General features: G+C 34.7%; 1 protein-coding gene, 1 long non-coding RNA gene and 1 other non-coding gene across 8 annotated transcripts; 1 reads left to right on the top strand and 2 right to left on the bottom strand.

Annotated features, from left to right (window-relative positions):
• Positions 1–4,770: 4,770 nt before the first annotated feature.
• On the bottom strand, positions 4,771–11,906 carry LOC108475917 (cyclin-dependent kinase G-2). 6 transcript variants are annotated; one of them, XR_008279986.1, is made up of 8 exons: positions 8,351–10,754; positions 7,723–7,858; positions 7,498–7,586; positions 7,191–7,302; positions 6,997–7,103; positions 6,579–6,886; positions 6,263–6,335; positions 4,771–5,205 (listed from the first exon to the last, which is right to left on the bottom strand). XR_008279986.1 is itself a non-coding variant. In XM_017777911.2 (7 exons), exons 2-6 carry the CDS (start codon positions 10,069–10,071, stop codon positions 7,220–7,222), a joined length of 2,013 nt encoding a protein of 670 aa, XP_017633400.1. In that variant the 5' UTR covers positions 10,072–11,398; positions 11,707–11,906; the 3' UTR covers positions 6,997–7,103; positions 7,191–7,219. The 6 variants fall into 6 exon arrangements, 4 of the variants coding, with proteins under 4 accessions (XP_052881540.1, XP_017633400.1, XP_052881541.1 ...); XR_008279987.1 differs by lacking the exon at positions 4,771–5,205 and adding an exon at positions 5,206–6,083; XM_017777911.2 differs by lacking the exons at positions 4,771–5,205; positions 6,263–6,335; positions 6,579–6,886 and adding exons at positions 7,360–7,411; positions 11,707–11,906 and having other exon boundaries at positions 7,191–7,234; positions 8,351–11,398.
• Positions 11,907–29,765: 17,859 nt separating this feature from the next.
• On the bottom strand, positions 29,766–30,654 carry LOC128290682 (uncharacterized). The gene is made up of 2 exons (XR_008280470.1): positions 30,598–30,654; positions 29,766–29,973 (listed from the first exon to the last, which is right to left on the bottom strand). It is a non-coding gene; the product is annotated as an uncharacterized LOC128290682 (long non-coding RNA).
• A 10,161-nt stretch (positions 30,655–40,815) lies between these two features.
• On the top strand, positions 40,816–40,922 carry LOC128291361 (small nucleolar RNA R71). The gene has a single exon (XR_008281137.1). It is a non-coding gene; the product is annotated as a small nucleolar RNA R71 (small nucleolar RNA).
• Positions 40,923–72,089: the final 31,167 nt, after the last annotated feature.

The raw sequence follows: 72,089 nt of genomic DNA, 5'->3' as shown, positions 1-72,089 counted from the left end.
GTGTATGTGTACAACTATGGGTGGCAAATGGCTTGGAAAATAGCATTGTATTTGTCCACGCGGGTAGAGATACGGGCGTGTGTCTAAGTCGTGTATGACACACGGCCTGCCCCCATGGGCGTGTAGTCCGGTTGTGTGTCCCTTGCATCTTGTACTTTAACTTCTAATTGGTCACACGGGCTAAGACACGGTCGTGTGTCTCAGCCGTGTGAGGGATATGGCCTTGGGACATGGGCGTGTGCTTTGGCCGTGTGCCCCTAATTTGGTGATTACGTCATAAACAAAGAGTTACACGGCTGAGGACACGGGCGTGTGTGACCACATGGCCTATCCGCATAGGCGTGTGACTCTGTTTCATCTAAGTTTTCCCAGAAGTTTTAAAAGTTTCCGGTTTAGTCCCAAATCACCTTTGATGCGTGTATAGGGCCTCTCAAGCCCGTTTAAGGGACGTTATACATATATATGAATGTTTTTTATTTAGACAAAATTTTATGGTTGTTTTATGTGATTATGTATGTTTAAGTTTGATAATGCCTCATATCCTGTCCCGACCTCGGACACGGGTAAGGGGTGCTACATAAAAAGTTAGTCAAATAAGCATTCGAATCTTCATTTTACAAACCATCAAATCGAACATATTGTTGCACCGTTTGAATTGTGCTCGGTTTGATCTCAAAGTTGTCTGCATTAACAGTCGGCCTAACAATACTCGATTCAGCTCCAATCAGAGTGGGTTTAGCATAATCATACATAGTACGAGGGGCAAGACCTGCAGGAGGTAGCTAATTATTTTTATTATGACTCATCTCCACAATAATATTCTTTTCCTCATGATCATCTACTGTACTCTGTTGATTTAGCCTTGCTTCTCTAACCTCTCTACGATTTCTGCGAGCAGTTCTTTCAATCTCACTATAAAAAATTATTGGTTCCAATGAGTTTCCTCTAGTCATAAACCTAAAGAACCTATCAAAATCAAACAAACAAAAATATTAAAAATATAAAAATTAAATTAAAAATAAATAAAATAAAAAATAGCTAAATTAATAAAAATAATTTTTTCCTGATATTTCAGTCCCTAAATACAACACCAAAAACTTGATGTCCACGAAACCAACTAAAAATATGACAAACAGAAATACCTTTATAGATAAATAGTATAACTACGGTGAGCAAATATATCGTTCCCACGAGGACTAAAAGTACTAGTAATTACTGTCTTTCTATTATTTAACCGACAAATTAAAGTGATTGAATTAAACCCAAATTAACTAAATTAATTAACTAAGAACTCTGTAAAGAACAAATCAGAAAAATAATTGAATAATAACCAAGAAGCGAAACAATACCCAAGAAAGAATACACCTAGACTGCATCTGTCATTATCAATCTAAATTAAACAATTTATTCACTTAATATCTTCATCCGTAGAAATCACTAAATTATGTTAATATCTCTCTTCAAAACTCAGAGCAACTAACTCTAGGTTAATTAATTAAAATTTCTTTCTAATTAAAACATCTATTATCACATTAACTCGATTTATGGATTCCCCTATTAGATTTAACTCTAATCCGATAGATTTATGTCTTCCTATTTTTAGGATTGCATGTAACTCCACTCAATTATGCTAGATCTACTCTAAATAAGGTCTATTCCTCCTCTGAATTAAGCACATCAAACATGAATTAATAATCTAAAAATATTAAATCTAAAATTAAACACACATAATTGAGAACAAGATTCAAGTATTTATTGCGTCAAACAGAAATCAAAAGACAGAATGCATCATAGAGTTCATCTCCCTTAGGTATTTAGAAAATTAGTTTATAATCGTGAATAAAAACATCTCAAAATCAATATAACCACAAGAAATAGAAAAACTCATAATAAACTTCAAAGAAATCAAAAGGAAATCTTTAATCTTAGTAGAAATCTACTTCAGAGTCGACTTCAATGGCCTTTTTTGAGTTATTTTCTTCAATCTTCTCTGATGGCCTCCTTTCCTATAATTATATTTGGTATTTATATTTCTTAAAATGCCCAAAAAAATTTAAAGATTGCATTTTTTTCACGTGTCCAAAGTGCAAATCACGAAATCTACGCGGTCTGGCACATGGCTATGTGACAGCCCGTGTGGCTCACACGACAGTGTACCTAGCCCGTGTAGGAAGGCCTAGCCCATGTGGCTCCTGAAATCTGCTCCAATTATCTAATTTTTGCTTCGTTTTTACTCATTTTGCTCCCAAATGCTCTTCTAAGTATAGAAACATGATTTTAAAGGATTCAAAGTATAAAGTTCACCATTTTGCATTGATTAATCACTCAAAAACACATTAAGAATTGAATTAAAATATCTTACTTTTGACACTTATCATTGAACAAAATTTAAAATTTATACTTAAAAGTTAAAAATTAAGTCTCACTTTTTTTAAAAAATATTAATCCAATTGTTAGAATCGTAAATGTATTAGCGAAAATAAATATGTTAAATTGAAATTTTTTATAGAAACTACCAATAACAATAACAAATGAACCAAGATTTTAAAATTGAAAAAGTAAGAAGATTGAATTTTTAACTTTTTAGCGCAGGACTAGATCTTAAATTTTATACAGATACATAATCTAACAGAACATTTTAACCTTTATTATTCTTCCTTAAATTTAAAAATAACCTAAAAAGTTTGTTTTTTCCAGGATCCCAAATACATCCACTGCAAAAAAAATTTATTTTATTTTCTATCTTATTTTAAAAATGATTTTGATATTTTATTTTTGAAAATAAAAATCAAATGTAATGCATAGAACTAAAAGTTTGATAATGAAAATATGTAAACTCGTTTTTCTAGAAATAAAATAGAATAATTTTACATTGATTCGAATTAGGATATTCGATTAAATATTTAAGAATTGTTGAAAACAATAATATTTTTATGTTTATATATTTAAACAAAGGTCAATTATTTCTCATTTATCTAAAATAAAATTTATTTATTAAAATAATAATTTTATAAATAAAATAATATATAAAACAATTTAAAGTGAAAAATCATACTATGAACAAGACTCACACAGATTCAACCTAACTTTTCCTTTCTTCAATATGCGGTTAGATAAAAAGCTATAGCCTGAAATCCCCAAGTTAAAAATGTCGAGAATAGAAGTCTTTAGAATGAAGGAAGCATGATGGAATATACAGTTGAAGACAAAAAGTTGGGACACCAATTACGTTAAAGGCTATGAGCCTACATTGGCTCTAGTGATTGTGGTTCAGATAGTTCCTATACAATTATATGTATTTTAATTATTAAATTTCATGTAAAAAGAGAAAAATTAGTTCACTTTTTTTAAAATTTTGTACGTATCTTATAAAATATTATGATTTAAATATTTTTATATTTTAAAGTTTTAATTTATTCTAAAAATTTAAAAACAAAAATTAAAACACTCTAATAGTTAACTATTTCTATAATTTAGCCTCTTTTTTTTTTTTTTCAAATATGCTGCATCAAATTAAAATGCTGGATTCGCCGTGATGCAGAAACAGGGAACGAGGAGCGATTCACCATCAATGTTCACCACTAGTACTATTGATCACGATTGAAGCACTTTAAATCCTTGTTAAAGGGTGCTAATCTCTTTACACTCCACACATGGGGCACATTTGACAGATTTCCATTACTACAATCATTCTTCAATGTCACACAGCTTTGTACCTCTCCTACCAAGTTGTTTCAGCTTTGTTTCTTTGGCTGACTCCGCTCTGCAACATCTTAATACAACGCAATATATGCCACAGCATATTTGTCTCAACAGGAAACCAACTACATGACAAACGATTGTGCCTAAAATAATATTTTACCGAATTGCAAGCTGGCCTAGTAACATTCATACCTTGTCCCGAGATTTAAGTGAAAATACCCGATATTATACTACATATTCAAATATCTACTGAACCATGGAGCCTCAAGCCTAGAAAGACTCAAAAATGCCCAAAACTATGCTATTCTGACTCCGACATTATATTCAATCTTTTCCAAATTTTTTCACGTATATGGAGAGCTTAAAAGGTTCATATCCTCAGGTCAGATCCATGCTCGAAGATAGAAAAGAAGCTCCGAGCAACATAGCTTGAAAGAATTCCATAACCCAAAACTAAACTATTCACTTGGGGTAGAATTTTTTGCGTCCAAGAACATTCTTTAAAAAAGTAACTGCAACATTGCCAGTGAAGAATAATTTTATATGAAACTATAAAATAGAATTAAAGTCCATTCTTTCCAGTAAACATGATCCTGATATTTCCTTTTTCCAAATAGACATAAGTAATGCGTTCATAAATTGTTGTAGAAGTAAGGGCACTCTGCTTTGCAACCCAGCTAATGGATATAAAACTACCAACAAAAGGCAGATGTTGGTCCTCAGGATAAACTAGTTAAATCCTATTAATTGCCCCATATTAGTCGACCACAAGCACTAATCACTACTCATTCATGAATCACTACAAGATATTTCAGTGGAATGTTGAAACCATAAGTGTGTGCTTGTACATATACACGCATTTATACACACAAAATCTCCTCTTTAGGCATGTCATTCAAGCTCCATCCTAGAAACTATCACATAGGTCATCCATGCATTAAAAAGAGAACACTTCTATTTACAGAAAAGGCATGGAAGAGTATGCCACCAAATGAAAATAGATCAGATTGGTTCCAACCATATAAGACAGAGAGAACAGGAGGTGAGAGAACATAATTCAGACATAACTTTATCCTTACTATTCCATAAGTTTCGACGAACCGTTAAGGGAAAACACAGAATTCTTGATTCACTTATATAATGCATTTCATTATAATTACACAGAATCAAATGGCAGCTTAAAGGAAAAATATAGAATTCCTTGTTGAGTCACTTATTTCACTGCATTTCATTCCAATTACATTGAATGAAATTCATATTAATGACATGATAATAAAACAACAAAAAATGCTAGTGTACCACAAAAGATAGAAACATTAAAGTTATGCAGCGCACAAGTTAATAGAAGAAATAAAAATATTATTAAGAGAAAAAGGCAATCTAAGGTATTGTAACAGGCCAAAGTTTGTACGGTACCTCTACTGAGCCTGAAGAAACAACTAACTGGAAGTTACATAAAATCCACAATACGAAGGTAACCTCCTCAACCTGCTTGCTTTGAGACTGCAGTGACATTCGCAGATATGTCATAAAATATTCCAGAGCTAATTACAGCTTGAATGTCTCAGACCATAATTGAAACATAATAAAATGGAAATAGCAAACTATGCATTAACTTTCACATCTCTAGGGGATGTGTCAATAGCTGAACAACTTACATTCAACAGGTATAATAAAATCAACGAAGTTAAAAATAATGGAGTTGATAGATATAAGAAAGTCAACTAAAGGCTAACTCATGGACCTAGCATCACTGCTTAACCTTGCTGAACTCAAATTACTTACAAAAGTGTAAATTGAATGAAATCAGCATCCCTACCATAACTCATTTCCTTCTATAATTCCGTTCATTTTATTTTCTGTGGCTGTGGTTAGAGGGAATAAGCATCATTTTTTTCCCCAAAAAAACAAAGGCCAACTTAAGCATCAAAACAGATCAAATTGTTCATCCATGGAACAGTACAAGCTCTACCGTTTGGTATAATCAGATAACGGGAAAAAAAACTATATGTTCTTTTACTTTATTAGCAGTAGATACCTTCCTCTGATAAGTTGTCCAGTCATAGACAGTTACTAGAGTCAATCGAATTGTAAAACTGGGTTGATAAATCAACACATGAATAATGAAATTAAAAACTTATGAAAAATAGTACAGAAGCCAACTCCTTTGACAACAATAAATAGAGTTTAATACACTTTTTTCCAAATGAAAAGCAAACACAAGCACAAAATAACAAATCTTGAACAAGTCCATAGGGAAGAGAGGAATCATTTGCACATCTCAACTACTAAAATTTTCTTCCCAACTCAAGAAAATAGTGTTCTACGAAACCATAAACATGAACATTATCCAAGCGGCAACTTTTTATCATGGGAACCCCCTACAGCATCCCCAATAAAGTTACAAATAAGAACTCCATACGAAAATGAGAAAAATAAAAACCAATAATATAAATAAGACGGCACCACTTTCTTGTGTACTGCAGAGGAAATCCCTCAAGGATGGACAATATAACTAACCCCATAAAGCCATTCCAGAGATACTGGATTAATAAATTACCTTTGGTGTACAATGGTTACTATCAATATCTTCGTCAATGAAAAGCAAAGAACGTCCCCTCCACATCAACCGTCTCTTGCAAACACAATGTAAATATTAAAACATGGAAAAGAGTAGGAAGAAATCCAATATTATTTTAATATTCAAAACTAGCTATAAAGGGAGAGTTTACATCATTGTTCTAATAAAAATATGTTACACAAGTTTCAGCTGAAACTGATTTCTAAAAGAAGAAAGGCTGATATGCCACACCTTGCAATACCAGCGGTGTCAGAAGCAATTCTATATGAAGATCAAAGCTGGAAAACAAATTAACCTGTGAAACATCTGGTTCACATGAAGAGGCAAACACTATCTCCAACCAAATCAACAATTCCTGCTAAGAAACAGCAAGAATGATGGTCTGACAAGCAAAGCTTGCAACTTCGTTGAATGCAAGTCCCTCACCTCAATTAAGGCCATTTAACAATAATGTGAAAAACTAAAACATGAACATTAAATGGCACTAATGAATGAACTTTCTCTCAGCCAAACAAACCACCAGTCCCAAATTCCCCTTGCTGCAACTCCTTTCTGCATTGCTCTTCCAAAGGATCTGGACTCTTCAACATTCTTCTTATACGCCTGAGCATGATAATAAAAGCCCTTATTTATTACTTTAACAATAAGTTGAAACAAATTTACTTAAATAGTATAGCACGTGTGATATTTTTCTTGTTTCTGTCGCTCAATACCTGTCTTGAGCATGCTGAGCAGGAAAAGTGGGCATGAAAGCTTTGGTCTTAGGAAGAGGAACTTCGCAAAACCACTCATGGTTTAGAGCAGCTTCAGCTGTAATACGCTGAAAGCAATATCACAAGTCTCAATTAATCACCCACATGAATAATGATAAGGTAACCAAAATATTTATGCAAGCCAAACTATTTACCTTCTCAGGGTCATAAGTTAGAAGTTTATTCAGTAAGTCAAATCCTGCATCAGAGAGAACAGGTGTTCCTGTGAATGATGTTGCTGGAAATTTCTTGCGCAATAGATTATACCTGAAAGGAAAATATCAGTAATTAATACAAACAAAAATAAATGCAGTGTCACTGAACTGTCACCAATGGAGGCCAGAAAGCCAGTCCAGAATCACCCAAAGCTGGAAGCCTGGGAAAACAGTAGGAAAAATAAGAAGACCTGAATATTACACTCAACTGAATCTAAAATCAAATTGTAAAAGATCTAATACTTACTGATGCTTGACAAAATTGACTTTGACTCCAGGCAACATAGAAAAACCAGGCCATATTGTCTCATTTGGCGTGCCAAGAGTTCTGAAAATCTGCAATCAGTAAAAAGCAACATAACTAATCCAAGAACATTAAACACCATTGGAAGATTAAGTTTGAACCATTTCAGCCAGAGTAGGGTCTAATGGTAATGATTAATGAAATCCAAGGCCAGCTAATTCAATTTACCTTGTCAAGTTGATCAAATTCAGTTTTCCCATTGAAAAGTGGTTCTTTTGATAGTAGTTCAGCCATAATACAACCCAAAGACCACATGTCAATTGCAGTGGAATATTGTCTTGCTCCCAAAAGAAGCTCAGGGGCCCTGCAAAATCAGCACTACTTGGATCACAAAAAAGCTAAAAGCTCAGATAACTAATCAGGCACACTTGAGACAAAATGGCAACGCAAAAGTAAAGACTTAAGCCTTAAAAGTTACATCAATACATGCAAGCATCAACGGCAAATGGGGTTCATTCTTTTAGCAAAAAAAAAAAGTGAAGTTCAAATCATAATTTATCAGTCAACATAAACATAACAAACATTGAGGTATGTGTATTCAACTTTGAATCAGATAAGCATAACAAAATTTAACCAAGCAGGGATGTTTTTACCAATAATCCACAGTTGCCAACCCAAATACGCAATTCAGAGTTACTTTCCAAACACCCAATTGCAAACAACAAATGAAAATAAAAATATGAAAGATGAAAGATGAAAGATCTGTGATACATTATTTTATTAGAAAAATGAGGATTTAACTATGACAACTGACATTATGGAAAGCAATCAATGGCATACATAATGCACCACTCACCTGTACCAAAGAGTAACAACCAAATGAGTATATGGTTTTAATGGGCTTCCATATTGACGAGCCAACCCAAAATCACAAATCTTCAGTTCACCTTGGTTATTTAAAAGAAGATTAGATGTCTTCAAGTCCCGATGGAGAACCCAGTTATCATGAAGATACGTGACACCCTCCAGCAGCTGAAGCATCAGGCATTTAACTTCACTTTGGCTAAACGGTTGTTTCATTGTCTCCATCAGCCCTTTCAGATCATGTTCCATGTATTCCATCACCATAAAAATGCTATCAAGATTACTCCCTACAACTACTTCTTTAACATCTACAATTGATGGATGATGAAATGAAAGAAGAATATTTATTTCCCTCAGAGAGGTCAAAGGAAAACCTTCTCTTTCTTTCTCCATCTTTACCTTCTTCAACGCCACAATTTCCCCAGTTTTCTTGTCCTTAGCTCTATATACAACACCATAAGTACCTTCATCTATCTTGTTTAGCCTCTCAAATTCGTCAACATTTCTGCATCCCTGAAGCATGTTTACACTTCTTAAAGGAGGAGCTGAAGGTTCAGGTGTCCCACGTGAATTAGTCTCATTCTCAGATTCTGTGTCAGACTGGCTAAGACTGCCGTCATTTCTATCACGTTTAATGTCAATCACCATCAAGTCATCATTCTCTGAATCATTACCAGGGTAATCATCCCCACTTCCGGACTTGGAACGGGCACCTTGTTCATCAGATTCAGATGATCTGGCTCTAATTCCCTCAGAGCCCTCCCTCTTCAGTTCCCCAAGCTCTGGAGTAGCTGACATTTTCCGTAATCTGTGGTGAGATAATTCTAAAAGGGGCAACTTTTTTCTCCTTTTAGGGATTTCCTCATCTTCTAAAATTTCACCCTCGTCACCTGGAGAGTTATCACCGGCTGCCCATCTAGAGGAAGATATATGTCGAGCCGGTACATAATCCTCATCTTCTAGATGCCTAGCATCCTGAAAATTAACATGCTCCTTTGGTGGTGAAAAATCCAAATCCTCTGGAGACTGCAGTGCAGAGTATCCAACAGGTCCATCAAATACAACTGGTGAAGGAGAATGTGGTTTCTGGCTTTTATTTTCTATAACAAAAGATGTCTGTACAGCCTTACCAGATATACTGTTAGGTGACTTGTGGTAAGCTTTTGGCCGTGGTGGTGGATGATGAACGACTGTAACTACAGGTGAATTCTTACTTTTGGACATACTTACATCCTTGTCACTTCTATCCCACACAATAGGTGAAAACTTCCTCTTCCTCCCCACAGGAGATAAAGCCCCATTCTCCATTACCTTCTCAACCTCACTATCTTTAACCACCGACTCAGACTCAATTGCATCCTCTGATCCACTCTCACTAGACAACTCACCAGGCTCCTTGTCTACCACCCTAAGAGAGAATTCACGTCGCCTGAGGCCATGACTACCACCACCACCACTATTACCACCAGAATCACTTCTACTCGAAGAGGAACGATACCCACCATTTATCACGTCCCTCTCTTTAATACCTTTCTGTCTAGCCCTAGCTCTATCCCTAGCTTCCCATAATCGGGCCCTTGCAACATCACGGCCACCATTCCTAGATAACTCATACTCCCTAGAATTAGGAAATTCCTGCCTTGTCATCTCAAAATCAGAGTCTCTGTCTCTAAACTCGGAATCACTATATCCCCCATGTCTCCCAGCAGCCATGTAGAAATTTCAAAAACACCTAATTCCCAATTCAATAAATTCCCGCTATTTTGTTTACTTATAAACCCTAGACCCTTGAGGTAACCACGTTCAGGCCCAAATCGAGAGAGAGAGAGAGTATTTAACCCCAGATTCTAGGGTAATAACCAATATGAAATTAACCAATAAAATAAAAGCAGTAAAGCAAAGTTAAATAACCAAACAAAAACGTATCAGATTCTCGATTTCGCGGTATGTAGCTCGAAAATTTTAGGGGGAAATAATTGTAGAAATTAAAGCAAAAGATGGAGAGAATAAACCCTAGAAATATTGGTGAAAAATCGAGCGATGCACGGATTTCTTTTCGATCTCTCGACGCAATTAAGAGAATTAAGAGTGGCTAGGGCTTACCGATAGAGACGAAAAATAAAATTAGTAACAGGAATTGAGAGATAAAGTCGACGATTGCGAGATATACAAAAAAAAAAAAAAAAGAGAGCCTGAGAAAATAGAAACCGTGAGATACCGAGAAGAGAGCGAAGGCTTGAAGCCTTTACGGACCCAAACGGCGTGTTTTATTCTTTTTAAAATAATTAATTGGGTGCCAATCCTCCATATGCATTGAACCCTGCCTTAAAACATCACCTTCGAGAAGGAATAACTTATTTGAAGATAGAAAACCAAAAAATGGTTCATTTTTACCGTTTGAACCCCCAACGATAAAAAAAATTATAAAACCCCCTTTCATTTTTTTCACACTTCAATCTTTTTGCACTTCAATCATTTCAATATTCTCTCAAATTTCTCTCAAATTCTTCTCAAAACACTTTTTAATTTTTTCAAAAAAGCTCTATTTAAATTTTTTTTAAATATTTTTTTAAATCAAAAAATATTCGATCGTGTTAACAATGGCCAGAGAATTAATTCATCTTGATAATAAACACATCTTCGTCGAACAAATAAAAATAGTAAGTGTTAAATTTAATTTTTCAATATTATTTAAGATTTTTTTATTTATGCAATTTTAATTAATTTTATTTTATAATTGTAATAGGCCCATTTCGCCCGGGCCCGTTAACAGAAAATAAACCAAAAATAAATAAAAAAAGTCCAAACTTATTAACAGTCCATTTACAGCCCAAATTTCAGAACCCATTAACCCAAATTGTAGTAGCCCAGTAATAAGCCCAATAACCCAAACTCTTTCAAAAACAGAAACCCTAGGGTTTCTTTTCTGTTTGCGCCGCAACTGATTTCCAGTGCAAACCAGCGCCGCACATGCACCTCCGTTGTTCCACATCACCCCACGAACGGCCTGGCCTTGTCAACAGCACTACGGCTTCCACACCTGCAACAGATTAACAAACAAAAAAGAGAAAGCAGCAATTGACAACAGATTACAGCAAATTATAGAAAGGAGTTTGTATTTTCTTTTTATTTTATTTATTTATTTTTAGGCTATAAAACCGAATGAAAAGGATGTAAATGGGATCCCTTTTGAAAAAACAGAAATATACATGCATATTGAATAGAGAAGCAACCAAAAATTTCAAAGGTGATTAGAGAGTTTCTTCCTCTAATTTTTAGATTTGACTTCTTTTCTAAATGTTTTAGTTTTTTCTCTCATTCGGATGAAAAAGTAAGAATAATACTTACTTCTGGCTTCTTGTCGTATTCTTTCTACGCGTGATCGACTACCGAGATCTATGGTGGTGCGACGGCGCTCCATTATCTCCCTTAGGCTGCGCCAAAACCCTAGCATGGATATTCGATTTTGTGGTTTGCAAAAATGGAAGATAGCCATTCATTTTTCTGTGATTTTAGTAACAAAACAAAACGGCGCCGTTTGGTAAAACAATGATCTGCATGTTGACCAGTTTGGAGGCCCGGACCCGCGCCTTTTCACATTGAAAGGTCAATTTGCTCGATGAGTCCCTCCTATCTTGCATTGATCTATTTTTTCGGCCTTGATTCTGTTTATCTGTTTTTACATTTTCCCTAAGATTCGCGCATGGTTACAATTTAATCCTAGTTTAAATGTTGTGCTTTGAGACCTGGAATATTTCCAGTTTCGATCCCTGCACATTCGTGCGCATTGCGCTTTAGTTTTTTTTATTTCAATAGTTTAATTTATTATTTATCCCTTTCATTTTAACTCTATTTTAATTGATTTTCTTTATTTTGTATAATTCATTATTATTTTAAAAATCCAATTAGCATTCATTTTTAATTCTTATTTACTTATTTTTTAGCTACTTTGATAATTTTATTTTGTTTTTAAAATCATTATTGTAAAGTTTTTATATCATGTCACTTTAACATTTTATATAATATTTTTCTTGATGTTTTTGTATATTATTATTATATATATATATATATATATATGATTCATGATAGAATGCCATGTATATTATTAATTTTATCTTATTTTATACATGTGATTTCTTTTAAACCTATCCTATATTTTGTTATATATGTTTTTTGATTATTTGAAGGAAAATCCACATATTTTATGTATCATTTAAACAATTATTATTCACATACTTGGTGCATATATTTGATCATGTTATTTTAAATATATAATTTTTTTAAAAGAAATCTATTTGCCTATATAATTATGTTGTTAAAATATATTACGATATAGCTTATGATAAAGTTAATTTAATCTTATAATTTATATTTTAATTCCATGATATTTTATATAATTTCTACTTGTATTTCCTTTCAAATTTATTATGTACATAACTTATTTTTAAAAATACATATATTATTATTTCTTTATTATTTAAGATTCTTTCATGTATATGTAGTTTCATTGTATATTGATGTGTTCTTCTTTCATGTATATTGTTTATTCTCTGTTATTATATTATATTTTCATTATATATTGTTTTATTGATTTTTATTATTGTATGTACATTAACACCTTTAAATATATAGGTTTCGTTTTTAAAATATTCTTGCATGTTATTAGCTCCAAATGTCTTCTTTCACAATATTTATTTTCATATTCATTTACATATTCTTAGTTTTATTTTATAATGTGCATCATTTCAAACCCAATCATGTGTTGATTCATTTTGTAAGTTTTATATATTTAATAGTTTTCAAATTGTTTCCAAATTGTTTTGTGTGCTATGTGTCGCTTTAGTTTTCATATTATTTCATGTATTATTGTTTTATATTGATTATTAGCCTTTTGCACTATTATTTAAATTATGTTAATTTGTTCTTTTTGTTTACTTGTATAATATTTCGTATACTAATCCATGTTTGTAACTTTGATTTTTTCTATATTATTGCATCGTGATTCAAATTTCAATATTTTGGTTTATTTTAGTTGTCTCGTTGTTATTTCAAGAAAAAAAAAAGTGTTTTGAGCTAATTTCCTATTTTCCTTATCATTCAAATATTCCAAAATAAGGCAATATTCAATATTTGGGAATTCGGGAAATCGTGCCCATCGTGCTGAGTATGATTTTTCGCCGAACTAAATATTTGGATATCCTTTTATAATTTTGGCATATGAGCTTTTTGAAGGTCAAAAGTCAATCGTATTTTTAAAGGTATAAAGGATCGTGTTCAATCGTGCTGGATATGATATGGCATACCTTTGAAACGAGAGAATTTTGATAACTAATTCAAACTACTCAAATGTTTTAAAAGGCATTAAACTTCAAAAAATCTTTTCAAAAATTTTAGATATGAGGACAGTGTTTAATCAATTTGGTACCAATTTTTGGGCGTAGTGAGGGTGCTAATCCTTCCTCATACGTAACCGGCTCCCGAACCCATTTTTAAATTTTTGTGGACCAGAACTGTTTTAAAATGTTTTATTAGGTGATCCAATCACACCTAAACAAAAGATTGGTGGCAACTCTACACTCGGTTTTAAAAGTCGATCCCCGTTTTTTTCTAACTCGAAAAAATGGTTTTGAAAATAACTTTTTTATAAGTCTGTAGATCAGGTGTTGAAATGCTATATCCGTAATATGTCTCGTCCTCCATCACTGTTGATAGGGAATTACCTATGAGAAGCGAGTTTTTGGTACGTGGCCATGATAGGCCGGGGGCGCAAGTTGAACCCGAAACTCTTTAGTGCGTTGATAGAGAGGTGGAAACCTGAGATGCACACATTTCATCTTCCATGCGGAGAGTGTACTATCACTCTGGAAGATATGCATTTGCAATTGGATTGCCGGTAGATGGGTACGCAGTCACCGGGTCCGCTCAATCTACTAATTGGGTACCCATATACTACGAGCTTTTGGGTGTTATTTCGGATAATATTAATGAAGGTCGGATCGAGATGGACTGGTTACGAGACATATTCCCGGAGCCGGATAATGATTCGACTGAACTAGAAAGAATACGATATGCTCGAGCATACATTCTTGAGATAATTGGAGGTTATCTGATGCCGGACTTGTCACAAGACCTTGTACATCTGATATGGCTGCTGAAACTCGTTGATTTTAGAGTAGCTGATGAACTAGTTGGGAGTTTGTCGTGTTGGCAACATTGTACCGGGCGACCGAATAAAGCCAAAATCGGAGGTTGCCTATCACTACTGCAATCATAAGCACGGCTTCGCTTTCTATTTTTACGTCCTCAAGTGGACCACTCGTATACATTCACACTCATAACGAGGTAAATTTTATATTAGATTTTACAATTATTGCGTAGATTTAAAATATAATCGTATGCTAAAAATTTATTTAATTAGGTGGAACCGTTTGGCAAGTTATGTTAGATTACCTACCTCTCTTGAAGATATACGGCTTCTATTAGACCAACGGTCGGAAGTACAAGTATTAAATAAAATAGATATACATAATAAAATAGTCGATTCGTATTTAGTATTTAGTATTTAGTATTATGTATATAACTAATATTTTTATTATGTTCATATAATTTCAATGGACACCATACGAAGATCCGGCAATTCGGACAGTAATTCCTGATGAATACTTTCAAAATCCAAACATTTGGCATATGAAGGTCCCATTGGTCAACTATGCCATCATAGAGATGCACTAGTCAGATAGAGTATTGCGGTAATTTGAATTTCGACAACCGATTCCCGTGGCACCTGAAGTGTTCAATGATGAGCACAAAATTGACTTACGGCATTTGCATATAGATTGGTCGAGATATTGGTCAGCATATATCGAAATGGGGGAAAATCGGTATGATTACATACCTACTCGGGAACCGATCATCGTTCCAGAGTTAGCGTGCGTGCCAAAATACATACCATGATTTAGGATCCATGGCAAGCCATATTTACTGTCAGAAGATGAGAGGCGAGGGTAAATTCGTGTCAAAAGGGAACGACGAGGCCCTTTAAATCCAAGAAGAATGGATGACGACGCGGGCTCATCAACAGTACCCACACAATCACCGGGCCCATCAACAGCGCCCATACAATCACCAAACCCATCAACAGTTCCCACACAGTCACCGGGCCCAACACTTCAACCGATGACACCCACATCACAACCTTTTCAGATTATGCTAGTTGTGTATCCTAGCCCTTTTATGTATCCTAACCCTTATATGTTTCCTTGTCCCAGTCCTATGGCAGGTTGGAATGCATGGCCTAGTTCATCTTCATTATTGATTACTCCAAGTGGACCGTCGATCTATAGGCCACCGTCGTATGAGGGATCACACGAGGTGACATTAGGGAGCTCTTCTTTTTACCAATCCCTATTATCTTATGAGATTTAAACACCTTCGCCATGAGTGATGCAAACACCTCTGTATTCACTATTCTCTCAAGGTGGGTCATCCTCCCAACACCTACAACCAGATCACCTACCGGAGGAACTAGAATCCCAGCCGGAGCAACCACAACCCCCGCTGAAAGTTGAACGAAGGAGGAATCCAGCGCGTAACCGTCGACAACAACTATGTGGCACTGAATCCGATCGGCACCAACATTGATTTTTTTAATATATTTGTACAAAATTTTTTATATTGTTTCGTTTAATAAATAAAATTCATTTTGAATAAAGTAATTGTAATTTACTTTTATATTTTTAATAAAATAGAAGTTCTTTTAAATAAGGCAATATTTTGAATATTTTTATATTTTAATAAAATGTAAATAATGCCACATAGTTTTATTACAACAACTATCAGCTATTTTGATTTGGACATGAGCGACTTGTATGACCTGGGTTCCTACATTAACCGCACAACTTCTGTTGGTTGGCTATTTCTCAGATATCAATATTGTTACGTATTCTAGTCGAGCAAGGTCGACCCTTCAGTTTGCGACGCAATTCTCTATCCGGTAATAACTTAAACGGGGCAAGAGATATAGACGGTCACTTACATTTATCTGGGACCGGTGGGAATATGTGTCTTCACACGCTGTATATGTATTCTATTTTGTACACTTCGTCGACATAGCTCATAAGATCTAGACGGAGATTCTGACAAGCTACAATTACATAAGCGCATGGATAACGAAGTGCGTCAAACCTCCTACAGTCGCAAGTCTTATTTGTCAAGTGTACACGATATTACCCGCCAGTAATACCTTGGTGCGATCTGTCAAATTTCGTCACACGAAACCATAGGTTATCTCGATTGTGACACACTGTGTACATATTATTCGTCCGTGTCTTCGCCTTTGTTAATTTCTTGTATTACCTTCCTGCACCATACATGGCCTCCTAGTATTTGACCTTCATAATTCGCTGCTAACTTTGGAAATAGTACTGCTAAACGAAAATATGTCTCTCGCACAACCGATGTTATCAGCAAATGACGCGTTCCTTTTAGAACAGAATTTATGCATTCAACCAGGTTTGAGTTCATATGACCATATCGTAGGCCGTCGTCGTATGCTTGTGTCCACTATTAGAAAGGTATGTTACAGAAGTAGTCCGCGCCTTCTTCGTTAACTAAATGCAAAACTGCTAACATCTCATGAAAACGGTCCTTACTTATCTCATACCCTGCCAATATAAGTTCATAGTGAAAATTATATACCACTCTTCCATTTAGAATAAATTTAATATTACAAACGAAATTATATTAATAGAGATTAAATACCCATGTTGGTCACTTGTCATTTTTCATTTGTAGATCGAAATTGCCTGTAGTGGTTGGACGCAACGTGCCTTAGGCAATACGTATGGTGTGTGTGTAATGCCATAGGCTTCCCTGTCGCTCAATTGCAACTAGTATTTTAGTGCCCCGATCCGATATAATGCAGATATCAGGTTGAGGGTAGACATGCCTCCTTAACCTAGAAAGAAAGAAATCCCAATCATCAGCTGACTCCCTCGGTGTTATTGCAAACACAATTGGAGGAATTCTATCACTACCATCCTGTGCCACAGCTAGCAATAGCCGATGGGTATATCTACCAAACATAAAAGTACTGTCAATTTGTACCAATAGCTTGCAGTATAGATGTTTGGTACAAATTGCAGAATAGATGTTTGAACACTTCACATCCACGGAGCAATCAGTCGTTGTAGTACGTAGGCGTCGTTTCAAGGTCTGTTATGCAACCTGAGATGCATCTCTTTAGCACTTGACACCACTGCCACATTTCATTATATGAAGCGTCCCACCCACTATGCATCTTTCCCAACGCTTTCTGCTTAGCTATCCAAGCCTCGCGGTAAGAGGGCATGTACCTCATTTGGCTACGAATATTGGAAATTAAGACTGACACTGAAGTCCTAGGATCTGCCTTCACCGTTGGTAGTATTAAGCTAGCTAACATATCTGAATCCATCTTGGGATGATCTTGTGAAACACCTATCAACGAAGTACTTTAAATAATACAACATTATATAATAACAGTATTATTCAAAAATCCTAAATACTTTACCTCTAGTACATGTATGTGGACCTTTGTATTTTTTTTATCTCCCACAACCTTGTCCTTTTCCTCAACGAGGCATAGATTTTCCATGAATATATATCGTCTTGCACTGCACACTTCGTCTCAAACTTATCCGTTTTGGATTTAACCACGTGGTAGTTAACCCCGTTTATGATGCTATGTTGTTTTAATGTACCAAGAAAACTATCTTTATCGGAAAACTCATTACCAACTTCCAATTCACCTAAATTCAATAACGAAATTGTATGATCACGCATTCTGTATGGTAGATCTGGAAACTCTAATGCATCATCTGCAGATAGATTGACATTATGCATGTAGGCTGGAGGCGAGTATGCCCTGAATCGTGGATCTTCTTCTTTATCTGAACCCCCTTCAACATCTTCAGGTTCGGATGGAATAGGCTCTGATTCAGGAAATAATGCATCTTCTACACCATCGGAGACGGGCTCTCAAGGTGGATCCACATCAGACTCATTATCTAACCCACCATCATCTGCAACGTACGAGGTCCCCTCACCGGTGGACGTCGTAAGGAGTACCTCATCATTTCTTCTTGGCATTTTATAATGTCCCCATTGGATGTAGATTGCCAACCACTAGAAGTTGATGTCATTTTCCATTACGTATTTGATGTTATTTCCTAGTACGTATTTCAGCATCAAACATTGACCCCCTGAGGTGCATGTCTCATCCACTGACGGAGTATCGTGCAAGGGTTGTATATTCCATACTGCTACCAAACACGGGCGCTTCTGTGTTTTGCAACCCACTAACAGAGTGTCGGGCAAGGGTCGTGTATTCTTCTCGAACAGTAGTAGATGTTGAAGTCGCAAATGCATCATTTGGCAATGAAAATTGTATATATAACTCAATATAAAGTGATCCACTAGTGAGATGAGTCTGGACTATTGCTTCCAAGCTACGAGCACCTTTGATGTCGAACGAGTCATATGTCACGAGATTAACAGAAGCACAAAATCGATACCTAATAGACAAAACTTTCATTGACGTCATTTCGAAGATTTTACGCCTAATTCTTTTACGAAGTTTTGTCAAATCTATGTTCTGGTTAAAAACTAATCGCACTATATTCTCTGATAAAAAAATAACACCGTTCTCAGTGTGACGGACCTCACCATCATAGTAAATAACAACACTAATACGTTCACTCATCTTCAATTTCTATTCTGCTTAGCATCTCTAATTTTTCTTGTTGTAACTTATGCAACCTGAGAATAAATTTGGCTCATTTATAGCCTCAGGCCAAATAGGAACTACTGTAGTAAAAGAGCGTCCACGTAGGAGCTTTTTTCAGTACATTTGCTGACAGTGCATCCTACTTGAAGCAATTTTGAAACTATTTGTTCAGAAACATCTTCTCAAAATTATTTTTTTAGAAACGACTGTAGAAAAAGAGTGTCCACATGGGAGCTTTTTTTAGTACGTTTGCTGACAGTGCATCCTGCTTGAAACGTTTTTGACACTATTTGTTCAGAAACATGTTCTCAAAATTATTTTTCAGAAACTACTGTAGAAAAAAAAAGTCCACGCGGGAGCTTTTTTCAGTACTTTTGCTGACAGTGCATCCTACTTGAAGCAATTTTGAAACTATTTGTTCAAAAACATCTTCTCAAAAATACTTTTTTAGAAACGACTGTAGAAAAAGAGCGCCCATGTAGGAGTTTTTTTCAGTACTTTTGCTGACAGTGCATCCTGCTTAAAGCGTTTTTGACACTATTTGTTCAGAAACATCTTCTCAAAATTATTTTTCAGAAACTACTGTAGAAAAAAAAAGTCCACGCGGGAGCTTTTTTCAGTACTTTTGCTGACAGTGCATCCTACTTGAAGCAATTTTGAAACTATTTGTTCAAAAACATCTTCTCAAAAATATTTTTTTAGAAACGACTGTAGAAAAAGAGTGTCCACATGGGAGCTTTTTTAAGTACGTAAGCGTTTTTGACACTATTTGTTCAGAAACATCTTCTCAAAATTATTTTTTAGAAATTACTGTAGAAAAAGAGCATCCACGTGGGAGCTTTTTTTAGTACTTTTGTTGATAGTACATCCTGCTTAAAGCGTTTTTGACACTATTTATTTAGAAATATCTTCTCAAAATTATTTTTTTCAAAAACTACTATAAAAAAAAGCGTCCAAGTGGAAGCTTTTTTTAGTACTTTTGCTGACAGTGCATCTTGCTTGAAGCGTTTTTGACACTATTTGTTCAGAAACATCTTTTCAAAATTATTTTTTCAGATACATCTTCTCTAATTTATTTTTTTAGATACTGTAGAAATTTTTTTTATTGCTAATATATTTATTCATAACCCTAAACAAAAAATTATTTAAAAAACTAATCCATAATTTAATTAATTAACCCTAAACCCTAAACCCTAATCTAATTTATTTTTTAAATTAATAATTAATTTAATTAAGTAACCTAAAACCCTGATTTATTTAATTTTTTTCTTAAAAACTATAAACCCTAAAGCCTTAAACCCTAAATGCAAAAAAATCCTAACCCTAAAAAAAAGGGCAAAACGCTCCCTCAGGGACGCGTTTTGCTGACATGTCACTTGACATCGTGCTGACGTGGACGCGCTTTGGGAGAATTCGACCCTTTCGAGTAAATAATAAAAAAGTTGGCCCATTTCTGTAAATATTAAAAAAAAGGGCTTTATCTTGTAAATTGCCCAAAACACTACTTTTCTTTAAAGAGGCTGTAAGCTTGGAATTCAGGTGCTTTAACATTTTTATTTATTTATTTGAGCTTATCTATAATTGTTATCTCAAAGATTCTGTTAGAAAAAACATTGCCTTTCTTTGGAGAAGTTGTAACCTTTATTTGTGTTTTTAGGGCTAAATTTATGGTTTTTTTTGTTACTTATGTATGTTTTTATATATGAGTGTTGTTTGGTTATTGTAACTTCGCTTTTTTATTTTTATATTATAAAATAAAATAAAAAATACTTTGGAGGGTCTAACATGTTTGCCTGCAAAGTGTATATATATATATATAATTGGAAATGCCATCTAAATAGGTGGAGCCAAAAGGAATATTGGTCAATTATGACCCGTATACGACCAAAACCCGACCCGCCCAAACCCACTGTCGACCTGTTGTCTTTGATGAGACAGGACGACTGGTGAAGCCCCAGAGAAAGGTGGCACACCCACTGGTCATGCCCATTTCACAAGCGGCACCAGGTTGGTGATACCAACCTCATAGGCGGCACACCTTTGACTCCTACACCGATGGTAGCGATGGGATGGGACTATGCTCGGGACTTGTGTTTTGGGGACCATTATAAGGTCCCCCAGTGTCTCATTTTGGCTAGAAGGGAAAAGAAAGAAGAGAAGAAGAAGAGAGTGGGAAGGGGTAAAATTAAGAAAAAAAAGCAGAATAGAGAGAGGGAAAGAGAAAGAGAAGGAAAAAAATAAATAGAAAGGAAAGGAAAATTTGTATTTAGGGTTTAGAAAGATTTGGTGTTAAAAAAATCATAAAAGGTAATTTTTTTGGTAATTTTTTGTTATAAATAAATGTTAATTTGTTTTTGTTGTTATTATTGATTTATTTGATTTAATTTTAATTTTATTTTTAAGGTATTATTTGGTTAAAAGAGCTATTGAGGTATGTTTGTATTTATTTTATGTTTGTATTTATTTTATATTTTCATTCATTTATAAGTTATTTTTATAGCATGTTTGGTTAAATGGAATTGCTATTCCATTCTGTCACTATTCCGTGCGCTACAGTAATTCACTTATTTGGTTCACCGTTTAAGTGATTCCGCAAAATTCTATTGTACCTTTATTCTCTCAACTCTTGTAATAGGAATTCAGGGGTTGGGGGTGTAACACTCCTTACCCGAGACTGTTTCCAGAATCGAGCACGAGGCATTACTAAACTTATTCTATCCCTTAAATAGGTTTAAATTGTTTATTTAAGCATTTGAATGTGCTGCCATTCTGCGTCGTAGTCGCCTAAAATTCATATCTTGAGTTCGAAACTCGAAATTAAGATCCGTAAATTTTCCTGAAACTAGACTCATATATCTATCTACTAATTTTTTCATAGATTTTTGACTTGGCCAATTAGTACAGTTTATTAGTTAAAGTTTCCCTGTTTCAAAACTCGACTGCACTAACCTCTTGTTACTACGAACCATGTTTCTTCCTGTACAAAATTCATATCACTAAGCCGTTTGTTTCTATTAAAACTAAACTCAACAAGGATTATAACCATATAAAGTATACCTTCTAATTAGTTTTGTAAAATTTATGGTGAATTTCAAAGTTGAAACAGGGTTCCAGAAATTGCTCGACCTGTTTCACTAAAACTCAGATATATCATGAAATATAATACCTTTACCTATTTTTCTTATTCCATAAGAAAATAGACATAATAAGATTTAATTTCATATATTATTCATCTTCAAACTATGTTTATAAAATTTTTAGTGATTTTTCAAAGTTACGTTATTGCTGTTACTTGAATCTGCTTTTTAGGTTACTTTCACATTTTCATAATTTTCATGTGATAATCACCATTCAATCATACATATTAATAAACATGCATATCATCGGCCATTTTATTAGCTAATCACTAGCAAGTATTTACACATCATTCATTGTTCATATTATACCAAAAGTGGCTAAGTTTCTATACATGCCATACACAAAACAAAACGTCTAATTATCTGAGTTATTTCTTTGATAGTGTGATCGGCCTCCGACGTTTCCTTCGATCCCGAGTGGCTAGATAAGTACTATAAGAAGAAGAAAATAAAGAGATTAAGCACTAGGCTTAGTAAGCTTACAAGCAAATAAATCACAACATTCAACATAATGGATAATTATGCATAATATCATCTAACATCATAAATTTCTTTACTTCTCAATTTCTATCTTCTTCTTTATTCCCTTACCTTCTTTCTTACCCGACCTCTCCTTTTCATAAGTATAATCTACTTTTCCTTTGCTGTTAATTCACTGTAATTTAACTCGTATCCTGACCCGTTGAACCACTCGGAATACTAAGGATACTAGGTCGCCTCTGTCTATCAATATCTCGCCAATGCCATGTCTTTGACATGGACTTACATGAATTATTCTGTCTCCAATGCCATACATAATATGGACTTACATGGCTCAATCCTGTCTCCAAAGCCATATTTCTAATATGGACTTACATGGCTCATTTAGTTACATCTCACAACCCTAATATCCTAACATTCCTAGGGTTCAACCGGCTTTCTAACACTTTTCCTCTGTCACTTCACCTTAAATTCGACTTTAAATATTTTCATAACATAAATATATAAATGCTGAAATTGACAATAATAATGTAAAATAAAAGAATATTGCATTTATTTACGTAAACTTACCTCGATACAAAATGTGACTAAACTTTACAATTTAGTCCTTTACTTTTCTTTTCCCGATCTACTCTCGAATTTCGCTCTTCTTGATCTATAATAGCAAATTTAGCTTATTTAATATCAACATTTATCAAAACAACCCTTTACTCAAACTTTGGAAAAATTACATTTTGCCCTAAACTTTCACATATTTGCACTTTTTCCTAAGGCTCGTAAATTAAACTTCATCCTATTTTCTTATGTTTTATGACATGCTGATCATTTTTCCTTCTATGGCAACATCAAATTCACACACTAACATGTACTTATGACTATTAGGTATTTTTACCGATTAAGCCTTTTACTGTTTTCACTTAAAACCAAGTAGCACAAGTTGTCTAACATAATTTAAAACCTCATATTCCATCATAAAACATCAAAATACACAAATTTCACCTATTGGCATTTTTCCAAATTTGATTCCTAACTTAAATTATTGCTAGCATAAGCTTTATCGAGCTACCGGGACTTCAAAAACGTAAAGATCATTAAAAACGGGGCTTGGAATCACTTACTATGAAGCTTGAAAGTTGAATAAACCCCAGCTATGGAGAGAGGTAAGGTTCTGCTGGTAACTTGAAGAAGATGATACAATTTTATCATCTTTTTCACCTTTTTATTAATGTTAATAACCAAATGACCAAAATGCCCCTCCTTACTAAACTTTCAAAAATTCCTTCCATGTCCTAATTTTGTCCATGAACTTAAAATTGGTCAAATTACCATTTAAGATCTCCTAATTAATATTCCAAAATAATTTCATACTAAAAACTTCTAGAATGCAAGTTTTGCAAATTATTCGATTTAGTCCCTAACCTCAATTTAAGCACTTTATGCATAGAATTTTATCACGAAATTTTCACACAATCATGTAATCATACCATGAACCTCAAAATAATAATATATATATATATATATATATTTTTTTACCCTAAATTTGTGGTTTCGCAACCACTGTTCCGTTTAGGCCCTATTTGAATGTTACATTTCTCCCCCTTTAGGGATTTTCGTCCAAAATCTTACCCGTGAAGAGATATGGGTACTGTTTTAGCATAGCCTCTTGGGTTCCCATGTAGCCTCGTCTACCCCATGTCTATTCCATAGTACTTTCACAAGTACAATACTTTTGTTCCTTAATTGCTTTACCTCTCGAGCTAGAATCTTTACCGGTTCTTCACCGTAAGTCATGTCTGGCTGAATCTCAACCTCTGTTTGAGAAATCACATGTGACGGATCTGAACGATAATGACGTAGCATAGACACATGAAATACATTATGAATCTTCTCTAACTCAATCGGTAAAGCTAACCGATATGCTAATGGTCCGACTCTCTCAATCACTTCAAACGGTCCAATAAAACGTGGACTTAGTTTGCCTTTCTTGCCAAATCTGAGAACTTTCTTCCACGGGGATACTTTCAAAAAAACTTTGTCACCAACTTGATATTCGATCTCTTTTCTTTTAAATCGCATCGACTTACCGTCTCAAGTCGCTTTTAAACAATTTCTGATAACTTTCACTTTTTCTTCCGTTTCTTTAACTAGATCAACCCCGTAAATCTGGCTTTCTTTAAGCTCTGTCCAATATAAAGGTGTGCGGCATTTACGTCCATACAAAGCTTCATAAGGTGCCATCTTCAAACTTGACTGATAACTATTATTGTAGGCAAACTCTACCAATGGTAAGTATTTTTCCCAACTACCTTGAAATTCTAATACACAACATCTAAGCATATCTTCAAGTACCTGAATAACTCTCTCTGACTGACCATCGGTCTGAGGGTGAAAAGTCGTACTAAAACTCAACTTCGTACCTAAAGCCTCTTGTAACTTCTTCCAGAACCGTGAAGTAAATCTTGGATCTCTGTCTAAAATGATCGATAATGGCACTCCATGTAGTCTAACTATCTGTGAAATGTATAACTCGGCCAACTTGTCAAGTGAATAATCCATACGGATTGGGATAAAATGAGCCGACTTAGTTAGCTTATCAATCACAGCCCATATTGCATCTTTCTTTTTCAAGGTTAACGGCAATCCTGTCACAAAATCCATAGTAACTCTGTCCCATTTCCATTCCTAACTAGCACGAGTTGCAATAATCCCGAGGGTACGATGTTCGGCCTTTACTGCTGATGATCAAGCATCTAGAAACAAACTCAAATATCTCTTTTCATTCCTACCCACCAATACAATTTCTTCAAATCATTATACATTTTGTACTTGCTGGATGAATAGATAAAGAAGCGCTATGTGCTTCTGTAAAATCTTCCGAATAAGCTCATCATTCTTTGGTACACAAATTCGTCTCTAAACATCAAACAACCATCGAACCAATCCAAATCGATTCTATGCCCGACTCACATTGAACTCTTTTAGCTTGTAACTCATTATCATCTTTCCGAGCTTCACAAATCTCTTCAAGAAATACCGGTTTAGCTCTAAATTCAGCTAAAATAGAACCATCATCGACATGGCTAAATTGGTATTCAAAGCTCGCAATGTAAATAAAAGTTTCTGCTTAAAGCGTCAAGAACTACATTTGCCTTACGGGTGATAATCAATCACTAACTCATAATCTTTAAGCAATTCCAACCATCTTCTTTGCCTCAAATTCAAATCTTTTGAGTCATCAAGTATTTCAAGCTTTTATGATCGGTAAATATCCCAGCACCTTTCACCATACAAATAATGTCTCCAAATCTTCAATGCAAATACAATAGCAGACTAGCTCTAAATCATGTGTCGGATAATTTTTCTCATGTGGCTTCAATTGTCTAGAGGCATAAGCAATTACCTTTCCTTCCTGCATGAGTACACAACCGAGCCCATTCAAGGATGCATCACTGTAAATCACAAACTCTTTACCCGGTTCCGGCTGTACTAAGATAGGAGCTTCCGTCAACAATGCCTTTAACTTGTAAAAACTTTGTTGGCACTTCTCAGTCCATTCAAACTTAACATCCTTCCGTAGCGGTCTCAATCAACGGGTAGCTATCATGGAAAATCCCTCCACAAATCGTCTATAATATCCGGCAAGACCAAGAAAACTTCTAACTTCTGATACATTTCTAGGAGGCTTCCAATCAACAATGGTTGAAATCTTACTCGTATCAACCTTAATACCTTCACCTGAGACAATATGTCCAAGAAAACCAACTTCTCGTAACCAGAACTCACTTTTGCTGAACTTGGCATACAACTGATTATCTCTCAGAATTTGTAAAACTGTTCTCAAATGCTCTGCATGCTCAGTCTCATCATGAGAATAAATCAAAATATCATCAATGAACACAACTACAAACTTATCTAAGTATGGTCTAAAATTCGGTTCATTAAGTCCATAAAATGGCAGGAGCATTAGTCAAGCCAAATGGCATCACAAGGAACTCATAATGACCATACCTAGTCCGGAAGCGCCTTGAGACATCGACTCTTTAACTCATAATCGATAGTATCCGGATCTCAAATCTATCTTGAAAACACAAGAGCTCCTTCGATTGATCAAACAAATCATCAATTCTAGGCAATGGATACTTGTTCTTTACTGTTACCTTGTTAAGTTGCCGATAATCTATGCACAATCTCATCGATCCGTCTTTTTTTTTCACAAATAGCACTGGTGCACCCCATGGTGAACTACTGGGTCTTACAAAGCCTTTATCTGTTAATTCTCGCAATCGAGCTTTCAATTCTTTCAATTCCAATAGAGTCATTCTATAAGGAGCAATAGAAATGGGCGTGGTACGGAATCAACTCAATACCAAACTCAACTTCTCTAACAGAGGCAAACCCGGTAGTTCTTCCTAAACATATCGGAAACTCACATACCACGTGCACGATTCAATTTTCAATTCGGATCTTTAGTGTTCAACACAAAAGCAAGATAAGCTTCATACCCTTTTCTCAAGTATTTCGAAAGGACATAACGAAATTATAGGAAATGAACTATCGACTCTTCCGAATTAACCCAAGAATTTCACCATTTTCACACTTCAACTCAATGAATTTCTTTCCACAATTCACTATCACATCATGTGTAGTCAACCAATCCATACCAAGAATCACATCAAACTCATCAAATGGCAATAGCATGAGATCGGTAGGAAAACAAGAGCCTCTAATCATTAAAGGACAATTTCTACATACCTTATCTACTAATACATGCTTGCCTAATGGATTCGATACTTTAATCACAAATTTAGATTCTATAGGCATACTTATACTAGGCATCAATTTCATACAAACATAAGAATGAGTTGAACCGGATCAATCGAGCAATGACATTAATATCATGTAGAGAAATGTACCAAGAATCACATCGGGAGGATGCCTCTTCGCGCGTACGAATAGCATAAGTCCTTGCAGGGGCTCTAACATCCGGTCTCACACCAATCTCTAGAGGTACCTCTCACATTTGCTCTTACTCCGGTTGCCTCGATGATCCGCCTCTAGTAGGAGCATTTCGGATCTAGCACTCTGTGTTACCTCTCGGCTAGCCACTACGGACATTCTCGTACAAAATGATCTGGAGCACCACATTTATAGCAAACATTTTCGCCGCCCGACAAGGACCATAATGAAGTCTACCACACCGTGGACACCTCGATCTACCCCGTCGACATTACCTACACTCGTAGTCGAGGTGGTCTCGAGCCTTCAATCCTTAAATCTGCTACCTCTATTCTCGACTAGATTGCCTGCCGAAAAGCTAGATCTGTAGAAAACTCTCTGGGCCTCTTGGATGTAGCCCGAAATGATCTGCTCATCTGTCTCTTCTTTGTATCTTGTGTCTCTGTCTCAACTTTGCCTTTTCTTTTAATAGCTCCTCGCCTTACAGGCTCTCTCAATTAAAATAACGAACTCTTTTATTTCTAGGACACCCATCGACAATCGGATATCATCATTTAACCCATCCTCAAACCTTTTACACAGATAGCCTCTGTGGACACACATTCTTGAGCATATTTATCGAGCCCGACAAATTCACGCTCATAATCGGTCACCGCCATATTGCCTTGTTTCAATTCCAGAATTCCTTTCTCTTCGGTCAATAAACCTCGATGATGTACTTTTTACAAAATTCTTCCGAAAGAAATCCCAAGTGACCCTCTCTTTCGGTACAACCGATACAAGTGTCTTCCACCAGTAGTAGGTCGAGTCTCTAAGAAGTGATACTACACATTTCATACATTCCTGGTGTACAAGATAATTCGTCAAAGACTCGATAGTATTTTCTAACCAAAATTCGCTCTTTCGCATCATCATCTTTTGTTGCTCTAACTCTTCCGCCCTTGTTTCTGATTCTATCAACTGGTGGTTTTTCTCTTACCACCGTATTCGTGGATCGGGAAGCTTGAGCTACATGGGTAGCCCGAGAATCATGAGGGGTGGAGGTCTAATCACGGATTCGTCGAACGAACTCGGCAAATAAATCATTCAAAGCTCGGCAGAGCTTCCAGTCACTCCTCCCGATCAACTATTACTGGCCTATTCTCGGATGGCGCTGCCCTTACGTGGAAGCAGTAGCATTACTTTCTACATCATCATCACCGGCTGCCGGGATCCATTACTATAAAACAAAATATTTAAAAAAATCGCCGAGTCGTCACACTATCAAAATACAAGTATGGCATGTATAGCTAGACTTTTCTCACACTAACTGCTCCGAGAACCGACTAAACCTACTCTGATACCAATAAATGTAACACTCCTTACCCGAGACTGTTTCCAGAATCGAGCACGAGGCATTACTAAACTTATTCTATCCCTTAAATAGGTTTAAATTGTTTATTTAAGCATTTCGGAATGTGCTGCCATTCTGCGTCATAGTCGCCTAAAAATTCATATCTTGAGTTCCGAAACTCGAAATTAAGATCCGTAAATTTTTCCTGAAACTAGACTCATATATCTATCTACTAATTTTTTCATAGATTTTGACTTGGCCAATTAGTACAGTTTATTAGTTAAAGTTTCCCCTGTTTCAAAACTCGACTGCACTAACCTCTTGTTACTACGAACCATGTTTCTTCCTGTACAAAATTCATATCACTAAGCCGTTTGTTTCTCTTAAAACTAGACTCAACAAGGATTATAACCATATAAAGTATACCTTCTAATTAGTTTTGTAAAATTTATGGTGAATTTCCAAAGTTGAAACAGGGTTCCAGAAATTGCTCTGACCCTGTTTCACTAAAACTCAGATATATCATGAAATATAATACCTTTACCTATTTTTCTTATTCCATAAGAAAATAGATATAATAAGCTTTAATTTCATATATTATTCATCTTCAAACTATGTTTATAAAATTTTTAGTGATTTTTCAAAGTTACGTCATTGCTGTTACTTGAATCTGTTTTTAGGTTACTTTCACATTTTTCATAATTTTCATGTGATAATCACCATTCAATCATACATATTAATAAACATGCATATCATCGGCCATTTTTATTAGCTAATCACTAGCAAGTATTTACACATCATTCATTGTTCATATTATACCAAAAGTGGCTAAGTTTCTATACATGCCATACACAAAACAAAACGTCTAATTATACCGAGTTATTTCTTTGATAGTGTGATCGGCCTCCGACGTTTCCTTCGATCCCCGAGTGGCTAGATAAGTACTATAAGAAGAAGAAAACAAAGAGATTAAGCACTAGGCTTAGTAAGCTTACAAGCAAATAAATCACAACATTCAACATAATGGATAATTATGCATAATATCATCTAACATCATAAATTTCTTTACTTCTCAATTTCTATCTTCTTCTTTATTCCCTTACCTTCTTTCTTACCTGACCTTTCCTTTTTCATAAGTATAATCTACTTTTCCTTTGTTGTTAATTCACTTTAATTTAACTCGTATCCTGACCCGTTGAACCACTCGGAATACTAAGGATACTAGGTCGCTTCTGTCTATCAATATCTCGCCAATGCCATGTCTTTGACATGGACTTACATGAATTATTCTGCTCTCCAATGCCATACATAATATGGACTTACATGGCTCAATCCTGTCTCCAAAGCCATATTTCTAATATGGACTTACATGGCTCATTTCGCTCACATCTGTCAACCCTAATATCCTAACATTCCTAGGGTTCAACCGGCTTTCTAACACTTTTCCTCTGTCACTTCACCTTAAATTCGACTTTAAATATTTTCATAACATAAATATATAAATGCTGAAATTGACAATAATAATGTAAAATAAAAGAATATTGCATTTATTTCATCAGTAAACTTACCTCGATACAAAATGTGACTAAACTTTACAATTTAGTCCTTTACTTTTTCTTTTCCCGATCTACTCTCAATTTCGCTCTTCTTGATCTATAATAGCAAATTTAGCTTATTTAATATCAACATTTATCAAAACAACCCTTTACTCAAACTTTGGAAAAATTACATTTTGCCCTAAACTTTCACATATTTGCACTTTTGCCCTAAGGCTCGTAAATTAAACTTCATCCTATTTTCTTATGTTTTATGACATGCTGATCATTTTTCCCTTCTATGGCAACATCAAATTCACACACTAACATGTACTTATGACTATTAGGTATTTTTACCGATTAAGCCTTTTTACTCGTTTTCACTTAAAACCAAGTAGCACAAGTTGTCTAACATAATTTAAAAACTCATATTCCATCATAAAACATCAAAATACACAAATTTCACCTATTGGCATTTTTCCAAATTTGATTCCTAACTTAAATTATTGCTAGCATAAGCTTTATCGAGCTACCGGGACTTCAAAAACGTAAAGATCATTAAAAACGGGGCTTGGAATCACTTACTATGAAGCTTGAAAGTTGAATAAACCCCAGCTATGGAGAGAGGTAAGGTTCTGCTGGTAACTTGAAGAAGATGATACAATTTTATCATCTTTTCACCTTTTATTAATGTTAATAACCAAATGACCAAAATGCCCTCCTTACTAAACTTTCAAAAATTCCTTCCATGTCCTAATTTTGTCCATGAACTTAAAATTGGTCAAATTACCATTTAAGATCTCCTAATTAATATTCCAAAATAATTTCATACTAAAACTTCTAGAATGCAAGTTTTGCAAATTATTCGATTTAGTCCCTAACCTCAATTTAAGCACTTTATGCATAGAATTTTATCACGAAATTTTCACACAATCATGTAATCATACCATGAACCTCAAAATAATAATATATATATATATATATATATATATATATTTTTTACCCTAAATTTGTGGTTTCGCAACCACTGTTCCGTTTAGGCCCTATTTCGGAATGTTACAGGGGGTCTGAATGACCATTCAAAACCACACCCGTAATAATATTTTTACTTTTTTGGACCAAAATAGCCTGCCTCTCTTTTTCATCATTTTCACTCAGATTTCTTCCTCAACATTTATCCCTAAAGTGAACCTTAGAAATTAGTTCCTTAAACGATGACAAATCAAACATCTATTCGCCCTTCATCTTCATCTTCCTTCTAGTTGAACCTCCTTATTTACAATAAGTGCATTTGATTCCTTTTTTTATCTGATTTTTTTAGTTAAAGTTCTTTCACTTCTTTCAACTTTTTTTCCCCTTTCGTATTTGGATATAAACTAGCAAAGCAAATTGTAAAACCAACAAAGCAAATTGTGCCTAAATGAAATATTCTGTGTATCAATTAGGCCTGGAATGATTGAGTTAATCCTATGTTGGATGCATGTATATATAATAAACAGGCGTATTTCTATCTTGATTTTTTTCAATTTTTTGTTAATTTGATTTAGGGGTTTTTTTTTAAGGTTACTGTTTCTGATTGTTTTCTTCAATTTCGTTGTTTAGGTATCGAGTGTCAAGCTAACCAAGCCAGCGCCACCGGTGAGGAATTCACTGTTGCTTGGGGTATGTTCGATTTTGGAAATGTTGAAAAGCAAGTTTGGGTTACCAAAGAAGTACTATTAAAGGATATAGTAGATGTTGTTTTGGATTGTGTAAGCATTGGTTACTTTGGTGAACCTATAATTATAGTCGTATATATGCTAATGTTGAATCAATTAAGTACTATTAAAACATATAGTAGACGAGTTTTCAATTGTGTAAGCCGTGTTTACTTTCAAAAGTAGTGGTAAGTTGTTTGGTTTCACTATACATTATACCAAATAGAAGGTTTGAGATTTGTTGTCTATTTCATTAAATAGGAGTTTTGTCGAGTTGTAAAAGAGAACAAATTAGAAACTTTTGAAGAAATGATTATGACACTTTTTGTATTTTATTAAGAACATACCCTGTTATTATAGCTTTTAGTATGATAATCGTGATGATTTTTTTCCTTATGATATCGATAATGGTGATGAATCAATTATGTAAATGGGGGCTATTAAATCTTTACGTCTAATGCTTTGCTTTTGTTATAATTAACGCCTAGTATCATTTAGATACGTTATTTTGTAGATATAATTGAGCAAGTTGACTCGTTAGGTGGTTTGCTTAATTGCATTTGCTGATTGATCGCGTGGTTTCGTGATAGGTTTTAAATATTTATAATTACTCGTTCTTGAATTAACTATTATCGCGATGTAGGCAAGTGTACTATCGAACAGTAGTATAGTTTTAGCAAGACCGGATAGTCGAACCCAAAGGAACCAAAATTACTAATAATGACTGTCTTTTTATTATCTAGCCTAAGAATAACAAGGTTTTGTTTTAATTGACTAATTATCTAAACTAAGAACGCACAGAGAAAAGAATTGGGGAATTGTTTTTGGGAAAAATCGATTGACTTAAGACAATACCTAAGGAAAAATCCACCTAGACTTTACTTGTTATTCTGGCTCCGAATCGGACGATTTATTCATTCAACTTGTTCCTTAGAGATCCCTAAGTTATGTTATTATCCCTATTCAATACTAATAACGTCTAATCCCTAGATTGAATAACTGAGACTTTTCTTTAATTAACACTCTAGGGTTGCATTAACTCGATCTATGGATCCCCGTATTAGGTTTCACCCTAATCCGGCAAAATCTTGTCACCCTATGTCTAGGCGCGCAATCAACTCCGCTTAATTATGACAAATGTACTCTTAGACAGGGTCTATTCCTCCTCTGAATAAGAGCTTGTCTTGAATCAGTATCTTGGGATATTAAAACAAGAATTAAGAACACATAATTAAGAACAAGTTAAATATTTATCATACGATTCAGAAAATAATAACAAGATTCGTCTTAGGTTTCATTCCCCTTTGGTATTCAGGGGTTTTAGTTCATAACTAAATAAGAAAACATTTTAGAATAATAAAGAATAAAAAACATAAAGAAAACCCAAAACTCTTGTAGGGAAATTGAGGAGAGATCTTCAGTCTTGATGATGAATCCGGCTCTTGAGATGGATCAATTGGCTTCCTTGGAGTAATTCCTTACCCCCTATTCTCCGTCTCCTTTTTCCTCCTCCTCTAGGGTGTGTTTATAGGCTTTGGAATGCCTAAAAGCCCTCAAAATTGGCCTTTTCTGAATTGGACTCAACTTGGGCTCGGCAGGGACACGCCCGTGGCACATGCTCGTGTTCGATTACTTCAGGCCGTGTTCGAGCCTGCCAAATTGACACGGCCGTGTGGTCTGCCCGTGTGAGGAGGTCCAGGCTGTATTGATTTCGTACTTTGGCCCATTTTCTCCATTTTTGGCCCATTTCTCGTTCCTTTCACTCTCCTATGCTCTCCTAAGCATAAAACATGAAATTAAAGCATTAGGAGCATCAAATTCACCAATTCTAATGAGAAATCATTCATAAAATGCATTAAACATGGGGTAAAAATATGTATAATTTACGGTTATCAAATACCGCCACACTTAAGCATTTGCTTGTCCTCAAGTAAAATTCTCAACTCATAATCAAAATAAATTCTTCTCAACTTATAATTTCTATCGATAATATCTCACATTAATCCATAAGTAATCATACATTGAGAATTCAACTAAAAGAACATAAAAGTTTCAAACATTCCAAGTTGAGTATTTAATCATGCAAACATAGGTGTCTCTCCGCATCTAAGTAATTACCTTTGATTTAGAATATCACTGAGTTTCCCATCCTCACTAAAGATTCACTCAAATCACTCGAGGTGTTTAAGGACAATAAATGAAGCACTCAATAGTCAATAATGAAAAGTCATTACCATAGGCTTGCATGAAAATCAAATCTCCACCACTATAATTTAAGATGATACATCAATCAAAAGGTCTTTAAAGGGTTGTAGTGAGGCTTGGTTAGGGTAGTGTGGTCACGAACTGAAAGAAAGGGTTAGAATCGAGATTGAATTGAAAAATTACCTAACTATTAAAAGAGTTAATCTTCACTTGTGTACAACAGAGCTTCTTCTCAGAATATGAAATTACAGATATGTATACATAGTTTGTTTTTTTAATTAAAAAGAAGTTAAATAATCATAGACTAACTTTTAAGAACAAAACATAGCTAAGCAATCCATTCAACTTAAATCTCGACAAAAATAGGGATTAATTTAGGGGATTTCAACAATAATGGGTTAAAGGTTAATATTAAGGGTAATACAAGAAATGGTTTGTTATGCTCAAGGGGGTTTACTAGGGGTTAATCGTAAAGGTAGGCTTTTCATGGCATGAGTGGGTTAATACTAAGTGCCTTAATCATTTTGACATATCAAATCAAATGGTGTGGTCTCGACATGCATAATCAAGCACGTTCCAGAATAACAGTTCAATACTAACGCACTCAAAGCAATATAAAAGTGAGTATGAAAGAATTAATAGATGCTCAAAAGGCTCAAAAATCTCACAAAAAATTATGGCTTTTTGATGTTAAGACTTGTGAATTCCAATTCAAAGTAATACCTAGACTTGGGGAAACAACCTATAATTTTAAATTCTTAAAAATCAACTTATCATGCTTGATTCTCTAATGTCTTAAAGTTTAAACAATCAATGCATAAATCCCTGTGTTTTAATTCAAGCTATATCAATCAAAATCATAAATTAATTAAAATTTATCCTAAATATGATATGAAAGCTTTTCAAGAGAACAAGACAATCATTTAGGGATTTTTCTGATAATGAAAAAAATATTCCCCCACACTTAAGACGTACATTGCCCTCAATGTACAAAGATAGATATTAGAGTATATAAAATTAAAATAGGGAGAGAAGTGAAACTTCCTGTATTAAGAATGGATGATATTCTTGGATTAATGAGATCGAGTATTGGAGATAACTCTGGATGGCAAGCTTGACTCTGAAGGTAAGCCATTTTTAAAAGGAAAACAAATGAATCTTAAAAACAATTGAATCTTAAAAACTTAATGAAAGAAAAATAAAATAAGATAATTATTCTAATTTTTCAAGTGGCACGGCCAGTGCACACGCCTATGTGGGTCGTGTCCCGTCCGTGTTCGTCGCAAATTGTAATGTCGTCACATGGCCTTCTCGCACGCCCATGTGTATAGGCCGTATGGCTACAAGAACGTGTCGCATGGCCGTGTCTGGCGTGGTTCGCTTCTCCCACGGTCATGTAGGTTTTCGCACGCCCGTATTTATTTGGCAGATTCGACCACGGCCATGTCGTACAGCCGTGGCATTTTATCGTAGCCCGTGTTTGGGGAAATCTTCTACCCTGTTTCTGCATGGCCATATTGCACGGCCATGTTTCTATCCGTGTTGGTCACACGACCTTAAGAACGGCCGTGTGCTAGGCCGTGTGGAGTTGTTAACCTGTGCTTTAAGTACTCTGTTAGTGACCTAAATGTTTAGAACTTGAAATGTAAATAATTTAAAACCGTTAGTATTCGGGTTGCCTCCCGAGAAGTGCTTGTTTATAGTCTAAGCTTGACTGTTACCTTGTTGGTTTATTCAGGGCAGTTTGTGGAGTCGTAACTCTTCTCCATCGACTTTATAAAGTTTGAGACGGTGTTCATTTACTTTGAAAGCACCGTATGATGGGTAACTTACCTCTATTGTGCCATGTGGAAGAACAGATTGAATTACGAAGGGTCCTGACCATCATGATTTTAGTTTCTCGGGAAATAATTTGAGTCTTGAGTTGTATAGTAAGACGAGATCTCCAATTTCAAATTGTTTTCGTTGCTTTAAACGAACGTCATGGCACCGCTTTGTTGCTTCCTTGTATAGGCGTGAATTTTCGTATGCATTGGCTCGCCATTCATCAAGCTCGTTCAACTGCATCAACCTATTTTTTCCTGTAAGTTCGGGATCAAGGTTTAGAAGTTTAATAGCCCAAAAAGCTTTATGGTCTAGTTCGAATGGTAGATGACAACTTTTTCCATAAACAAGTCTGTAAGGTGATGTCCCGATGGAAGTCTTAAAAGTAGTTCTGTAAGCCCATAAGGCATCGTCTACTTTTGTTGCCCAGTCTTTTCTGTTTGTTTCTACTGTTTTTTCAAGGATCCGTTTGATTTCTCGGTTTGCTACTTCAACTTGTCCATTAGTTTGAGGATGGTATAGGGTGGCTGTTCTATGATGAACTCCGTATTTCTTAAGGGTTTTCTCAAATTGGGTATTACAAAAATGAGTGCCCCTGTTACTGATAATTGTTCTAGGTGTTCCGAATCTCGAGAAGAGTTTTTTAAGGAAACGTACTACCACTCTAGCATCATTAGTAGGTAGAGCTTGGGCTTCTACCCATTTGGACATGTAGTCAACTGCTACTAAGATGTTTTTATTCCCAAATAAACTGGGGAATGGGCCCATGAAATCGATACCCCAAATGTCAAATATTTCACATGAAAGTATGTAGTTTTGAGGCATTTCATCACGTTTAGATATGTTACCTGTCCTTTGGCATTTGTCACATGAAGTAACATACTGATAGCATCTTTGAATAACGAAGGCCAATAAAAACCTAATTTAGGTATTTTGTGTGCGGTCTTAGTTCCACTATAGTGTCCTCCGGTTGGCCCTGAGTGGCAGTGTTCCAATATTTTTGATGTTTCTGATCTTGTAACGCATCTTCTAATGACTTGATCTGCACATCTGCGAAACAGAAATGGGTCATCCCAAAAGTAGTTTTTCACATCATTAAGGAATTGCTTCTTTTGCTAGTGTGTTAACCCTTTTGGGATAATGTTAGCAGCTAAAAAATTTGTGATGTCTGCAAACCAAGGTACCTCAGAGTTAGATGTAACGAAAAATTTTTCTTCAGGGAACGAATCATTTATTTCAACGTCATCTAGTTCTCCGGTATTGGATTTCTCAAGCCTGAAAAGATGATCAGCCACGAGATTTTCAGCTCCTTTCTTATCCCGAATCTCCAAGTCGAATTCCTACAATAGGAGAATCCATCGAATGAGTCAAGGTTTTGCATCAGTTTTAGATAAAATGTAGCGAAGGGTGGAATGGTCAGTGTGAACAACAACTTTAGACAATATGAGATACGATCGAAATTTATCAAATGCAAAAACCACAGCTAGCAACTCTTTTTTCGTAGTAGTATAATTTTCTTGTGCAGCCGATAAGGTTTTACTGGCGTAATAGATAGGTTGAAAATACTTGTCTCTTCGCTGTCCCAATACTGCACCTACTGCAAAGTCACTCGCATCACGCATTAGTTCAAATGGCAAGTTCCAATCAGGTGCAATTATGATTGGAGCATTAATTAATTTGTCCTTTAAAGTATTAAATGCTTCTAAACATTCCTGATCGAAGTTAAAAGGTATATCTTTTTCTAACAATTTAGTCAAAGGCTTAGCTATTTTAAAAAAATCCTTAATAAATCTTCTATAAAAACCAGCATGTCCTAAAAAGCTTCCAATAGCCTTAACTGAACTAGGAGGTGGTAATTTTTTTATTGTTTCTATTTTATATTTATCCACCTCAATCTCTTTACTAGAAATTTTATGCCCTAATACAATACCTTCTTAAACCATGAAGTGACATTTCTCCTAATTAAGCACAAGGTTTATTTCCTCACATCTTATTAAGACTCGTTTTAAATTTTTAAGGCAGAGATGGAAAGAGTTACCAAATACTGAAAAATCATCCATAAATACTTCCATGATATCTTCCACGAGTTCGTCGAATATGGCCATCCTACAGCGCTGAAAAGTGGCAGGAGCATTACATAATCCAAAAGGCATTCTACGATAAGCGAACTTACCATACGGGCATGTGAATGTCGCCTTTTCTTAATCTTCAGGAGCTATTGGGATTTGGAAGTAACCAGAGAGTCCGTCTAGAAAGCAGTAATACATGTGTCCGGATAATCTTTCCAACATTTGATCAATGAATGGCAAGGGGAAGTGATCTTTTCTTGTGGCATCATTTAGTTTCCTGTAGTCTATGCAAACTCTCCATATTGTGACTGTTCTTGTTGGGATTAATTTATTCTTCTCATTGGTCACAACCGTCATGCCTCCTTTTTTGGGGACAACCTGCACTGGACTTACCCAAGAACTGTCAGAAATAGGATAAATAATTCCATCATCTAGAAGTTTAATTACCTCGGCTTTTACAACTTCCTTCGTGTTGGGGTTCAGACGTCTTTGAGCTTGCACACACGGTTTGTATTCATCTTCCATCAAAATTTTGTGGGTGCAAAAAGAAGGGTTGATTCCTTTAATGTCAGAAATTTTCCAAGCTATGGCCTTTTTATGTTCTTTTAATACTTGGATTAATTCCTCTTTCTCCTTGGGTTGCAAATTAGAAGCAATAGTAACTAGTAATGTAGAATTATTTCCAAGGAATGCGTATTCTAAGTGGTTTGGTAATTGTTTAAGTTCTAGTTTGGGAGGCTCCTCAATAGAGGGTTTTTGCTTAAGTTCATCATTTATCTTAACGCCCTCATATTCTACTTGTCTTGACGAATGGTCATTAGGTTCCTCACATGTCTCCTCGCCTTGCGCTGGATACGGTTCTGTCGTCTCCTCTTGTACAATTTCCTGAAAAGAGTCTTGAGTAATATGATCAATAGAATCAATAAAATAACATGAATCATCCTGCTCCCTAGAGAATCTCATAGCATCTTAAATTTTAAAGATAATCTCCTTGTCACCTACTCTAAGTACCAATTTACCCTGACCCATGTCGATTACAGCTCTAGCAGTGGCTAGAAATGGGCATCCTAAAATTAAGGGTACTTTCACATCTTCATCCATGTCAAGCACAACAAAATCAACAGGTAATATAAATTTATCTACTTTTACGAGTACGTCTTCTATAATACCCCTAGGATATTTAACAGATCTATCGACTAATTGAATACTCATCCTAGTAGGTTTAGGTTCCCCAAGACCAAGTTGTTTGAACATTTTGTATGGCATCAAATTAATGTTAGCGCCTAAATCAGCTAGTGCTTTTTCAACATTCAGACTACCAATTAAGCAAGGGATAGTAAAACTTCTTGGATCTTTCAGTTTGTTTGGCAGCTTGTTTTGGAGTATGGTTAAGCACTCCTCGTTGAGTTCTACTGTAGATAAGTCATCGAACTTCCTTTTATTTGTTAGAAGCTCCTTTAAAAATTTTGCGTAGGTAGGCATCTGCGAGATGGCATCAACAAAAGGTAAGTTGATATGTAATTGCTTAAAAAGTTCAAGAAACTTACCGAATTGTGCATCAATGTGATCTTTTTTCAATTTTTCTAGATATGGAACTGGTGGTTTATATTCCTCCGGCACTGGTTTGTCACTATTTTTAGGTTTTTCTTCCCTCCTTTCGATTTCCACGGCTTCTTATGCCAACTTCTTTTCAGATTCCACTAACACTTTCTCACTCCTTAATGTAGCTGCTTTGACATGCTCTTTTGATTTGGTGTTACTAAGTAAACTTCCTAGTGGTCTTTCCGAGATCAGTTTGGATAGCTGGCTTATCTAAGTTTCGAGCCCTTGGATCGATGCTTGTTGATTCTTAGGTGCTGCCTCGGTATTCTGAAAACGGGTTTCTGACACTGATATAAACTTTGAGAACATCTCTTCAAGGTTTCACTTCTTTTCCTGTTGGTAAGGTGGTTGCTGAACCCGGAGGATGTTGTGGTCTTTGATTTCCTTGGCCTCCCCACGAAAAATTGGGATGGTTCCTCCAACCTGCATTGTAAGTGTTACTAAATGGATTGTTTTGAGGTCGAGGATTATTATCCATGTAGTTTAGTTGCTCGTTATCCATGTTATGGCCATAAGGTTGGTATTCCGAATGGTTTGTTCCACCTCCACTTGCTTCGCACTGCATTACTGGGTGAACCTGTGAAGAATTAAGAAAACCATCAATCTTTTTATTTAAGAGTTCTACCTGATTAGAGAGCATGGTGACCGAATCGACATTATAAATGTCGGCTGTTTTCATTGGCTTTGTCCTCATGACTTGCCACTGATAGTTATTTAGTGACATCTCCTCTATAAACTCATAGGCATCTTCCGGTGTTTTATTATTTATGGTTCCACCAGCAGCTGCGTCAACCATTTGCCGAGTCGAAGGATTCAGACCAATGTGGAATGTTTGAACTTGGAGCCAAAGCAGTAACCCATGGTGAGAGAACCTTCTTAGTAAGTCCTTGTATCTCTACCATGCATCGTAGAGGGTTTCTAAATCCATCTGCACAAAAGAAGAGATGTCATTACGTAATTTAGCCATTTTAGCCGGCGGAAAATATTTTAGTAAGAATTTTTCGGTCATTTGTTCCCAAGTAGTAATTGACCCTTGTGGTAACGAGCTCAGCCACTGTTTAGCTTTGTTCCTTAATGAAAAAGGGAATAACCGAAGACAAATGGCATCATTAGAAATGCCATTGATTTTAAATGTATCGCAAAATTCCAGAAAGTTTGCTAAGTGAGTGTTGGGATCTTCATCCTGCAAACCATCAAGCTGAACAAATTGCTGTAACATCTGAATAGTGTTAGGTTTTAATTCAAAAGGATTTGCAGCTACAGCAGGTCTAACTATGCTAGATTCAATTCCTGTTAAAGAAGGTTTAGCATAATCATACATAATGCGTGGAGCAGGATTTTAATTAACTGCAATTGCAAGAGGTAGCTGATTGCCTTGGTTTTCAGCCATCTCTTCGGTTGGGGGTTGAGTATCGTCTTCTTGCTCGTTCTCCATGTATCTTAAGCTTCGCCTTATTTTGCTTTGGTTTCTATGAACTGTGCGATCGATTTCTTCGTCAAAAAGTAGTGGCCCTGACGAGTTTCTTCTAGTTATAAACTATAAAAAGCTGCCAAGAGACGGAAAAAAATAAATAAATAAATAAGTAATAATAATATAAAATTAAATTGCAAGAAAAATAAATGGGTAAAGTAATAAAAATTGAGTGTTCCTAATATTTTAGTTCCCCAGCAACGGCGCCAAAAACTTGATCGTGTGGTTTCGTGATAGGTTTTAAATATTTATAATTACTCGTTCTTGAACTAACTATTATCGCGATGTACGTAAGTGTACCTATCGAACAGTAGTATAGTTTTAGCAAGACCGAATAGTCGAACCCAAAGGAACTAAAAGTACTAGTAATGACTGTCTTTTTATTATCTAGCCTAAGAATAAAGAGGTTTTGTTTTAATTGGCTAATTATCTAAACTAAGACCGCACAGAGAAAAGAATTAGGGAATTGCTTTTAGGAAAAATTGATTGACTTAAGACAATACCTAAGGAAAAATCCAACTAGACTTTACTTGTTATTCTGGCTCCGAATCGGACGATTTATTCATTCAACTTATTCCGTAGAGATCCCTAAGTTATGTTATTATCCCTATTCAAGACTAATAACTTCTAATCCCTAGATTGAATAACCGAGACTTTTCACTAATTAACACTCTAGGGTTACATTAACTCAATCTATGGATCCCCTTATTAGGTTTCACCCTAATCCAGCAAAATCTTGTCACCCTATGTCTAGGCGCGCAATCAACTCCGCTTAATTATGACAAATGTACTCTTAGACAGGTCTATTCCTCCTCCTAATAAGAGCTTGTCTTGAATCAAGATCCGGGATATTAAAACAAGAATTAAGAACACATAATTAAGAACAAGTTAAATATTTATCATACGATTCAGAAAATAATAACAAGATTCGTCTTAGGTTTCATTCCCCTTAGGTATTTAGGGGTTTTAGTTCATAACTAAATAACAAAACATCTCAGAATAATAAAGAATACAAAATATAAAGAAAACCCAAAACTCCTGTAGGGAAATTGAGGAGAGATCTTCAATCTTGATGATAAATCCAGGTCCTGAGATGGATTAATCAGCTTCCTTGGAGTAATTCCTTACCCCCTATTCTCCGTCTCATTTTTCCTCCTCCTCTAGGGTGTATTTATAGGCCTTGGAATGCCTAAAAGGCCTCAAAATTGGCCTTTTCCGAATTGGACTCAACTTGGGCTCGGCAGGGACACGCTCGTGGCACACGCCCGTGTTCGATTACTTTAGGCCGTGTTCGAGCCTGCCAAATTGACACGGCCGTGTGGTGTGTCCGTATGAGGAGGTCCAGGCTGTGTTGATTTCGTACTTCGGCCCATTTTCTCCATTTTTGGCCCGTTTCTCGTTCATTTCGCTCTTATATGCTCTCCTAAGTATAAAACATGAAATTAAAGCATTAGGAGCATCGAATTCACCAATTCTAATGAGAAATCATCCATAAAATGAATTAAACATGAGGTAAAAATATGTATAATTTACGGTTTATCACTAATTGTGCACGTTTAGCGCAATTTTAGTTTTTTTTTTCATCTAAAAGCTTTTTGATTTGGCCAAAATTGAATTTTTTAATCTTCATTTGGTGGGTTTATATAGTTAGCCCAAATGGTAAATCTCAATGTAAATAAAATTCCCCGATTAGAATAAGTAAAGTGTCGTAGAAATTAGTAGGCTCATCTTTACCTACAAACATGTATATATCGGAAGAAAAATGCCTTGAGCTTATCCATTATATGTTTTTACTATAATCTATGAGCTGTATGTATCATCTCACTTTAGCTCCAGCATGCTTTGATTTAACACTTTGTTGAGAAAATGATGAAAGCAGAAAGGACATTGGATTGAACTGGTGGGGAAAGTTTTGCTTTTACAAATCAAATGTTAGGAATGAATTCTGTGCACTACCCTTTAGACTTAACAAGCTTTTCCCATCAATTTAACCTTTTGAAAAATAAATATTTACTGTGACAAATTTTTTTTTTTCAATTCCATTTCTTAAGTTACATTTATCTTCCTAATTTTCCTTTTTATCCTACATCTTTATTCAAGAAGCTATTTTTGAGTCACCTTGGCTAATCTAAGAGCTTCTTTTACCTCATGTTACACTATCTCTTCTTTTTCCTTTATCTATCTGTGGTTCTTTTCTTACTATCTAAATGTTACACTCTTTTATTTTACCTCATGTTTTTTAGTCACTTTGTTTGAGTTGTAATTTCTATCTATCGTTCTTTTCTTATGAAACCAACGGTTTTCAATAAATGATGCGTTTTGTTTAATAAATTTAAAATTATGATTTCTCATAATTATAACAGAGAATTAGCATGTGGTTTTATTTGAGATTTATTTAGATATAAATTTTAAAATTTTAATTTTATTCTTATTTAAATAGGCACATATTTCAATTACCAACTTTTTGTATTTTGTATTAATTAGCTTTAATTATAAAAGGTATTGAATATATATTATTTTTATTTATTAATTAGGATTATACTTGCATTTTTAGTATAAAAAAACCCGCATTTATGGGATCACTTCACTTTGTTTGAGTTGTAATTTCTTCCTTTAGTATAATCACCGTAATTATTCATGCCGAAATACGAAGGTAGGTTAGACAAGATAGTTGTAATTTCTATTTTGTGCTTTATAAAGAATCTTAATATGTATTGTTCATTTTTCTTTGATAGTTTCTTATTGATTCCTCTTCTTATTTGGCTTGTTTGATTGCTTCCTCCACCCAGAGTTGAGCATCTTGTATTCACTGAATCACTGTAAGTTCTTTGGCAATTAAATTCTTTGATTTTGTTTTACTGTTATTGAAATTAGCATTGGAGAAATGTGACCCTTTTACTACGATTTGAAGATATGTAATACTTTAATTGTAAATCCCCTAAGCCGTATCCGTCGACGGAACAGGGTTACAGAGTACTACCGAGGATGACTGAATATGTATAATCAATTCGAGTCAAACTTACCATTCATAATTGAAAAAATTCAAACTGTCCCTTAAATGGGCCCTTGAGGCCCAATATTAACATTAGAATCGAGTTGGGACTTATTCGGAGTCTTAGAGAATTTTTTTAGAAATAAAAAAATTTTTCACACATGCATGGCTCACTCGCCCGTGTGTCTTAGCGACACGCCCGTGTGGGCATGCCATGTGGTTACATATGCCCATATCCTAACCCCATATAACTCTCTGACTTATATATCATTAACAAATTGAGATCATACGGCCAAGTCACACGCCCGTGTACTAGGCCGTGTGATTAATTTAAATTTTACAAATTATGTGCAGGTTTCACATGGCCGTGTCTAAGACTATGTTATCCACACGGCTGGGACACACGCCCGTGTCTCTGCCCGTGTGCTTAATTTTAGCATTCTGCTTCTAAATTTTAAGGTGCAGGGGACACTCAGCCATAACACATGCTCAAGGGGCAAGCCGTATGTGAGACACACACCTATGTAGACAAAAATAGACCATTTTAAGGCCATTTCTCTCACTCTTATTTACTTAACCTGCACAAACACTTTCCAATACTAATATATTCTCAACCAAGCAACCAATTCAATCTAATATCAAGCCTAATTATCATCATAAGCACTCACAAGATTCAATTTGAGTAAACTTTTTCATTTTAATTTCGTTTGGTAACTATTATAAACTACTTGTACTCATATGTGAAGCATATATTCTTATGTACCATACACAACCATTTTTCAAGTTTAACTCATCAATTCCTATGCATGCCATATAAACCTTTAAATATACAATAAAATCTACTGGAATTGATCTGGATAATGTGCCTTATTGTGACGATCCAACCTTCCAACTTCATTTTAATCTACAAAACGACATTAATACACTCAAGTAAGCTTATTGGAGCTTAGTAAGTTCATAGGTTCAAAAGTAAACTTACCAAATATAATATTTCCAAAACCATAATAAAACATTTCACGAATAATTCCTGCCATTCACCTTCACAGTCAATACACATCTCATAATTGATCTCATTATTGATAACTATTCAATTTCTTTCATTCTAGTTCACACGTCACTTACCACTTCTTATCAAATTAAGAAACATCTTACGAAATTGAGTACGTTATTCATTTGATATCACATCTCACTTTGATTCATAGCCCAACCATGGTTGTATACTGATCACTTTGCCATAGCTTAGCTATGGACTTACACTTTCACACACTTATATAACAGCCATGATTTAATCATGGGCTTACGTTCACTTTCACTGTCATAACTCAGTATGGTTTTTTCACTGAAAAGCCATACCTACATTCCACATTTTTGCTATGGATTAACCATGATCTTACATTCACTTTACTATGCCATAACTCAGTATGGATTTTCCATCAAAATATCATACCTATTTTTCACACTTCACCATGGATTAACCATGGAATTAACCGTCAATTCACTAGTGATCATTGAATACAGGTACTCATTCCTGCGTTTCTTTAATTTGAATTTTCACTTTTACTTTTCGTTTTATCACTATTTCACCATATAATAACAAATTCATACATAATAGCACATTATATCATTCATTCATTCACAAACAAACATGAAAGTTCAACCATATGAACTTATCTAGCTAATCTGCAGAAGATATTGAAATTCAGGGACTATTCAGCAACTTTTTCTTTTTCCTGTTCATCTTTGGATTCTTGATAGATAATATAGAATATTTCCACTCATTAGAATTTATTTTACTTCTATTTCACTTCACAATTTATGCTCTTCAATTTTCAAAATTTCACTTTTACCCCAAAATTTACAATTTTTACAATTTAGTCCCTGTTCAATTAACCTATCAATTGAACTAAATTTTCTCAATTAACACTTTATCTAGTTATTTTAAACTATTATGAAACCTTGGATACACACAATTTTATAACCAAACCCTAATTTGAAACTCTTTTACAATTAGGTCCCAAAATCACTTTCTAATTAAAATTTCTTAATTAAATCATCATATAATGAATTTAAAGCTTCAAATACATGATAATTTATCATAAACTACCAACACTAAACCATGGGGACTTTTAATCTCATCCATAAAATTAAAAACTAATGAATTCAATAGGTGGACCTAATTGTAGAATCACAAAAACATAAAAATTACAAATAAAAAGCAAGAATTGAACTCACATGTGCCAAAATATGAAAAAATAGCTTGTTTCAAACCTCATATGGCCTTTTGGCTGATTAATTATGAAGATGTCTCTAGATTTTTCAATATAGTCACTTGTTTTATATTTAATTTTAACCAAATTACCATTTTGTCCTTTGTTCACATTGTTTTCTTGTCCATTTCTACACCCATACCATCCAGCCCAAATGATTTGCGTCTAATTTCCTTTTAAATTCTTTCTCATTAGACACTTAAGCTATTTAATCATTTTTTCAAGTTTTGCACCTTTTACAATTTAGTCCTTTTTCATTAATTAACTATCAAAACATTAAAATTTTCTGACGAAACTTTAATACTAACTCAATAACACTCCATAAATATTTATAAAAATATTTACGGCTCGGTTTACGTATTCAAGGTCTCAATACCTCATTTTTGACCCATTTGTCCTATTAAATTATTTTATTTCACAGAATTAACTAATTCAAAAATTCTTCTAAATCCCTATTTGACTCATAAATATTAAATTATTAACCTTTTCAATATTACTTGTTGAATTTAGTGATCTCAAATCACTGTTTTCGACATGACTAAAAACAATGCCGTTACATTAATATCTTGAAGTAATGGCTCGTCTGCCTTTAATAGTACAAAGTGAGAGGCGTAAAATAATTGGTCTTGCATTGACAATATTGTTGCAAATGTGTATAGTTGTGAGTTGGTTCTTAGTTACATTAGGTGTCATCCATAGCCTACATACTTATAGACCAATGATTAAATCATATATTTTAGATTTTTATGCAAAATGAGATTATATGAAAAGACTTGTATATGCTAGTGACGAGACCTGTATTGAACAAGTTAGGATGAATAGAATTACCTTTTTAAACTATGTGAGATGTTAAAAACTTTAGGGGGATTGAAATCGTCAAGGAACATGCTTGTTAATGAGCAAGAGGCAATGTTTTTACATATCATTGCTCATCACCTTAAAAATCGAGTTATCAAGCATCACATTAATAGGTCCGGGGAAACTGTTTGAAGATCATTTCATAATGTTTTAAATGCTGTCATACGCTTATAAGATGTGTAATTTAAAAAGGCAGAGCCAATTATAGCTAATTCTATAGACCCAAGATGGAAATTGTTCAAGGTATTAGAGTGAGTTCTATATATAGCTCATACATAATTTAGTTGATTTAGATTTAAATATAGTATCCTAACCCAAAGTTTTATACATGTGATGTAGAATTGCTCATGTGCTTTAGATGGAACCCACATCAAGATTAGGGTTCCAATAGTTGATAAACCTAGATATCGAACGCGAAAAGGTGACATAGCAACAAATATGTTAGGTGTTTATACACCTGATATGCATTTTGTTTATGTTCTTCCTGGTTGGGAAGGTTCTGTTGCTGATGGACCGATTCTTCGAGATGCCATTAGTAGGAGACATGGACTAAAATTTCCTCATGGTAAAGTGCAAAATTAGAGGAATTTGAATTAATTTTTAAGATCATACTTTTTTGGGAAATTAACCATGATAAATAGTTTCTTTTTATAGGTTGTTATTTTCTAGTTGATGTTGGATACACAAATTTTGAAGGATTTCTTGCGCCTTTTAGAGGACAAATATATCATTTGAATGAGTGGCGTCAGGGTTACCAACAAGTACTTTGAAGAATTTTTCAATATGAAACATGCTTCAGCGCGTTATGTTATTGAAAGATGTTTTGGGTTATAAAAACTTAGATGGGGAATACTTAAGAGTCCATCATTCTATCCTGTGAGGGTGCACAATAGAATCATTATTGCATGTTGTTTGCTCTATAATTTTATTCGAACGTATATGAGTCTTAATCCTATTGAAATAGAGTTGGGAAAGGATTACCTAGTAATATGATAGATGACGATGAACCGAATATAGTAAATATTCATCCATCGGATGCATGGGCTACTTGGAGGATGGAACTAGCCAACCAAATGTTCGATGAATGGCAAGCATCTAGAAATTAGTTAGATTTAGGGTAAAAATAGTAAATGTTAATTTGTTTATGTTATTTCATGTATCTAGTTTATGAAACTCTGGTGGTGTTTGAATTGTTTTTTTTTTTTGTATTGTACTAGAGTTGTTGAATTATAATTTATTTTCTTTTAATTCATCATGTGTTATAATTTTATAAAGTGTTGACATTTTGATTCATAATATTGAACTTAATTTTAATTTGCGTTTTTTCTTAAGATAGTTGTGTCAGGTTTTTCACAATCAAGTGTTTCTTCCCAAAATTTTCAAGGAACCAAAAGGAAATGGGTTCTAAAAGAAGATGTTGCGTTGGTTGCTTGTATGGTCAACTTGCACAATGTTGGAACCTTTGATGCAGATACGGGATTCAAAGCCGGTTATTTAAATGAGTTGGAAAAATATTAGAAAAAGTTTTACCCCATGCCATGTTGAAGGCTAAACCTAATCTTGAATTAAGGATTAGGACATTGAAAAGGGATTGGTCAATCGTTTATGACATGCTTAGTGGAAAGAACAATAGCGGCTTTGGTTGGGATGAGCATGGCAGCTTGTTGTTGCTGAAAATACGGTGTGGAACTCATATATAAATATAAGAATTATTTCAAGTCTTTATTATATTATTTTGACCAAACTTATATCTAATATGAATTCTTCATTTTTATAGAGTCGTAAAGAAGCCGCTCAATTCAAATATCGTAGTTTCCCTTATTATGACCAACTTACTGCCATCTACGCAAAAGATCAAACCACTGGAAAAGATGCTCAAACAACCACTGATATTATTGAAGAAATAGATATTGAGGATGTAGCTATTACAAATACTCATGAAGAAAGAAACAATTTCTATGGATGCGAAGCTGATGTTTCTTTGGATGACATGGACCTTTCAGCTACACAACCGCAATCAACTAGAAACCAAGGTGATTCCATATTTTCAAAGAAGAAAAAAAATATTTCTGATGCAACTGATTTTTCTACTTTATTTAATGATGCTGCCATTTTATTGGCGGAAAACATATGGACCATTGGCTTTGAAATCAGTAAGAGTATTGCCTCCGAAGTGCTAATTCACAAAAATAAAAAATGACCATTCAAGAAAGTGCTCTAAAATTATATACAACATTATGTGAAGTAGAAGGTTTGACTAGGGATTAGCTCTATCATGCATTGAGCAAAATTCTAGATCATCCAACGCAAGTGCTCATTTTCTTTAGTTTACCTTCTTCTGTGCGATTGGAATGGGTCAGAAGATTTCTTGCTAACCATTAAAAATTATGGTTGTGTTGATGATGTTTTGGTAATTTTTTGTGTTTGTAATATTTGGATAGTATAATGACATGATAGAATGTCATTACAATGTTGTAACTTTTTGATGTTGTAAAATTTTATAACATATTGATTATGACATATAAACTAATAGAATCATGTAACTTTTTGTTAATATATGAATATTATGCTTGGATGTGAAATATAATTCTCTAGTTATTTATTACTTCTAATATTTTGTTTTTATTGTAGAATAATTAAATTATTTGTTTCACTAATGATATTTTAGCACATTAAATATGTATTGTAGTTTAAAAATAATAAAGTAGATTATATATTATTACTTTATTATTTTTATAGTATTTATGATTTTTAATTCATATAATAATAATTATATTAAGAATGTTATTAAATTAAATTATATTTTATTAAATTATATTTAATAATAATTATGTTAAAATATCGTTAAATTATTTATTATTTTTAATAAAATATATTTAACAATAATTTTATTAAAATTTAATAACAATAACAATAATCATCTACCTAAAAATATTTACGCTAAGGATACTTTGGTGATTTAAGTCTCTTTCCTTATACTATTACAACATTTATTCCATTCAACCAAACACAAGAATTCTATTACAGCTCTATCCCATTCCATTCAACCAAACAATTGAATTACTAATTACACTCTATTCAATTCTGATTTATTCAATTACAATGAACCAAACGTACCTTTAATGTTTATTGAAGTAAAAAGCTTATTTATGTTATGTATAAAGAATGTTTTATTTTTAATGTAATTTATTTGTTATGTGTGTTTTAGGTTTATTAGATTTATTTTTATGTAATTTATTTGGCATGTTATTTTATTATTTTAATATAATTTTATTATTTTTTATGTAGGTAAGAGATGGGACCATTGAGATGGAATTTGTGAATGGGACCATTGAGTTGAATTTATGAGATAAATTAGGAATAATATTTTCCATGTTCTAATTTTTTAGATTTTATAATTGTGAATAAGAGTTTATATTTTTAAATTTTATTTTATGTTTTTTATAAATATTATAAATGAAATTTCTTTCGAATCCTTCTATGCAAAAAAAAAACTATATTTTTGACAATAATTAAGTTTGCAATATATTATATTTTAAACCAATACATTTTACTTATGATCATTTTAAAATAACAATAACAATATTGGTATTTATTTGTTGAGATAGTTTATGTTATGTTTTGTTATATTTTTTATTGGCATGTTATTTTTATTATTTTAATATTTTTTTTGTTTTTATGTAGGTAAACAATTAGACCATTGAGATGGAATTTGTGAATGGGACCATTAAGTTGGAGTTTGAATTAGAATTTATACGATATATTTATTTTGTTAATGTAGTATAGCAAAAAAATGATGTGGATAAAATTGTTTGGTATTTTTGTAATTAAAAGCAATATATAAAATTTAGGTATTTAGATAAATATTTAAAATTCATCAAACTAAGAAATTTATTATCAAAATTTATTTTGAAATTGCAGTATCGAAATGGGTTCATTGATTAACAACGATGATCACATATCAAACACAGTTAATAATATGGTAATATATTGTTATTTGTTAATAACGGGTTCCTTTAAAAAAAATTTCTACGTCATTTATGGAAATAAATTATGTTATAACAACTATTTTCTGTAATTTAATAGTGTCAGGGCCCGTACTGCTCATTGAAGGGTCGGGTGAATGGTCTAGGATATCCCCCGGATGAACGACTAATGCCATACTTGGAGTTAGCCAGATTCGGGTCAGTAGCATTGATTCGAACGTTTGATTTGCTATATGATTTAATATCCGCATTAGTCGAGCGTTAGTGCCCAGAGACCTACAATTTTCATTTGCCGTGTGGGGAGTGCATTGTCACTCTGGAGGATGTTGCATTGCAACTTGGGCTCCCAATCGACGGGAGTGCTGTAACAGGCATAAGTACGATACCTGAGCCGACTGCCCTTTGTTATAGTCTACTAGGAGTCTCGCCTAATGATGCTGAGTCCAAATTTACGACTTTGAGATTTTCATGGCTGAAAGCCAATTTTGAACATTTATCAATTAATGTCACTGAGTAGGAGGTGATGTGCGCAGCTCGAGTGTACATTATGCATATTATAGGGGGTGTACTGATGCCGGATGCGAACAACAACAGGGTTTCTTTGATTTATTTACCTATTAACTTATTTGCAGAATGTTCGCTCATATAGTTGGGGTTCCGCAGTATCGTGAGCTTTGTCGAACGAAAAAGCCTGATGCTGTAGACATAGGCGGATGCCTCATATTGCTACAATCATGGGCTCTTTATCGGATGTCATTCTTGGTATTGGTTAGGCACCAAGCATATGTATTTTTATTGGTGAACAGGTGATAAAATTTTACTTGTTATAACAATTAATTGACATTTTTTCTAATGACTCTATTCTAACGATACTAATTTTAACATGTAATTTGTTTTTATAGATGGAGTACCAATCTGGGTATCAGGAGGTCATACACTATCCTAATATATCGTCTGATGATTTAACAACATGCCGGGGAAGGGGTAAGCTATTCCAATATTCGTGACATGTAATTACTTTATATATCTTACTCGAGTCGTATTAAATTTTAACAATGTTATTAATTGTGCAGTTCATCTAGATGTTGTATCGGAGACCAAAAATTGCGGCTGTTATACCCCCGTCTGCCTACATTCATCCACACTTTTGGTGCATTAACTCACCAATTATCAATTTCCAGACAGTCGAGTGGTATAACGGGGATCGAGTACTCTGGCAGTTTGGTTGCATCCAATATATCTCGGCTCTGCCAATGTAATTGGGGAAAGTCCACGAGATTAACAAGAGAGAAAAACATGAAAATAATTAGGGGGTTGTGCACCAAAAATATATTGCAGTGTTAGATAATCGGATGGCGCAAAGACCTCAGATGGATATTTCTTTCGATTTGCAACAATTGTTAGAGTATATACAATGGTACTCTAGTACGGGAAAATCATATTTAATTGGTAGGCAGTCGACTGTAGTCCCCCCGCACATGCATCGACTTAAGGCATACGAGCCAGAGCCCGAGCTAGAGGATGAGCCAGAGCCAGAGCCCAAGTGGTCGCATACACATTCTGAGGATAGTTCTTATCATCTGGAGTTGCGGGTCAATGACTATTTCCCGGGCTCGTCAGGACATGGTTATCATTCTGGCTTTGATATCATCAGTCCAGTACCATCGCAGTACAACACTCCTCCCGGCCCGTATCCATCGCATTACTTCACTCCTCCCAGGTCGTAGCAGTACAGCACTCCTCCTAGCTCGAGTTCATCGATGGTGTTCGGGGCATATGATTTTTCTTCTGTGTTTCGCACACCCCCACCAATGACTGAAGAGAATGTTGATCATTGCGATCACCCACAATATGAACGTTGACCCCCGTAGAAATATACCCCTGGGACCACACCATCAAACCATCAATTTTAAGGGTTTGTTGTAATTTTAATATTAAAAAGTTTGTACTTTTTTTATTCTAATAAAATATAAATCAAGAAAAGGACAATCTTTGTATTTATTTAATTAGATTAATTGCAACATTAAAACTTGAAACAAACTTTGTAATATAAATTAGGTACATTGGATTGATTGTCCAATATGGTAGTTTCGATGCTGGTATTTACTCCGATTATGACCAACTAATCTACAATCCACAACGCTTACCATTAGATTTCTCTCTAATGTCCATTTCATTATGAATTTTGGATGATTGTGGACTACATTTCGGATTGCTACACAACCCTTTGTCTAAGACAAGTTCGAAAGTCGTCGGAAGCACCTTCCATGTAAACAGGTCAGGCAAGACGGGGAACTCGTTCTCTCAGACATGCAATGCACACTCAAGGGTGTACATATCATCGATAAATTGTTCAACATTGAGTGAGACTTTAGCACATGCTGCCACGACATGTGCACATGGATAATAAAGTGTTTGGAACCTCCTGCAATCGCACCGTCTATTTCGGAGATCAACTCCATAGGACCTAGATGGAATACCGGGTCGACGACCGATGGTCTTCGTAACTCGAAACGTTTCAAGACGTCATGAATATACTTCTACATTGATCGACCTCTCCTTCTGAAAGTTTGCAACCATTGCATCCCTAACACTTTTGACAAATACGTGTCCCGCCGCCATCTGGTTGACTTCTTTCTGACCCATTCTTGGCATCAAGGTAGCCAACCTATAGAATGTAGTCAAGAAGATAAATGAAATCGGAAGATATCATGTTTTCAACAACACAGAGTTGATCCCCTCCGCCAAGTTTGTGGTCATATGACCATAGCAAAAGCCCTCGTCGAAACTTTAAGCCCATTGCCACAGTTCCATGGTACCCAACCACTATTGGAAAGATGCATTCGTTTAACCCTCCATGTCACTCTTAAGTCAAGTCATTCTTTGGCAAAAATGTGTAGCTCTAGCTCGTGCACTTTGTATGTATTAAGAAAAGATAAGTTACAGTATTGCCCTAAAACATTAAAACTTATATTGAAAAGATAAGGTTATCCTTTACCCATTCTCACAACTTGTCTTCACTAGTCTGCATTTGTAACACCCCCTAACCCTAAGCCGTCACCGGAATAGGGCTATGAGGCATTGCCGAACTTATACACTAACATTTATACAAAACCGAGTCATAAACTTTACATTCCAGATCAATTCTTATCAAATTTCATCTTAAAATCCTTAATATGGGCCTACGGGGCCCAATATATGTTTTAGAAGTGATTCAGAACTAAACTGACAACTTTAGAAATTTTTCCTTGAAGATAGGGGCACATGCCCTGGTGGCCTAGCATACGCCCGTGTGGCCTGGAACATGCCCATGTGGCCTGCCCATGGGCAGATTCTGACTTTTTCACACGGCCTGGGCACACGCCCATGTGACTTGGCCATGTGAAAACATAATTTTTGACCATTTTAAAGCTATTTTCACATACTAAACACACCCTATTCATGCCCAAAACCATTTACTTATATATCTTGATCAAATAACATTAATCAAACCTTTCAAACTTAGCAAATTCTCATCCATTCATTTCATTACCTCTTAAGGATTATACACCACATTTACATTCAAAATATAAAACATTTACAAGTGACAAATACCAAACCTAGTACATGCCACATTTCTAAAAGATAGATGTATCACCAAAAATTGAGCTGAGGTCGGGATTGACTTGGACGCTTGACTAAACTTCAACTTTACCTAACCTGCGTACAGAAAACAACCGCATGCTGAGTGATGGAAATACCCAATGGTATTATCATAATTCAAATTTTATAACAACAATAAAATATCATAACATACATAGATAATTAGCAAATCATACATACAAATCATACATATAAATTCATACCAAACTATCATATTTCTATTATATCATTTTTAAAGGTTAGGCCCAATAAATCATCAATGGGATTTCAATTAACTCATGAACCTTTGATTCATCTCTCAACCACATATAATTATTCAATTCACATTTCAAATATAAACACTTCATAAACCTTTGGTTCATGCCTTCAATCTCTTTGCAAATTTCATCTCACATTCTATCTAACAATATCACTTTCTCATTTCATTCAATAGCTTAATTAATCAAATTCATTTGATTTTATTATTTCACTTATTTTCCCTATTAACATGACTCAGACTTTGGCGGATACACGGATCCAACCAAACACGGCGACTAACGCCTCATCGGATAGTTTGAAGCAAATAAGTGACAACCAACGTCTCATCGGCTAAGCCGAAGCAAAGTGGTGACCAACACCTCATCGAATCTATCCGAAGTAAATATGACACACTATGTGTCTCATCGACTCGAAGTCGAAGGATCCCTGAACTCTTCCTATCCTATGGCATGCCAACTATATCCACTCTAGCCCGACTAGTTAATAGGGTATCAAAATCACATATTCATATCACTTTCACTTTCAGTTAATCGTAAACATTCGAATTCAAATCCATCGCACTAACAATTCAATCACAATCTCAAATTCACCACAAATCATTATACAATTCAATTTCACACAAGTATACATTCATCAATCAAATCTAATTCAAATATCACTACTTACCTCTCATTCAAATTCCATACACATATATTAAAATTAAACATTTAATAAGAAATAACTTGAGTTATGATAATACAAACCGATATTTTTCTCGAGCTATTCCTCGATCACTTTTTCCTTTCCCTTCGTATTCGACGTCTCGGTTTCCTTGTTTGCTACGAAAATTAGCATAAGTACAATTAATTAATAACACACATATTTTATATAAAATAATAACTTTTCATGCAACTTTACCTAAATCTCAAATTTGTCTTAACCATTTTCATCTTCTCCCTTTTTACAATTCACATCATTTTCTTATTCAATTTCCATCAAAACTTCAATATAACCATCAAATTTTCATCATTTTTCCATAATTTCAAATTTCTTCCAATTTAACCCCTAAAATTCAAAACTTATAGGCTAGTTCACTAAATACTCCTTTAATTAATTTTAATCAACAATTCTATCAATTTGATCCCTAATTTCATCATTTATTCAACATAAACCCTACTCAAAAGTTTATCAACTTTCAATATTTCCACATAAATTCAAGAGTACTTTACTCTAAGACTCCAAAAACATCAAAATCACAAAGAAAGGGACTTAATTGACTTATCAATTTAACTTCAAAGCTTTCAGACCCTAATTTCTCCTTTTTCTTTTCTTTTCTTCTTTCTTTCCCCAATTTTTGTGACATTCTTGTAACTATTTCTTGTTTTTCTTTCTTTTTTTATTTATTCTTTATTTCATTTTATTTACTTAACTAATATTTAATTATAAAATATCTATATAATAACAAATAAAAAATACATGTGTGTTTATACACACATGTACACATATGTTATTTATCACCATACAATTGTCACTATCTCAATTAATAGATAATAATAATAATAATAATAAGTAAATATCTTTTACTTAATAAATAAGTAAATATATATATATATAATATACATTTGTACTAATAATTTAAAACACATGTATTCATTCTCTAGCATACACATGTCACTAAGTTGGTTTAATTACTAATTTAGTCCTTTGTCATTTTCTCTATTTTATAATTAATCTTTTACACTCTATTCAATTTAATCCTTTTTAATAATTATTTCTAATTAAACTAAATTCTCCTAATCAAAATCTAATTCAACTTATAACTAACTTAATAAATATTTTTAATAAATATTTACGGACTCGTTTTCCTAAGACGGATGCCTTAAATTCACTTTTCCGGTGCCCGTGAAATATGGTTCGTTACATTTTTCCCCCCTTAATAAACTTTATTCTCGAAATTTTCCTGAGAATAAATGGGGGTACTGAGCTCTTATAGTTTCTTCCGGTTCCCAAGTCGCTTCTTCCACCTTATGACTTTTCCATAGCACTTTCACTAGAGGAACCCTTTTATTTCTTAATTCTTTTATCTCTCGTGCTAGAATCTCAACTGGTTCTTCTTCATAAGACAAATCCAGATGAATATCAATAACTTCAATAGAAATGACATGAGAAGGATCTGATCTATATCTGCGTAGCACTGAAACATGGAAAACATCGTCTATATTCTGTAATTCCAGAGGTAAAGCTAATCGATAAGCAACTGGTCTGATTCTTTCTACAATTTCATACGGTCCAATGTAACGAGGGCTCAATTTACCTTTCCGACCAAATCTCAACACTTTCTTCCATGGAGAAACTTTAAGAAATACCTTGTCTCCGACTAAATATTCAATATCTCTACGTTTCAAATCGACATAAGATTTTTGTCTGTCAAATATAGCTTTTAATCTCTCTTGTATTTTCTTGACTGTCTCTTCTGTTTCTTGAATCAATTCCGGTCCAATCACTTTTCTTTCATTCAGTTCGATCCAACACATAAGTAATCTACATCTTCGTCCATACAATGTTTCATACGGAGCCATCTGAATACTTGATTGGAAACTATTATTGTACACAAATTCAGCTAAAGGTAGATAACGTTCCCAACCTGATTCAAAATTCAATGATGCAAGCCCGAAGCATATCTTCTAATATTTGAATTACCCGTTCAGATTGTCCGTCAGTCTGTGGATGAAATGCTATGTTGAAATTAAGTCGTGTGCCTAGTGACTCATGTAATTGTCTCCAAAACCTTGATGTAAATCGAGGATCTCGATCTGAAATTATAGATGTTGGAATTCCATGCAATCTAACAATTTCTCGGATATACACTTCTGCAAGCTTCTGCAATAACCAATCTGTTCTGACTGCTATAAAGTAAGTTGATTTTGTAAGCCGATCAACTATTACCAAAATAGCATTGTTTTTGCTCGTCGACAGTGGTAATCCCGTAACAAAATCCATAGTGATATGATCCCATTTCCACTCAGGAATACTTATCGACTGAAGTAACCCAGTAGGAACCTGATGTTCTGCCTTTACTCGCTGACATGTAAGACATTTACCAACATATTCAACTATATCTCTTTTCATTACGGACCACCAATACAAATCTCGTAGATCACGATACATCCTTGTGCCTCCCGAGTGTAAAGCAAACGAACCATCATGTGCCTCTCGGAGTATTAACTCTTGCAATTCAGATTTAACAGGAACACAAACTCGATCTCGGTACCTTAAGCATCCATGTGCATCAATGCTGAAATTTTCTACCGTACCAGTCTGTATCATCTCTCTTTTCTTCAACAATTTATCATCTTTCAATTGAGCTGATTTAATCTGGTCAAACATCACTGGTTTAACTTTCAATTCAGCTATCAAACTCCCATCAACACAAATACTAAGCCGTGCAAACATTGCTCTCAAATCAATTGCGGCTTTTCTACTCAAAATGTCAGCCACTACATTAGCTTTTCCTGCATGATAATCTATGACACAATCATAATCTTTTAAAAGCTCGATCCACCTTCTCTGTCGCAAATTCAATTCTTTTTGGGAAAGTAGATATTTCAAACTTTTATGATCCGTATAAATATAGCATTTCTCACCGTATAAGTAGTGTTTCCAAATCTTCAAGGCAAAAATCACTGCTGCTAGCTCCAAATCATGAGTTGGATAGTTACGCTCATGTGTTTTCAACTGACAATATGCATAAGCTATTACTTCCCCTCTTGCATTAGTACACAGCCCAAACCAATTAATGAAGCATCACTGTATATAATAAAATCCTTTCCCGATTCTGGTAACGTCAAAATTGGTGCTCTGTCAACATTTGCTTCAACTTTTCAAAACTTTCTTAACACTGATCATCCCGTACAAATAGTACATTCTTTTGTAGCAATTTTGTCATCGGCAGAGCTATCTTCAAAAATCCATATACAAATCTTCTATAATACCCAACTAAACCAAGAAAACTACGTACCTCTGATACATTTCTTGATGGTTTCCACTGTACTATCGCTTCAATCCTCTTTGGATCAACTTGGATTCCATCTGCAGATACTACATGACCTAGGAATACAACCTCTGACAATCGAAATTCACACTTGCTGAGTTTTCCATACAATTGTTTTTCCCGTAATATCTGTAATACAATCCTAAGATGCTGATCATGCTCTGAATCTGACTTCGAATAACCTAGTATGTCATCAATAAAAACTACTACAAACTGGTCTAAATATGGTTGAAAGATACGATTCATGAGATCCATAAAAGCAGCTGGAGCATTTGTCAACCCAAATGGCATTACTAAAAACTCATAGTGACCATACCTTGTACGGAAAGTTGTCTTTGGAACACCGTTTCCTTTTACTTTCAACTGGTAGTAGCCTGACCTTAAATCAATGTTCGAAAATCCAGAAGCTCCTCTCAACTGATCAAACAAATCATCAATGCGAGGAAGTGGATACTTGTTCTTGATTGTCACCTTATTCAACTGTCTATAGTCAATGCAAAGTCGCATCAAGCTATATTTCTTCTTAACAAATAATACTAGAGCTCCCCACGGTGATATGCTCGATCGAATAAACCACGATCTAATAAGTCTTACAACTGTATCTTTAGCTCTTTTAACTCTGTAGGTGACATCCGATACGAAGGTATAGAGATTGGAGCTGTGCCCGGATAAACCTCAATAGCGAATTCGACCTCCCTATCTGGCGGCAAACCCGATAATTCTTCAGGAAATACATCAGGAAACTCACAAACTGTTTGAATTTTACCTCATTAGCTTCCAACTGAATCTAAATTAATAACATATGCCAAATATACTAAAAGTAATTTACTAGCCTTTATTGCTGAAACAATTTGTGCTGGCCCATTAGTACGAATACCATTTACTTCAACCCGACCTTCACTCGCTGTCTGAATACTAAATCTCTTTTTATAGCAGTCCAAAATCACTCCATGTTCAGATAACCAATCCATTCCCAATATTACATCAAAATCTCCAAATGGCATAATCAACAAGTCAACTGGAAAAGTTTTATTCTGAATAATCAACAAGCATCTTGGACAGGCCTGGTTTACTAACACTGTTTGCCCCAACGGACTTGACACCTCAATAGACACTTTAGATATTTCAGATTTTAATTTTCCTGACTCAACTAATTTTGAGTTAATATAAGAATGTGAAGATCCCGGATCAATTAAAGCATGAATAGGCTCAGAATATAATAGAAACATACCTGTTACCACATCATGAGCATCACTTTCTTCGTGGGTTCTGACCACATATGCTCTAGCCAACACTCTAGCTTCAGACTGCTGGGTCACTATGTCATTCTCTCTTCTCGTACCTCTTCCTCTAGATACTGATCCACCTCTGCTTGATCCTCTGCCTCTAGCAGTATAGACCAATCTCTGTGATGTAACAGGTGTAGCATTATCATTCTTTGGACAATCTTTAATATAATGGTCTGTAGATCTACATTTAAAACACCCTCTAGTCAATCTCCAGCATTCACCTCTATGCTTTTTCCCGCAATGTTCACAATCTAAAATATTAACATCTCGGGATGGACCTTTTACACTACCGATGGATATTGTAGTTTGTTTCTCCTGACTCTTTCTCTTTTATCTGATCTAAAACTGGATCTCCATCCACTTCAAGAATCCCTGGATCTTTTAGGTAAAGGGTTTGAACTTGCAATTCCCATACGTTTCCCAACCAATTTAGAAGTTTCAGACTTTTTTGTCAATTCCTAAGACTTGCTCTACCATCTTGGCCCGTTCAATCAAATCAACAAATTCAGTAATACGTTGAGATACCAATTGTAATTTGATCTCATCTCGTAGACCCCGTAAAAACCTCTTACAACTGTCAGCTTCAGTTGGAATAAACTTTGAGGCGTATCTGCTGAGTCTCGAGAATTCCCTCTCATAATCTATTACTGACATGTCACACTGTTTCAACGTCAAAAACTCTTACTTCTTGTCTTCAATATACATATCTCCGATATATTTTTTTTGAAACTCTTTCTGAAATAGATCCCAAGTTATCTGATTCTCGAGTAAATGTCGAACCATTGATTCCCACCATACGTAAGCTTCCCCTTGTAGTAATGATACAACACATGACAAACTTTCCCGAGGGGTGCATTCTAGTTGTTGCAATACTCTCTTGGTCGACTCCATCCAATTTTCAGCTATGGACGGATCAACTCCTTTCAAAGCCGAGAATTCTGTGGCACCGCATTTTCTTAGTTCCTTAATTAGGGCCTGTCTAGGAACAGATAGAGTCGTAGTAGCAGGTATACACTCCACTTCTCGTTGAAGAGCATCAGCTAATATTTTTACTAATTCAGATTCATTTCTACCTTTTTCATCTCTTTCTACATTAGGGGGTTGGTTTCTAACTGGATTTACACTAGAAGTAGCTGACTCTGTTTCATCTAAATCATATGACTCTTTATCCCCAGTGAACATTTCTTCATTTATATCATCAAGGTGTTCATCAGACATCTTTAATCTATGAAACAAAAACAAACAAATAGGTTAGCATCCAAAAATCCCGACTCAGTTTTAACTTAACTGTGGCATGTACTTCTAGACTCATTTATGAGCTCGATTTAGTTTGAGAATCGGTTAAACCTGATAGCTCTGATACCAATAAAATGTAACAACCCCTAAACCCAAGCCGTCACCGAAATAGGGCTACGAGGCATTACCGGACTTATACACTAACATTTATACAAAACCGAGTCATAAACTTTACATTCCAGATCAATTCTTATCAAATTTCATCTTAAAATCCTTAATAATGGCCTACGGGGCCCAATATATGTTTTAGAAGTGATTCAGAACTAAACTGACAACTTTAGAAATTTTTCCTTGAAGATAGGGGCACATGCCCGTGTAGCCTAGGACACGCCCGTGTGGCCTGCCCATGGGCAGATTCTAACTTTTCCACATGGCCTAGGCATACGCCCATATGACATGGCCATGTGAAAACATAATTTTTAACTATTTTAAAGCTATTTTCACATACTAAACACACCCTATTCACGCCCAAAACCATTTACTTATATATCTTGATCAAATAACATTAATCAAACCTTTCAAACTTAGCAAATTCACATTCATTCATTTTATTACCTCTTAAGGATTATGCACCACATTTACATTTAAAATATAAAACATTTACAAGTGACAAATACCAAACCTAGTACATGCCACATTTCTAAAAGATAGATGTATCACCAAAAATTGAGCTGAGGTCGAGATTGACTCGGACGCTTGACTGAACTTCAACTTTACCTAACCTGTGCACGGAAAACATGTGACAGCCCTAAAGTGACCCTAGTCGGAAAGCGGTTTCGGGACCGCTAAACCGAGTCACTAAATTATTTGAGTATGATAGTTACTGTCTAAATATGTGAATATGCATGTGTGAAAATTTCTTAATTGAATTTTTGCTTAATTATAGGTGAATTTTAGTGATTAGGACTTATGTGAAAAAAATTAGAAATGTGCTAGGCAAATGTAAGGTGGCCTATTAATACATGTGGGAAAATGGTTGTCCTTGCATGTCAAATATCCCCTTTCCTAAGGTGGGTGGCCGGCCATGACAAGTTATGGGCAAAAGGGAACATGTTTCAAACATGTCTAGTAAATGGATCATGTTAGAAAGAATAAAGAAATGGAGAAAAAAAGGGGAAATGATGAACAAAAAAAAAAAAAGAGTGTGGATGCCCCCCCTTGTTGCCGTGAGTTGAGGAAAAAGAAAAGAGAAAAATTTTGTTATTCATCCTTTCTCATTTTGTTGCAATTGCCATGACTTGAGAAGAAGAAAAAGTGTTCATGTTTTCTTTCTTTTGCTATTGCCGAAATTAGAGGGAGGGGAAGAAGGGAGTTTCGGCCAAGGTGGTCTTCTAGATCAAGGTATGTTCAAGGGTGCCTTTGGATGTATATACAACCTTTAGGTGATGAGCCTAAATTTTATCTATTTCATGGTTGGGTTTGGGGTTGATGGAGAGTTAGAATTGGCTAAGGAGCCTAACAAAAACATTTTTGGTTGATACCTTGATGCTATTATCATGCTAATTATATGGATGGGTTAAGTTGCTTGAGATGTAGAACTTAAGAGAGGTAGTTATATGTGATTTCACATGATGATACAAATGGATGTGAAAATATATGCTAGATTAGGAAAAAAAATTGATTAAGTGTTCATGAGGTGAAATTAGGTGTTTAAAAGATGTTATAGTTGACATTGTATATATATATATATATACATACATTCGACCATATAGGGGTATAAATGGGCATAGGTGTTAAATACCTTGTATTGGAAATTTTGATAAATAAGTAGCAATAAATTAAGATGAGATTGAGTAAATTTTCAGCTTAGTTGTGTTAAGTATTCGGCAATAATCATAATAATGCATGTGAATGCCGTATGTTTGTGTTTGATGGAGAGGTAAATTGTTTGATTTAGCTCAAGAGCAAAGGGAACTAAATCGGACAAAGGAAAGGAGAAAGCAAGCGAGTAGCCGATTTGGAACCGTTCTACCCCAAACAAAGTAAGTCATCAAGCACATATTTGATATTGCTTAAATGATTGTAAAATCTATGCAATTGTGTTTAATGGGATGATATATATATATAAATGAAAATGTATGTGTATGGAATGATGACATTTGTGGAATGTAAAAGAAATAGTGAAATGTGTAGAAAGTTTGCTTTCGGCACTAAGTGTCTTGAACAATACGTGTGTACGGTGTGAGATCGGCACTAAGTGTGCATGCTGGAAATATATGGCACTAAGTGTGCATGCTGGAAATATACTGACCTTTGGGTGTGCGAGCTCGAAGGGTATGGCACTGTGTGTGTGGGCTTAAATCGCATGGCACTAATTGTGCGAAATCGAGTATTAAGCACTGTGTGTGCGTACTCTATATATATATATATATATCTCCGATCGAACAATTATATGGAGGGTGTGTCTCCATCGAGTTGAGTATGGACAGCGGATCGGGTAAGTACCTTGAGCTCATGACGAATAGGAAATAAGTTCATGCTCAGGGTTGAGCTTGGTAAGCTTTAAATCTATGTGATGATTGCAATTGTATGATTGTGGTGTGAATGAGTTGGTGTGTAAAAATGCCTCAAATATCTTATTGTATAGAATATGAAATGTGGATGTATGACTTGGTATGAGATTGAACCGAAAGGCCCGAGGAATTATGGTATAGTTTCGATATGGATGAGTACCTAGCCTCGTTTATTGTTTCATGTTGTGATAACTTTATTAATGGATGGTTGTTGAATGCTGATGACTTCTGAGTTATAAACTCACTCGGTGTTTTCTTGTCACCCATTTTAGGTCTCTTGGACTCGTATTGTTGCGTGCTCGGAACCGTCGTTGAAGTCATCACACCGGCTGGAAATCTTTTGGTATTGTCTTCGTAGTTGAACTAGGAGAACATTTGGCATGTATAGGCTATTTTGTTTTGTTGAATTGTGGGTTGTAAACTTTAAGCCATGCGAAAATGGCCTATGTGGTCGGTTGAGTGTGATTCTAAAACCTATAGTTACGAGCCTTAGAAACCTAAATTTTGATAGGTGGCCATAGTTTGTATTATGTATGATGTAATAGTTGGCCATGGAAGAATTATGAAATAGTCATTGTTTGCTTTAGTAACAGATGCTGCCAGCAGCAGTGAGGTGAGATGGAAAAATCACTAAAAATAGTAGAAGTAGAATTAAATAGTGAATAAATTATTAATTTGAACCTTGATGAATCTATTTTCATATGGATGAAACGAAACGACCATATGAGCAGTATACTGAGAGATATTAAAGTTCTCATGAGACAGGGCCAGAACGGTTTCTGGATCCCCTGTCTCGACTTTGAAAATTTACCATAAATTATCCAGAAGGAATTAGAAGTCTTGCCTTATATGTGTAGATTCCCTTTTGAGTCTAGTTTCATTAGAAACAAATGGCATGAGCATTGAAGCTCTGTACGAGAAGATATCCAGGTCGTAATGCGCGAAGGTCAGTGTAGTCGACCCCTGTAGCATGGGTGAATTTAACTAATAAACTGTACTAATTGGATCAACCAAAAATTCTAGAAAAAAATGTGTAGATGGGATTATGAGTCTAGTTTCAGGGAAAATTTACAGAACTGATTTTCAAATTCTTGAACTCGAGATATGATTTTTAAGGTGACAGTGACGCAGTTAGCTAGCCTGCCTGGAACAGAAATCAAATATTTCAAAGAGAGAAATAAGGGAAGTAAGCCCGGTAGCACCACGTGTTCAAATCCGGTGACGGTCACGGGTTTGGGGTGTTACAAAACAACCGTACGCTGAGTATTGGAAATACCCAGTGGTGTTATCATAATTCAAATTTTATAACAACAATAAAATATCATAACATACATAGATAATTAGCAAATCATATATACAAATCATACATATAAATTCATACCAAACTATCATATTTCTATTATATCATTTTTAAAGGTTAGGCCCAATAAATCATCAATGGGATTTCAATTAACTCATAAACCTTTGATTCATCTCTCAACCACATATAATTATTCAATTCACATTTTAAATATAAACACTTCATAAACCTTTGGTTCATGCCTTCAATCTCTTTACAAATTTCATCTAACATTCCATCTTACAATATCACTTTCTCGTTTCATTCAATATCTTAAATAATCAAATTCATTTGATTTTATTATTTCACTTATTTTCCCTATTAACATGACTCGGACTTTGGAAGATACACGGATCCAACCAAACACACCAGAATCGCGACCAACGCCTTATCGGATAGTTCGAAGCAAATAAGTGACGACCAACGTCTCATTGGCTAAGCCAAAGCAAAGTAGCGACCAATGCCTCATCGAATCTATCCAAAATAAATATGACACACTAAGTGTCTCATCGACTCGAAGTCGAAGAATCCCTGAACTCTTCCTATCCTATGGCATGCCAACTATATCCACCCTAGCCCGACTAGTTAATAGGGTATCAAAATCACATATTCATATCACTTTCACTTTCAGTTAATTGTAAACATTCGATTTCAAATCCATCGCACTAACAATTCAATCACAATCTTAAATTCACCACAAATCATTATACAATTCAATTTCACACATGTATACATTCATCAATCAAATCCAATTCAAATATCACTACTTACCTCTCATTCAAATTCCATACACATATATTAAAATTAAACATTTAATAAGAAATAACTTGAATTATGATAATACAAACCGATATTTTTCTCCAGCTATTCCTCGATCACTTTTTCCTTTCCCTTCGTATTCGACGTCTCGGTTTCCTTGTTTGCTACGAAAATTAACATAAGTACAATTAATTAATAACACACATATTTTATATAAAATAATAACTTTTCATGCAACTTTTATCTAAATCCCAAATTTGTCCTAACCATTTTCACCTTCTCCCTTTTTACAATTCACATCATTTTCTTATTCAATTTCCATCAAAACTTCAATATAACCATCAAATTTTCATCATTTTTCCATAATTTCAAATTTCTTCCAATTTAACCCCTAAAATTTAAAACTTATAGGCTAGTTCACAAAATACTCCTTTAGTTAATTTTAATCAATAATTCTATCAATTTGATCCCTAATTTAATCATTTATTCAACATAAACCCTACTCAAAAGTCTATCAACTTTCAATATTTCCACATAAATTCAAGAGTACTTTACTCTAAGACTCCAAAAACATCAAAATCACAAAGAAAGGGACTTAATTGACTTACCAATTTAACTTCAAAGCTTTCAAACCCTAATTTCTCCTTTTTCTTTTCTTTTCTTCTTTCTTTCCCCAATTTTCGTGACTTTCTCTGTAACTATTTCTTGTTTTTCTTTCTTTCTTTTTTTTTATTCTTTATTTCATTTTATTTACTTAACTAATATTTAATTATAAAATATCTATATAAAACAAATAAAAAAGTACATGTGTTTATACACACATGTACACATGTGTTATTTATCACCATACAATTGTCACTATCTCAATTAATAGATAATAATAATAATAATATAATAATAATAAGTAAATATCTTTTACTTAATAAATAAGTAAATATATATATATAACATACATTTGTACTAATAATTTAAAACACATGTATTCATTCTCTAGCATACACATGTCACTAAGTTGGTTTAATTACTAATTTAGTCCTTTGTCATTTTCTCTATTTTATAATTAATCTTTTACACTTTATTCAATTTAATCTTTTTAATAATTATTTCTAATTAAACTAAATTCACCTAATCAAAATCTAATTCAACCCATAACTAACTTAATAAATATTTTTAATAAATATTTACGGACTCGTTTTCCTAAGACGGAGGCCCTAAATTCACTTTTTCGGTACCCGTGAAATATGGGTCGTTACAGTATTCTTATAATCTCGATAGAAGTTAGCCGCGATATGCCGGATACAGTAAATGGATCTCCATTGTACAACGAAACGCCTAATGGCGGCAATTAATCTTCTCCCTCTATCGGAGATGATGCAAATATTATCGTTGCTAATAACATACCTCCGCATGTTTGTAAGGAAGAATTCCCATGATTCCATGTTCTCCTTATCTACAATGGAAAATGCTATCGGGAGTACGTTCTTGTTCCCATCTTGAGCAATTGCAAGAAGTAGGATCTGTATATATTTTTCGAATAGTCAAGTCCCGTCTAATTGCACAAATGGCTTGCAGTAGGAAATGCGTGCACACATGAATCAAACTTCCAGAACATCAGATGAACAATTCTTTTTCTCGGTTGTAGTTGGTCATCAAGACCGCAATAAGGTCGTGTCTATAACTCAATGACAGTCCCTGATACGTACTCTCGCATAGCGATTATCCATCCCTGTAGCTTATTGTATAACGCATCAAAATCCCTGTACAATTGCTCAATTGCCATCTGTTTAGCTATCCACGCCTTTCAATACGATACTAGACACTAGAATCGTGTCTACATTTTGGCAATCAGAACTAGAACTTTAATAGTCAGCATGTCCTTCACCATTGGTATGATACACGTACAGATAGTTTTGGATTCAAGTTTTCGATGATATTTTGTCATATGTGTTAACGCATATGTGTGAGGCCCAACAAATTTTTGTATCTCCCACATCTGTGACTTTTGAATAAACATGGCTTGTACCCGCTAATTGCAACCTTCTGCCGACTTCCAACACCCCTAAATATATAATATCGGCTTAGACATTGCGACTTTGTAGTCCACTAATATATTCATGTTATACTACTTAATAATAGATACATAATCTTCCTTACTTTCGAATCTCAGGCCCATGAACAACTCTTCAGAATCAGAATCTACGGCCAATTGGTGAGCAGGTAGTATTTCAGGGTACTCCGGGAACTCGACTACGTGCATCGCGTCGGGGTCTATGAGCGACATGTGTGCCCCAAGATTATTGTGTATCACAATACATCAAATTTGGTCCCCGAATAAAGAGGCGTTAATATTTTCATCGTTATTTACATCTTCGTCGTCAATATCATTGGGGTCCTCGTCCATATCGGGATCACTATCACTATTAACCTCGTAATCACAAGGACCACTACTATCTATCCATCATCACCAACCACATTAATATCAGGTGCAATATTAAAATCGATATCAATCTCACATATAGTCGATTGACTATCAATGTACGATATTGGAGCCATCATACACGGTTTTTAAGCTCCATGTTCTTCACCTACTGCAGTGAGATCTTCAGTTGGCTCCACACCAACTAACTCAGCAAATAACTAAATCGATGCATTTTGGTCACTCGATTCCCACAATAAAAAGTGATCATTGTTTTCACGTCTTCATCATCTACAAGTTTCATTTCAGTGAATTTGATGGGATCTGTTGAAACTAGGAACTTGTAGAAAAGTTTCGAGATTCTTCTCTCACAATGTCTAACAATTTTTGCGCTAATCATTTCCTTCATATCATCAAACGAGACATTTCTATTAAATCTCATTTCTATTTTTTGGCGACATTCAAATATACATCCAACGGTTGTTGTCAAGATTATTCCATCAAAATAAACGCATACAAAAAACTGATTGTAACACCCCTAACCCAAATCCGTAGCTGAAACAGAGTTACAGAGCATTATCAGAGTTTACATATCAAATACTATTAATTCATGTCATTTACTATTCATATTTGAAACCAATAATGTTTAATCATATTGTCCCTTAAATAGACCCTCGATGCCCATTTTATGCGTTAGAAACAACTCGAGACTATATCGGAAACTCAAAAAAATTTTCACAAAATTCCAAAATTTTTCTTAAATACAGGGGTCACACGCCCGTGTGGGTAAGCCGTGTGACTCACACGGTCAAATGACACGCTCGTGTCCTAGGCTGTGTGGGCATTCGATGTAAGGCACATGGCCGTGTGGGTAGGCCGTGTGACTCACACGGTCAAATGACACGTCAGTGTCCTAGGTCGTGTGGGCATTCGATGTAAGGCACATGACCGTGTCCCAGCCTGTGTTCCTACCCGTGAAACTCTCAGACTTGGGTTACATAGCCAGCCACACTCCTATGTGTTAGGCCATGTGGACAATTTAATTTTTAAAAATTAGGTGCAGGATTCACACAGCCAAGACACCTGTCTGTGTATTGGGTCGTATGTTTTACACGGCTGAGACACACGCTTGTGTCTCTGCCCGTGTAACTAATTCTGAGCATTCTGTTTCTCAACTTTAAGATGCAGAGGACACACAGTTGAGACACACACCCATGTCTCTACCCATGTGGACAAAATAAAGCTATTTTCAAGCTTTATTTCTTACCCAACCTGAAATCAACATATCCAACCAGTTATTGTACCATTACAAGTCACAATAGAACATTCAATTCAAGCCAATTTTAAGTTCAATACATGTCATAACTTCCCATTTAACCAAATATTTGATCTTACCTAATTGACCATATAAACATATAAGTATACTTTACCTATTCATACAACCATTAGTATATTTATATATCTTCCATCATTCAACGATTCAATACACACATCAAGCATGATAAGGCCTTATATATCAACTTCAAAATATGATTAACACTAGCCATTCCAATGGCTAGTTACAACCAAAACATTTTATCATTATGTCTACTTAGCTTATACATGTCATTATACCAATACCAAAATTTTCTTGTTTTATATACCGAGAAATCCAAGGGATAGTGTGATGTGTCTCCGACCAAGTTCCAATTTCACGAGCTTCTGAGCACTGTAAAACAAAGGAAGTAAAACAGAGTAAGTATATTACGCTTAGTAAGTTCGTATAACAAGAATTTAACTTACCAATCATATTCATTTAAAGTAAGCATACAAGCATGCATCCAAAACATTGTGGACATTTGCCTAGACACATGCTCTCATCAAACAAATTAGTAATGAAATTTACATAAATATCAAGAAAACAAAGATGAGCTCATCATACAACCATTTCCAAGTATTTCAGGGATATTTAAGACATAATTCATTTAACTCTCATATTTTCTCACATCAGGAGTTTTGTCCATTAAATCTTTGAAATATTGATGGATACTCAGGTAGTACACATAAGGTGTACTTATCACTGATCCGTCAATTCATATACAAGGGTGCTCATTAGAGCACATAACCGGGAAACACATTCTCAAGCCTTACTATGGGAAGTTCACAAAGAGACATATGGGGAAGCTCATAAAGAGCCTATTGGGAAGCTTATCCAGGCTATATAACGAGAAGCTCATAAGAGCCATAATTAGGAAGTTTACAAAGAACCATATCGGGAAGCTCACAAAGAGCAATATAACGGGAGCTCCGGATAGCCATGCATCGGGAAGTTTAAGCGAGCACTATCGGGAAGCTCGCAAAGAACCAATTTAACAGGAAACTCACGAAGAGCCTATAATCGGGATGCTCATAAGAGCTCTAACAAATGTAGGATCACAACCTATCGGGATGCTCCAAAGAGCTATAACGGGAAGCTCGCAAGAACCATATAACGTGAAGCTTGAGAGGGCTAATAACAGGACACGCTTTTGAGCAATGGTGTGTCCGCAACATATGCAATACTACAACCAATATGGGAAACTTGCATCCATCGATTTTCATTTGTCTAAAAGGAACTTAACATTTGCTGGGAATTATTGAATATTCAATCAATTTCATATACATGACAATAATATAATTTACATATACAACATTTAATTTAAACATATAAATTTACATAATTTAGTTACACGAACTTACCTCGATACTTGTTCCTATATGAGAATTTACTAATCCGAAACTTTTTCTTTCCCTCGATCTAACTCCTTATTTGGTATTTTCGAATCTATATTAACGAGTTTAATCATCAATTTATTATATTTCACATTCAAATCAATCCAATTCACATCTTAGGCAAAAGTATCATTTTGTCCCTATACTTTTCATTAATTCTAATTTTGTCCCTAGGCTCGGAAAATGATATTAATGCAATTTACTCCTTAATCCAAACCTAACTGAATTTTTCATATAACATTAAAACTCCATATAATTCAC

Source organism: Gossypium arboreum, chromosome 3 (assembly GCF_025698485.1).
Source record: "Gossypium arboreum isolate Shixiya-1 chromosome 3, ASM2569848v2, whole genome shotgun sequence".
In the NCBI taxonomy this organism is placed as follows: domain Eukaryota; kingdom Viridiplantae; phylum Streptophyta; class Magnoliopsida; order Malvales; family Malvaceae; genus Gossypium; species Gossypium arboreum.
The sequence above is the reverse complement of the archived record's forward strand: the minus strand, read 5'-3'. Positions and strand labels throughout refer to the sequence as shown.

Excerpts from the sequence above, each read along its gene's own strand:
- LOC108475917 (XM_053025580.1), bottom strand. The coding sequence starts at position 10,071 with ATGGCTGCTGGGAGACATGGGGGATATAGTGATTCCGAGTTTAGAGAC. Across the intron at positions 7,587-7,722 it reads AATTTGATCAACTTGACAAG|ATTTTCAGAACTCTTGGCAC; the intron begins GTAAATTGAATT and ends TACTGATTGCAG. Across the intron at positions 6,887-6,996 it reads GCTCAGCATGCTCAAGACAG|GCGTATAAGAAGAATGTTGA; the intron begins GTATTGAGCGAC and ends TATCATGCTCAG.